This window comes from Chaetodon trifascialis, chromosome 3, assembly GCF_039877785.1.
Source record: "Chaetodon trifascialis isolate fChaTrf1 chromosome 3, fChaTrf1.hap1, whole genome shotgun sequence".
NCBI lineage: Eukaryota > Metazoa > Chordata > Actinopteri > Chaetodontiformes > Chaetodontidae > Chaetodon > Chaetodon trifascialis.
This window is the reverse complement of record NC_092058.1, coordinates 27468234-27538143: the sequence shown is the minus strand read 5'-3', so window position 1 is coordinate 27538143 and position 69910 is coordinate 27468234. Positions and strand designations below refer to the sequence as shown.

The window sequence follows — 69910 nt, the reverse complement described above, 5'->3', positions numbered from 1 at the left end:
ATGCAGCCTACATCATTACAAATGTAGAAGCCAAGTGGCCTGGCTCTGTACATGACTCCCGGATCTACTGGGAGTCTGAGCAACAGATTTGCACATGCAAGGAAGCTAAAACTCTGTACAAATGTTCTTTGTCTCCCTTTTTAATGCGCTCAAATGTGTGCTCTATAATTACAGGAGAGTTTGATGGCTACCCACTGGGGGGTCGAGGCTATCCATGCCAACCCACTCTGTTGACCCCTTACCCTGAGCCGGGGCCCCAACAACGTTTTAATGTGGCCCACTGCAGGACTAGAGCCTGGGTTGAGATGGCCATAGGCATGCTCAAATCCTGGTTCCAGTGCCTGCATAAGCTCAGGGTCACCCCAGAGAGGGCATGTGACATCATTGTGGCATGTGTTGTTCTCCATAATATTGCAACTATTAGAGGAGAGCAACACCCTGCTGTACAAATGAATGACCCTGAGGATGACCATCCCATCCACCCTGCAGACGTCCAGGATGGAAGGGCTGTAAGGGACCTAAACAGCAGAAACTACTTTTGATTAAAACAGTCAAATAATGACAAATTCACATGTGGTTTGGTCTTCTTTATTCCCTAAAAGTACAAAAGCAGCAGTTAGGATTTGTAATATAGTTCCATCCATTAACATATTTCACCTCTGAAGTGCACCCACCTCAACTGGCGTTCCAGTAATAGAATTTCAAGGTCTGTTTTTCTAATCTGGCGATCCAGATAGACAATTTCCTTGTCACTTTTCTTTACGCTTGATGAGGTGGACTCTATACAAGTCCTTCACTGGTAATTGGGAAACATATGGACGACATTTAAATCCTACAGTTCTACATACAGATTTAACATGGTATTGACCTAAAATCTCACTGTGTCAAGCTGCACTGTGGAAGTTGATGGACCCTCCTCCTGGTGATGCCCAGTCGTTCTGTTGAAGGACAAAAATGTGCTGGTTGTTTGTACATTATCTGTGCTCATCACTTCAGTGTACATGTCAAACTCCAAATTCCACTCCAGAATGTAAAGGAATGTGAAAGGGCAGAGCACTGCCAGTAGTTATACATAATATTAAGACACACTTCAGTAGGCCTCTCTGGATCACTCCCTGTGGCAGCAGACAGCGTTTCATCATCATCATCATCATCATCATCATCATCATCATCATCATCCTGTGATGCAGGAAAAGATACTGTAGTGTAGGGGAACTACCTTAATTTGATGTTGCATTCGTTGATAAAATGACGGGGCACCACCCTCCTCAGCTAAAAAGATAAAATACTAATGAATGAACTAACAGTAAACCAGTCTGATAATCTGAAGTGTGAACTCTGGATACAGGGATCGTATATATTCAGCTCAAAAGGACACCGTTTAACCAGGACTTAGATCAAAATCTCATTTATTAAGCAGAATTATGAATAATGAGTGATGTATCAGGAATAATAAGACAGAAGATGGGAGGTGATATGACAGAACACACAAGAAACTTATGGCAACACAATGGTAAATAAATTGGCGATAGTGAGAGGTAGTTGAAAGGGAATAATGGGCATGCGAACGTAAAGTTAGGGGATTAAACGAATAGTTGAGAGAATCTGTATAAATTGACAGCATCGTATCCTCACGGACCAACTCTTCTTCAAACCCGCTTAATGCATGCCTACTTGTCAGCAACGCTCCTGTAGAGGCCTGCTCCAAACTAGCCGAAGATGCTTCCAGTGTCCATCCGTGGCTCGTCTGCTTGGCAGTCTGGTGGAAGACCCAGGCACATCAAGGTTGAGAGTTGATATTGGACAGTGATGATTCAGGAACTGGATTTCGACGGCGTCGGTGACAGGCGAGGAACGGCTTTGGATGGTTATCTGACCCGGACCAGCGGGTTAGCAGCAGGCTGCAGGGCTTTAGCTTGGTTGGTAACCGCGAAGCAAGACTTTAGATTTAACAATAACAAGTTTGATAACCTCTTCGATGGCCGGTCGAAAAGTGTCTCCAAAATTATTATTACTTGACGAGAATTTACTAAAGACAAAACAAATCATGCGGCTTAGCGTGGCGAGTAAAATGAAAGTTTCGAGGAGAGTAAACTAGAAAAATACGTCTTCTGAAGAATGAACTCAGTACAAGATACTTAGAAAACGACGGAACAAAAACACGAAGACAAAAAGACAACTAGACAAGAAGAAACAAAAAGACAACTAAACTAACGGAGTAACGCGCACTGGATTCATGCTGCGGCTGCAGACATTTAAATCTCGCTCTGGGGCGGGTCTAATGGGCAGGCCGTCACACACGTGGGACGGTTTGTGACGTGCAATGTAATCTCGCCTCATGGAGCTGGAATTAATTAATGATTCATAGGAGGGGCTCATCTGCTTCTCACTATGGTCAATCACATATATTTTGAATGGACAATTTTCAATGACATTTCAACATTATTCACAACATGCATCAGGCAATCCCTATGATTGGATGACAACATTAGAGATAATCATGGTAACAATTTATAATACTCGTCCTAATATGAATGATGACTCAAGGTATAACTAACACAAAATAAAGAAATAAAGAAAGGCAGACTATATTTGCCCAAAATGATTATCACTATTACGGTTACTTATTAAACGCATCACGTCAAACGTATTCAACCTGACCGTTACGAACCTCTAGATGGCAGTATGGTTCCATGGTAAAAATTCAGACAAACTTTATATAACAGTTAAAATCACAACTTTGTCATTCTTCAAGTCAGAGGAACTGGAAAAACATCAATATTATACATATTGTGAGTCCTGTAAGGTGAAAACATCAAAAGTTAAGTTCAACACAGAAGTTTGGTTATCCTGGAGTATTAGGAAAAAGCACACATACATACAGCATAGTTTGCTTCAGGAATGTCTAATTTACAACCCATCAGCATTATCTGATTTTGGAGGTTCCTCTGAGGCATGGCATTTGTCCCTCCAGACAGTTTTATTGTCTTGATCTCTCTTGGGGCTATTAGGAGAGAATTAGCATTGCCATGAGAAACATAGTGAGGAGAAGGTGAGGAGAAGGCCACCTTTGATGTTGAGGTGTCTGTGTCCCTGGCTTCCCTGAAAAGAAAACATGGAGGAGATGTCTCTTGTCCAGACATCTTGTCTCTGAAATGAACACCTTCCCTGTAAACAGTTCAAATGGTCAATAGCTCTTGAAAGTTGGGATGCTTTACAACTCCATTTCTCCTGAAGGAATGCAGAGAGGGTAAGAGAAGGTCAGTTAGAGGCCAGTTCTGCTACATATCCCCGACTCGATTCGATGATCGCTGTCCAGGGAACTTTGGATCGCTGAAAAAATTAAGCAGAACAGGTCGCATGCAGCAGCATTTGAACAGAGTTGGTATCCGTTAAGGTGTTCTATGAATCTACAGATTATTATAGTGACTTTCGATGGAACTATATGAGACACAAAGGAATAACCATCTTGCACAAGTTCTAGAATTGCAGGGACTACATTTGGTGACTTTACATTATGAGCTTAGGGTAAACTTGAAGAGAAAGAAAAACAAACAAAAACGCGATTTTAAAAGTTTACAGGTAACCTAGGGATATGGGGGAATCCTTCTTGCAGCTAAACTGTCCACTGAGGATCAAATGTCACACAACACACCCAACATTAATATGTCAACTAATTGTGTGTGAGCGTAGTCAACCTGCACTACAGAAAAGAGAGAAGAGAAGAACAAAAATATATAAATTTTTCCTTTTTTTGCAGATTGTAGTTCATCTACAGATCAATTGACCGTATTCAACAAACTGCGTTATTTGACGAGAGTCTGATGCTGAAAAGAGTGTCGAATGCAACACCTGCTGTTAACAAACCACCAATAAATTGTTTGTATCTCTTATTGTGTCCACTTAATTCTGACTGAGTGATAGTGAACTTTTGTAACTGCTGCAACGTGCGGATTGTATCTGCTGTTATACCTTTTAATTAGGATCACTGGAGTCGTTATAGCATAAACTGTCCCCCACTTGATTACTGGTTAAATGGCTGGATTACAAGAACGGAGCAAGTATCACAGATAATTCAAATTGTTGGAGGTGTTCAGACAGGGATGTCTAATTCAGATTTCTTCTATACTACTGGTACCTTAAAAATTGTTAATCCTTCTTCCCAGTAGTCAACGTTATATAGTGTAATTTAACTCTTAACTGAGACTCTGGCGTCCCTGTTCATTCCCATGGGGGTTTTGTGTGGTTTTTTCTGGTTGCGGTGTACCCACTTAAAGATAGGCTCTCTCTGGCCTTTCTTCACCTGGATTTGGTACACCACTGGAAAGAGTTTGTCAGTGATCAAATAAGGACCTGCCCAGTGGGGAGGGAGCTTGCGGGTGAGCCTCCCGAGACCTTGATTGGTTACTCCGATGGCTGGAGCAAAGATGTAGTACCACACTTTGTCCCCCACGTACGACGCCTTCTGGTCGTAGTAGGCTTTACGTTCTTTCATGCTCTCACCTAAATTTTTCTGGGCGAAGGAGAATGTCGCCTTGAGATGCTCATGCAAGTCAGTCATGTACTGATGCGCAGTGTATGCCGTGGCAATGTTGGCTTCACCTGGTTGATAGAGCAGGTGCATTGGTAGAGTCATCTGCTGACCCGTCGTTATCTCAAAAGGAGAGAAGCCTATGGTGGTATGTGGCATTGCTCTAATAGCCATCAGAGTCAAAGTCAGTTGCAAATCCCAGACTTTGTGTTCAGCGGGTGGAGAGTCATGGGTGTGCATTAGCATCACCCCCCTGTGGCTCTGATACACCGCGAGGGCAACAGAAGCGAGTGCATCAGAGACATGAATGAGAAAGCCCAGGACGGCGAAGAAGAACAGAAGGGCACGAGAAAGAAGGCCATGAAGCACAGGATATGGCGTCTGGATGGAACCGAGGTCGTCAGAGAAAGCAGGTGTGCCAAGAGCACTGGGACTTAGTCGAGCGACAGCAGCAGAGAGCGGGGGTCGAGGCGAAGTGACGATGCGGACATCAGGGGCGGGTGGGTGGGGAAAAAGGTCCGGTTTAAAGTTTTCAGTGTCAGGAGGAGTTTCGTCCTCAACCCCTGGCAGTGACCAAAGGATGTTGTGGGCTGTATCTACCTGAGTGTCCAATCTGACCAGTACATCGCTGCTGATGTAGATATCATGTGGCAGATTTGGGGCAACCACAAAGGCATGAGTCAGCTTCCTATGACGCCATTCCACCTTCAATGAGCAGATACCATCGGCTGCCAAAATTGGTTGAGGCAGAGGATCTGTAGGAAGGCAGGAGGTGGTTTTCACAAGTTGGCTGCTGGAGTGGTCTTGTACTACTGTCTCAGAGAATTGCCAGCTGATAGCTGACTTGTCAGCACAGAGGGCCAAGACCGTGTCATCAGCATAAACACCACTTCCATCAGCGTTGCTGACCACTTTTGGACAGTCTTTACTGTCAGCGGCAGTGTCATCGAACTTACACAGAAAAGTGTCTTGTTCTGTCAACAGTTCTTGTTGTGGCCAAGGTGATGTTGGGGTGACATCTGGAGTCACGTCTGATGTCTCATCATCCCCAGTGGCCTCTGGTGGTTCTGGGGGAATACTCTGCCTCCCAGCTTCAGTGTCAAGGGCATAGCATTGAGCTGTGTCTTGCTGGAAAAGAGAAAAGGGCAAAGGCTCGCGGACCTGTGCCCAGAGTTTCAAATGTTTAAGATCAATTAGAGGTTTGAAACGATCAAGGAGGTCATTACCGACAAGGAGCGGAATGGTGTCCAGCGGAGACACATACACAGGGTGAACGCAGGTCATTGGGCCGATTGTTAGTTGTATCAAAGCCAGATTTGTCAAAGTGATACTGGTAGGACCGTATGGTTGGACCTCAAGGGAGCCGGTTTGCAGCCTTAAGTCCTTGTTCGATTGACGGGCTATAGACTGCAGCATGTTGAAAAGCGCTGCTGACATTAAGGTAATGTCAGCCGCTGTGTCGAGGAGAGCTTCGTGCCTCAGTTCACCTTCAAGTATAGTTGACAGACATAATTTTTGTGCCTCACCTTTTCGGGTCAAATCACACAAGAACTGGAGACAGGGTGATCCACCTTGGAGGACTGAAGGGTTTTCGTTGGTAAGTTCTTCGGTTGGTTCGAGTTGAACCATCAAGACTGCGGTAGGGGGCGTCGTCTCTTCCTTGTCCGACTCTGTAACTTGAACTTGAGGGGGCGTGAGTTCAAGTTTATCAGGGTTTAGGTACAACTCTGCCGTTGCCGCTTCAAGTTGAGGGGTTTGATCCACCTGGGAAGGCAGATCTGTTTTTACGGAAGAGATGGCAAAGATGTCAGCCTTTCTATTTTCTTTCTCACGTATGTTTTGAATCAATTGTTTAATGATGTCAAGATCTTCCTTGCTGAGGTCATCTAGGTGAGACTTGCTTTTAGCATTGTCCTTTTCCCCTTGGGACACGTTGTGTCCTGGAGATCGGTTTCCCTGTTGTTCAGGATTTCGAAACTCACGTCGGCCATTTTGCCGGTAGCCATGGGCTTGGTAATTTCCATGCCAGGTGGATGGAAATTTGTTTTGCCTGAAATTGGACTGGTGGCGATTTGCCCCAAACACTGAACGGTTGGGTCTGAAACCAGATTGTGGTGGTTGAGAATAACCATATTCAGACTCCGTTCGTCGAGGTGGAGGTTCCTTGTGATCTTGCACATATCGGCGATTTTGTGAAGAGAATGTGTTGGATTTTTGTGTTTCACAAACAGAAGTTCCTTCAAGTTCCAAGGCTTCAGTTCCCAGACTCAAGATCGTGCTGGGTTCTGGGTGTTTAAGGGTGCTTTGTCTCTGCTTTGCAAACCCCATTACAGCTAGTTTGCGTAGGTGGCGACTAGTGCAGGTGCGCGGACAAGCTGCGACACCAAGATGATGGCTAGTGGTGGGATGGAGGTTTTGGACAAAGAGTGTTTTGAAGTTAAGATCTTCCTCCATCCCTGGCTCGTTTCTGGAGCCAAAGTAAGCCTGACGTAGGCGGTTGTAATATTGTTGAGGTGTCTCTTGTCTTCCTTGTTTGACTGCAAGAGCAGCTGTTTGGGAAAGAGGATCAGAGAACTCTTCCAGCAATGTTTCACAGAGCAAGTCATAATCATTCCTGACATAGTCAGGCTGTCTCTCAATGAATCTGCTGACTTCTCGGTTAGATGTCACCTTGATTAGATAGATTTTATCATCGACAGTAGCACCTGGAAACTTACGAAGGTAAAACTTGATGTCTTTGAGATACTGGCTGGTTTGATCTGAACCACCAGGGTTTGGTTCAAACCGAGCTATGTTGCGAGCGATCTTATCTTAGTCTCTATCTGTAGGCCCATGCGCCGTATAGTTAGAAGTGGCTGGATTAAGACGCTGAATGGGGCTTCCCCTTACATGGTTAGGCGAGAGCCTCCTTGAATCATACACTGGTTCCAGTGGAACTCGGGGGAAGGAAACATCCCTTCGGGTGCTTCCAAGGACCTTAATGTCTTCCCTCTCTTCTTGAAGGAAATCGTCAAGAGATGTTCGGCGTCTTCCCTTTTGTTCAAGGGGAAGCTCTCTTCTGGCATTTGCTAGTTTTACTTCCATCAGTTGTCGCTGATGATAGGCTTCACCAGCCTGCTCCTCAGCCTGCATCAGACGTGCACGCATATCTTGGAGGTGCCTTTGATCAGATTCGGCAGATTCAGCTTGGAGTTGCATTTGGTGCTCCAAGTGTTCCACCTTGTTCTCAGCTCCTTGGAGAAGTATTTTATTCAAATCTCTTTCTTTACTCGTTTCACCTAAACATTCTTTGACTTGGGCTAATTCTGACTCCAGCCGCTTAGTCTCTCTTTCTTGTGACTCTTCATTGGAGATCGACCTCTGAATTTGTCCTTCTGCTTCAAGCAGGGACTGTCTCTGGGTCTCACTCCTTTCTTGCAGGACCTGAATCTCACATTTGTAGGCTCTTAGCCTCTCGTCTGCTTGTCTTAATAACTTGTACACATGCCTGAGCTGGGCAGTCGCCACCACTGCTACGCTTCCAAGTGTTTAGGCTCGTCTTTACTCTTAACTTCATCACTTATTACTGGAAGGGTTAACTGTGACATGATCGCTTCTAAGCCCTTGGGATCAGCAGTGTATATTTGGTCTAGGTAGCCAGGCAGCAAATCTCCGGTCAGATCCATTAATGCCAATTCCACATTATCAGGGCGGTCCCTCTCACTGGAGTGTCCAGACTGGTCTAAGTCTGCCATGTTGAAATCTGGCTTTACCTGGGTTAGAGGGCAGCTTGGTTAAAAGAGTTTGAATTTGTGTGTGTCTTCACGAAAACAAAATTAAAATTAAACACAATAACATGCAAGTAAATTAACAAATGGTTAATTCAAGAAACAAGTGTAAAACGATTTTAAAGTCTTAAAGTTCTTATTTATTTTATTTTTTTGTTTTTATTTAAGCCTTAGCCCAAATTTCAAATGTTTGTTAGCATGCATACAAAACTATTGAAGTCGGTGAATAAGCAAGCGTGTAGATTTCAAAGTTTATTTATTGTTAATTTATTTATTTAGGGTGTTCCTTATAGGCATACAGCTGTACCTCTGACTTAGTTTGAGAAATTGCCAATCCAGTTTACAATTTCAATTTAGAAAGTTATTTTGATTCATTGACCCATCATTAAACAAATGAAATGATGCTTTATTTGTTTTTGAATTTGGAAGTAATTTAGCGTATTAGCAATTACTTAAGTGTAAATGTGGAAGTAATCTGCAATGAAACTAGGATAATCGGTTCTGGTCGATAAGTACAAACTTGGTTAATCACACTGCTAGAATGACAATTTCAAAATTTTTGAGTTTAATGTAATGGTCAAACTATAAATGCCAATTAACCTGACTGAGGTAAGTAAAGGATTAAATGAGTAACTGTTTTTTAGAGTAGGTTAAATAAGAAAATAATACTTTGGGTAATACAGTTTAAACTATCATAAGTTACACACACAAGTTGGAAAACACACGTCAAACTCAGTTAACCGAAGTGTCCACCAGAGGGAGGTATTATGTTTCTGTTTCTCCTAAAGGGTTAACCTTACACCGCCAGCAGGGGCGCTGTGGTTATTTTATGCACAGTAGAAGAAGTCAAATGTTCAATACATTGGAATTACTAAGGGTGGCGCTGGAGAGTTAAAAGGGGGTCACTGCTCTGAAAAAGCAGCAAGCGAAGGAGGTGAGCGCGTTTAGCTCCACCCCCCTGAAAGAGGCTAGCTGTTCTGGCTAACCAGCGTCAGTCAAGCTCCAGCAATCATAAGCTTCACATCGGCAGATACAACAAGCAGCAGCAGTCTCAAACACACAGTCAGTTTTCACTATCAGAAACCTCAGACAGGTCAATCGTCTATTTTCCAATTTCCACACACTCTCAAGTTAACTTTAGCTTCTTAGCAACGGGTTAACACCGTAGGAAGATCCGCTCCGACGAGTCGTCTGGATAACGGACCTACGGCCGCCCAACGGCGTCGTACAAGTTAAAATTCAACAAGACAAAATAAGCACGGTGGCTTTCCTTTAATTCTCTTTTCAGCACAGGTTCTCTCGAACACTCAGATCAGCACTTCGGCTCAGCCAGATTCACTGGACTGTAATCAGGTCGCTACCACGATCAACCAATGAGATTCCACTCTCGTATCAGTGGTTCATTGAATCCACCAAACCAACAATCCATCCATCCATTATCTATACCGCCTATCCCTTTCGGGGTTGCGGGGGGGCTGGAGCCTATCCCAGCTACAATGGGCGAGAGGCGGGGTACACCCTGAACCGGTCGCCAGCCGATTGCAGGGCCACATGCAAGGACAAACAAACATTCACACTCACACTCACACCTACGGACAATTTAGAGTCATCAATTAACCTAATGAGCATGTTTTTGGTCTGTGTGAGGAAGCCGGAGTACCCGGAGAGAACCCACGCATGCACGGGAAGAACATGCAAACTTCACACAGAAAGGCAACCCAACAATCGTTTTTTAAAACGTTCACAAATGACCGGCGTTGGTCACAACTTTTATCGGCGGTTCACCGCATAAACAACTAGCAATCGCTTCTTTTAATTCTCACACTGGACCTGCGTTGGTCACAATTTTTATTGCAAATCAAGAGTCTGCGCTCTTTATCAAGGCGGACATCCGCTTTATTCCCCCACTGTCAAGCAGTTGTCCCTTATCAGGTAGCTAGTCTGATACAGAGACGCGAGGGTGCTGCATTGATCAAGTTTGCTGGAAACTCGCATCCAAACTGACCTAATACAGGACACAATCATAACCCTGGAACATCGCAGCAGTTATAACGTGCCAACAGGCCTTTCAACATTAATGGCGTACGGCGACGCAGCATGCACAATGTAATTCAAAATTCTTCAATATTCAATCAGCGCTCAAAATATCATCAGGATCCAGTTAATTCACACTTAAAACAAGAACACATATATAGTTTGCACAGGTTGAAATGCTCACACACAAAGCCACAGTTTATCAAAACAGCGCACAAACGTAGTGGAGCCAAACAGCGCTCATAAGATTCTCAGTGGAAAGTCAGCACAGATGTGATGCGATGAAGCCTTAATTACTGAATAAGACAATTTGAATCCGCCTCATGCGGAGGGCACCATTATATGTAGTGTAGGGGAACTACCTTAATTTGATGTTGCATTCGTTGATAAAATGACGGGGCACCACCTTCCTCAGCTAAAAAGGACTGCAGAAATTAACTGCTATAACGCTGATAAAATACTAATGAATGAACTAACAGTAAACCAGTCTGATAATCTGAAGTGTGAACTCTGGATACAGGGATCGTATATATTCAGCTCAAAAGGACACCGTTTAACCAGGACTTAGATCAAAATCTCATTTATTAAGCAGAATTATGGATAATGAGTGATGTATCAGGAATAATAAGACAGAAGATGGGAGGTGATATGACAGAACACACAAGAAACTTATGGCAACACAATGGTAAATAAATTGGCGATAGTGAGAGGTAGTTGAAAGGGAATAATGGGCATGCGAACGTAAAGTTAGGGGATTAAACGAATAGTTGAGAGAATCTGTATAAATTGACAGCATCGTATCCTCACGGACCAACTCTTCTTCAAACTCTTCTTCAAACCCGCTTAATGCATGCCTACTTGTCAGCAACGCTCCTGTAGAGGCCTGCTCCAAACTAGCCGAAGATGCTTCCAGTGTCCATCCGTGGCTCGTCTGCTTGGCAGTCTGGTGGAAGACCCAGGCACATCAAGGTTGAGAGCTGATATTGGACAGTGATGATTCAGGAACTGGATTTCGACGGCGTCGGTGACAGGCGAGGAACGGCTTTGGATGGTTATCTGACCCGGACCAGCGGGTTAGCAGCAGGCTGCAGGGCTTTAGCTTGGTTGGTAACCGCGAAGCAAGACTTTAGATTTAACAATAACAAGTTTGATAACCTTTTCGATGGCCGGTCGAAAAGTGTCTCCAAAATTATTATTACTTGACGAAAATTTACTAAAGACAAAACAAATCATGCGGCTTAGCGTGGCGAGTAAAATGAAAGTTTCGAGGAGAGTAAACTAGAAAAATACGTCTTCTGAAGAATGAACTCAGTACAAGATACTTAGAAAACGACGGAACAAAAACACAAAGACAAAAAGACAACTAGACAAGAAGAAACAAAAAGACAACTAAACTAACGGAGTAACGCGCACTGGATTCATGCTGCGGCTGCAGACATTTAAATCTCGCTCTGGGGCGGGTCTAATGGGCAGGCCGTCACACACGTGGGACGGTTTGTGACGCGCAATGTAATCTCGCCTCATGGAGCTGGAATTAATTAATGATTCATAGGAGGGGCTCATCTGCTTCTCACTATGGTCAATCACATATATTTTGAATGGACAATTTTCAATGACATTTCAACATTATTCACAACATGCATCAGGCAATCCCTATGATTGGATGACAACATTAGAGATAATCATGGTAACAATTTATAATACTCGTCCTAATATGAATGATGACTCAAGGTATAACTAACACAAAATAAAGAAATAAAGAAAGGCAGACTATATTTGCCCCAAATGATTATCACTATTACGGTTACTTATTAAACGCATCATGTCAAACGTATTCAACCTGACCGTTACGAACCTCTAGATGGCAGTATGGTTCCATGGTAAAAATTCAGACAAACTTTATATAACAGTTAAAATCACAACTTTGTCATTCTTCAAGTCAGAGGAACTGGAAAAACATCAATATTATACATATTGTGAGTCCTGTAAGGTGAAAACATCAAAAGTTAAGTTCAACACAGAAGTTTGGTTATCCTGGAGTATTAGGAAAAAGCACACATACATACAGCATAGTTTGCTTCAGGAATGTCTAATTTACAACCCATCAGCATTATCTGATTTTGGAGGTTCCTCTGAGGCATGGCATTTGTCCCTCCAGACAGTTTTATTGTCTTGATCTCTCTTGGGGCTATCAGGAGAGAATTAGCATTGCCATGAGAAACATAGTGAGGAGAAGGTGAGGAGAAGGCAACCTTTGATGTTGAGGTGTCTGTGTCCCTGGCTTCCCTGAAAAGAAAACATGGAGGAGATGTCTCTTGTCCAGACATCTTGTCTCTGAAATGAACACCTTCCCTGTAAACAGTTCAAATGGTCAATAGCTCTTGAAAGTTGGGATGCTTTACAACTCCATTTCTCCTGAAGGAATGCAGAGAGGGTAAGAGAAGGTCAGTTAGAGGCCAGTTCTGCTACAATACTGTTTCATTTTGAACTACCATTTGAGGCTAGATCTGAGTATGGAATACTTACAGCTGCAGGGTGTTCAATTGTTTCCATACTAGGAGGCTGAACGAGGCAGATGACACCATCCACACTTGTTGGGGGGGAGATTTCATATAGTTTCATATAGAAGAAGCGTTATATATGTTTTATTTTTTAAAAAGACACAAATGTATACTTGCATCTGATGTAGGCACTTGTGTCCTGGGGGGTGACAGGCTCAGATGAACTTCCCCCGGGGATGCCTTCAGCCACCGGTCGGTCACGGTTTTGGCTGAGGGCCAGCTCCTCAGTCTCTGTCAGCGGTGGTGGATGTGGCCCTCCACCCGTTTTTCAGGCCTCTGCCTTCTTTCTGTTGGCTGAGCAGAACTCAAATGTTAATCTTTTTTAAATTAGTATTTTATTGAGTGTTCGTGGACACATCACATTTTAAATGCCCTCAATACGTATAAAATAAAAATGTGTAAATATTGTATCAAGTGTTAATGTACAAAGTGGGATATTAAGTGAGATGACGTGTTAAAACAACATGTTGTTAGGGGTTTAAATTACTGCTTGAAGTAGCCACTGATTTACTTTGTTTAATAGCCTAAGTCAATTAAGAGAAAGAAAAAAAATTAAAATCAAAGTGAGGTACTATAGCAAAATATGCCTTACCTTTTTGAATGATGTTTTTATACTTCATTTTTCACTGCTTCCTTCTTTCTTTCACCTAAATGAAAAGCAGATTTTATTCCTACTTACATTCATAACTGTATGCTAAGATCTTAAGTACGGTTAAATGTTAAGTCACTGGAATAGTACATTCTGTCCCGGGAAGCAGTTTCCTCCCATGCCTCCTTCGCTGCTGCAGCGGTGATATATTTATGCCGAAATATATGCTCATATTCCGCATAGGCCTGCAATAAGACCTCCAACTCCATCGGGGTAAAATAACTTGATCTTTTTTTTTTTTTGTTTTTTTTTTTTTTCCAGTTGTCATGGTGACTCGTGGTATCGGGGCTCCATTGATGATGGCTTTTTATAGTGGTTGTGCACGTGCGCAACTCAAGGTGAACATAGTCAGAGTTGATTGAACTAACTCAGATCAGCTGTTCTGGAACCAGAAACTCAGAGTTTCCCATCTCAGAGTAAGTCAACTGAGAGTTCAGAGATAAACTCAGAGTTTGTTGAACCTCCTACCTGGAATACCCCCCAGGACGATTTCCTTTAGGCTCCATATTCTCCGTCCTCAGCGCCTCCTGATCGGCCTCCAGGTCCTTCAGCTTCTTCTCCAAATTCATATTTATGGTACAGACCTCAGAGTGACACTGATCTTCTCCCCTCCCTTCTCATCAAAGTTGGAAACAACTTTCCACAGGATCACATAAATATTCTGCATCTGCTCATTCAAAGCCTTCATTATATCATGCTTATGTCAAATCAAATACTCAAACTCTACGACACCTTGTGATGTAGTGCTGCACCACTACACTTTTTACTGGAAATATTCTTGATGGCTTGTGCCAAATTTGATACACTTTACATTGTTTCCCCAAAACTGATTTTAGGTATCTTAGGGAACTTGGGGATGCACACTAGAATTAAAGATAAAGTTCAGAGGGGTTACTTCACCTATTTTGCATTTATAAATATAGTACATACTTGATACATGGTTCAAGGAGTTTCAAATTGAGTTATCAAAATGCAAAAATATTGCATATTGCGCTGAAACTTGTAAAACCAAAAATCAAAATACATGTGAAGGTGCAAATACGCAACAGCAAAATCTCCATAGGTGTGGGAAGCAGGACTGAAATGTTATCGGTGGCTGTGGCTCAGGAGGTAGAGTGGTCATCCACCTAGTGGTAAGTATTTTTATTTCTCCAGCTGGAGCTCCAGGTGACCTGTGTTCACAACACGGTGTTCCAACCTTCCTGCCTGCTACTGGCTTGGCTGCAGTCTTGAGGATTTGGCTTGAATGTTTTCAGCTCATAATGAATTCAACTTGGCAAATGGAAAGGAGGATAAAGTTATAATATCAAAGGAGCGCTGAGCCCCAACGTTCCTTCTCAGATCAGATTTTGGTGACCAATGTGTCATATGTTACCACACTGGACAAATAGCAATATTACTGTATTACACAACTGCTCGCACCTGGACCTGGGAATAGAGTAAAAGCTGAGTTTCAGTACCAGTACAAAACAATACATTTTGGAATATTCTTATAAAAAACAAGCCAAACTACTCAAATACACTAGTGTATAATACAAAGGAGGCATGAAAGAGCTTTGCCAAAATCAAACACAGTCTAATACTAAGAGGAAATTCCACTCAAATCTGTCCTTTTTAATCTCTCTCTTTGCATACAAGTTACACACAGGACACACTCTGCCCTCAGCCAAGTGTAAATAAGTTTTGGTATGCTCAAACTCTATAGCAAATCCTTTCACTCTCATGATTTTAATATTTCAAACCAATCAGTATCCTTCTGATCTCCAACTGGTCATCCTGACGCAGATGGTTGAGTCCAGCAGATAGCTAGGCTTCACATTACAAGCTAATGAAAAGGAAACAAGTGTGAGTTCCCATGGAGCAACATAAGGGTGTAAAGAAGGAGATGTATTACCAGGCAGCGCCTTTGTTTTCAGCAGTTACTAAGCTTGGACAGCGGTGCTCTCTAAATATGAATAAGACCTAGCTGGCCCTACTAGGTTACTTTATCTGCAAGTGTGATCAATAATCAAAGGCCAATAAAAGTTTTCAACTACATGCACTTGATATGTTGTGGAAATTTTTGTTTTGAACTTTATATTCTCTTACTGCCATTCAGATGAATTTCATTCTTTTGGTGGCTAACTACAGTAAGACCAACATACTGTAAGAAAAGAAAATTGTCATGCATCAAGTTCATTTCCAGACAACAAGAAACATTATTGACATTTTAGTGGCTTCAACTATATCTCATCTTCACAGCACAGCTGCACCACTGGCATGACTTCCAGGGTTATTTACATGATCATCTGCTGAAACAAAACAACACACTGTCACTGGTTTGAAACTTTATTTGCCTATATTTGCTAATTGTAGGCTAGGCCTACATATGCATAACATCTACTGGTGTCCCATTCATCCCATTCCTATGTTCAAACGTAAACAAATGGCAACAAGATCAAGTGCAGTGTGAGTGGGGGAGAACGAATCAAGATCGATTCCTTTGAGCAAAGATCAAAGGAATTTGTGATGACATCATTGAAGACAACGCAGGTTGCCTTAAGACCACAAGTGACCACTGAAGACACACACCACTCAGAGAGCACTGCAGAGAAAACACCTGTGAGAGAATACTGTTCAGAGAAAACACTGTTCAGAGAAAACACCTGTGAGAGAATACTGTTCAGAGAAAACACTGTTCAGAGAAAACACCTGTGAGAGAATACTGTTCAGAGAAAACACTGTTCAGAGAAAACACTGTTCAGAGAAAACACTGTTCAGAGAAAACACCTGTGAGAGAATACTGTTCAGAGAAAACACCTGTGAGAGAATACTGTTCAGAGAAAACACCTGTGAGAGAATACTGTTCAGAGAAAACACCTGTGAGAGAATACTGTTCAGAGAAAACACCTGTGAGAGAATACTGTTCAGAGAAAACACCTGTGAGAGAATACTGTTCAGAGAAAACACTGTTCAGAGAAAACACCTGTGAGAGAATACTGTTCAGAGAAAACACCTGTGAGAGAATACTGTTCAGAGAAAACACCTGTGAGAGAATACTGTTCAGAGAAAACACTGTTCAGAGAAAACACCTGTGAGAGAATACTGTTCAGAGAAAACACTGTTCAGAGAAAACACCTGTGAGAGAATACTGTTCAGAGAATACTGTTCAGAGAAAACACCTGTGAGAGAATACTGTTCAGAGAAAACACCTGTGAGAGAATACTGTTCAGAGAAAACACCTGTGAGAGAATTCTGTTCAGAGAAAACACCTGTGAGAGAATACTGTTCAGAGAAAACACCTGTGAGAGAATACTGTTCAGAGAAAACACTGTTCAGAGAAAACACCTGTGAGAGAATACTGTTCAGAGAAAACACCTGTGAGAGAATACTGTTCAGAGAATACTGTTCAGAGAAAACACCTGTGAGAGAATACTGTTCAGAGAAAACACCTGTGAGAGAATACTGTTCAGAGAAAACACTGTTCAGAGAAAACACCTGTGAGAGAATACTGTTCAGAGAAAACACTGTTCAGAGAAAACACCTGTGAGAGAATACTGTTCAGAGAAAACACCTGTGAGAGAATACTGTTCAGAGAATACTGTTCAGAGAAAACACCTGTGAGAGAATACTGTTCAGAGAAAACACTTGTGAGAGAATACTGTTCAGAGAATACTGTTCAGAGAAAACACTGTTCAGAGAAAACAGCGTTCAGAGGAAACACAACTGCTGGCAACTGCTTCACACGTGGAAGACGAAGAATTCTGGGCAATGGAGCCTGAACAACCACTTGATTTCTATCTCAACTACCTGGAAGAACAGGTGAGGGTCCACCTGAAGGACAGCGAGGCGACCCTCATTGCAAGTCCTGAAGAAAACAGAGTCCTGATAGATGTTCGGGAGGACTTGCTGGATACCTTCCTCCATGACCTCCCAGGAAACGGAGCGGGCAACTGGAGACAGGAGAGAGAGCTCATGCAGTGGGAGATCAGCAGCCTGAAAGTCCAGCTTGCCGAGGCCACGGCTCCACGTGGCCACGCTGCACAGCAGGAAATCCAGAGGCTGAGAGGCATCAGAATGAAAAATCAACGCCAGGGACCCTTCATTCAAACTGCAGAACATGATGGAAGCCAACGCCATCCTTGAAAACGAGATCAAGGCCTTGAAGGCGGAGCTCCTTGCCGAAAAGCAGTCCCATGCAGCGGCTGAAGACAAACTTGAGACGAGCACTCTGAGTCTGAAGGCGCAGCTTTCAGAGAAAGACACTGCACAGCTTGAGGCTGATGATCTCCATCAGCTGACCAAGGCCATCTCAATCAAACTGGAGCACATGAGGGAAGTGAAGGACAAACTTGAAAACGCTCTTAAGGCAGCGAAGGCGGAGCTCCTTGCCGAAAAGCACACGAGAGAAGTGAACACCAGCCTTGAAAAGCAGATCAAGGCCTTGAAGGCGGAGCTCCTTGCCGAAAAGCACACGAGTGAAGCAAACGCCAGCCTTGAAAAGCAGATCAAGGCCTTGAAGGCGGAGCTCCTTGCCGAAAAGCACACGAGTGAAGCAAACGCCAGCCTTGAAAAGCAGATCAAGGCCTTGAAGGCGGAGCTCCTTGCCGAAAAGCAGTCCCATGCAGCAGCTGAAGACAAACTCGAGACGAGCGCTCGGAGTCTGAGGGCGCAGCTTTCAGAGAAAGACTCTGCACAGCTTGAGGCTCTCTTAAGAGTAGAACAGCTGCAGAAAGACCTGATATTTGAGAGTGCTGAAGCTCACAAGCTCCAGAGGAAAGTCAGCAACATGGAGAAAGCTCTACAAAAAGAGACCGAAAAGGCAACGGAGAGCATGGTAAGATGCCAGGCTTCCCATCAAGCACAGCTGGACAAACACAGGACGGAGGTCAAAAAGATCAGAGCAGCTCTGGAAAACACAAAGAGTCTGCTGAAGGCTGAACGCCACCGCTTAGAGCAGCAGAATACTTCCTGTCTGGCTCAAGTGGACGCGCAGAAACATGAGAATGATAGGCTCATGGCTGCTCTGCAGACTGTGCAACAGGAGTGGAAGAAGGAGAAGGAATTCCTCCTTCAGACCATCACTGGCCTCAAGCAGACCATGCAAGACAAGGAGCAGCAGTGGGAGTTGATGGAGAGCTCCATGAGGTCGCGAGTGGAATCTTCAAACAGCTGGCTCCAGAAGCTCAGAAGGAGTGAGACTCAAACGTCTTCACACAGCTGCACTAATAATTACTAAACTGAATCAGGCTAAAAAAGAGAAAAATAACCAAAAAATACAACAAAACTAACAAAAATTGCATTCAAGAAAATAAAAGAATAAAAATCAAATCAAAATAATCAGAACTAATTGTTTGTTTGTCTGTTTGTTTGTAGGTCGGTTGACGAATTTTTAATTGTGAAATGTTGGTGTAATGTTCAAAGCTTTGTTTGATTGAGATATGAAGGTGGTTTAAGAGTTTAAGGCCAAGCGACTTCATTTGGTGTCACAGCAGAGAGAGAAGAGCACAAAGCTGGCTGAGGGATTCCACTTCCTTCACACACACTGTCAGTCTCTACAAACACCACACGCTGCCAGCTGTTGTCCGTTCTTGTGTCATCATGATGCATTCGAGGCCGGATGGTTGTGTGAATGCATGTGAATGCAAAATACACATGTAGAGCACCGTTTTACAAAGTTAAAGAGAAAACTTCAAATTCTGAGTGTGACAAAATCCAACTTTAGAACTCACATACAGGAAATTAAATCTGTACAAAACACGAGCAAGATTCAGTTTTTTTCATGAGGGCTTTTAACAGGTAAGCTTAAAGGCAGAAGATCTGCAATGGAAATGAACTATTTTAGACATAAAACATAGTTTATATGTTGATTTAGTCTTAGTTACATTTACAAAAGTTTTGAGGAAAAATACTATACGCAATTATAATTTATAAGGTGACAAGCCTGATTTGGACTAACTGTGCATGATGACCAACTGAAGACATAAAATGTGACAATAAAACTAAGAGATTTATATTTCAGTTTTACCCCACTTTTATCTGGATTGATTCAGCAACTTCCATCCATCCATTATCTATACCACCTATCCCTTTCGGGGTTGCGGGGGGCTGGAGCCTATCCCAGCTACAATGGGCGAGAGGCGGGGTACACCCTGAACCGGTCGCCAGCCGATTGCAGGGCCACATGCAAGGACAAACAAACATTCACACTCACACTCACACCTATGGACAATTTAGAGTCATCAATTAACCTAATGAGCATGTTTTTGGTCTGTGGGAGGAAGCCGGAGTACCCGGAGAGAACCCACGCATGCACGGGAAGAACATGCAAACTTCACACAGAAAGGCCCCGTCTGACCTGGGGATCGAACCGGCAACCTTCTTGCTGTGAGGCACGCGCACTACCTGCTGCGTCACCGTGCTGATTCAGCAACTTAACCTTGAAAATTCCCTGTAAATAGAAAGGTAGCTTTATGGGGACACATTTTTCAAGCAAACAAAATAATAATACTACTAATGCATGACAACTAAAAAGTCTAAAAAAATCGATGGTTTAAGTCAGCGGTTCTCAACCTTTTTTGGATGAACGCCCCTGTGTTCATCCTCTGCGCTAGCTAACCAAATTTGATTGGATGTTGTCCAACTCGTGGCCATCCATGCTCGTGGCTCGCAACGCACCTATAGTAGAATTTCTGTACTTCTTTAAGAACCATAGAGTAGCTTCAAATTTATTTGAAATTTATTTTCTATTTTTCCAAGTGTTAATCAAAGCAAATATTGATTAATTAAGATACACTGGTCATAACAAGTATTAAAGCTTTTATCAGAATAAGGAAGCTTTATTGCCATTGCACACAGTGGTAAAATGAAATTTATTGATATAAAATGTAGATTTTGGTCAGTGTGATGTTGGATTAAATTTATGTAACTAATTTTGGACAGATGAGACATTTTAAAAGGGCTCTGGAATGGGTCAATAGCAAATTAGCGACTGAATGAACGGATTAAAATCAGATCTGAATCGGACAAGACTGGATCCTCATCCTCTCTGGATCTGTCCCGCCATGGAAGTGGACAATCCGAAAGTGTTTTGTGGATCCGCTCCGGACCTTATGAAGCTCCAGAACGGATCCGATGCAGGGTCTGATTGCTATCTGGGATGTCAGTTCAGGAGTGAGTTAATTTACAGATTAAATTATATTTCAAAATGTTTTTCAGCTTTTAAATATTTTGAACAAATGTTTTTTCCTAATGTTTGACTCTCGGGTGTTGCTGAGATTATTGCCAGTTGTCGAGTGGAGCCTGGAATGTCCATATATGTGTATATGAAATATTGCCTCCAAACTTTTCTCAAGCATTTCTTGTGGATCATCATGAGTTTTTGTGAACACCTGATATACAGACAATAAACCTTTCAATTTGGGTGACTTCATGACTTTTCCATGAAAGGATTTTTTTTTTTTTTTTAATCTCATACACGAAAAGCTCAAAAGCTGTAGGGCAGATATTGAGTCCTGTTAATTTTATATATTTCATGACCAAAATGTTAGCTTTATACAAAATGTAAATGTAATAATTGATTGGTGTTATATTTCACTGAGAAATATTGATTGATTTACTTCAAATTAACTTTTTGCCTGAGTATGTAGATCAAGCAAAACTGGTCTTTGTATGAACTACTAAATTATTTGTATGTAAAAAAGTACATTTTAAAGTAAAGTAAGCTTGATTTTGACTGTAAAATAACTTCTTTTTTTTTCCAAGTAGAATTTATGTGATTTTTGAAGTAAACAAGACTAAATTTGTGTGATATTAAGTTGACTTTACATGGAAACAAGTTGATTTTACTTGGAAAAATTAACCCTTAAACAGGCAACGTGCACCAGGAGATACACAATCTTAAACATCCCGTAGGGGGTGTGCTGGGAGGTTTTCACTAATCAAGTTAGCATTTATCAAAAGTCTTGTCTGGTATTAGCATCGAGATCACATAATTTGGTTCAGGCTATTTTGCATCGTTTCGTCAGCCTGATCAGAAAACATCATGGCTGCCAGTGGTGGACAACCTGTTTCCTTGGGGGTAAATAATCATATATTGTTCATACTTATTTTCAATAAAACAATAGAAATTCTTAAAATTAATTAGGACGTTTGTCTAAACATTCTGATGAAGAAAAAATGTTCCAACTGTGTTTGTGGTTTTACCTAGCAGCTTTTGAAATGTACGTATCCCCTGAGATACGTTGCCAGATTAGGGGTAGAAATTTGGTCAATGTGCATTACAAAATTTTGCTTCAAACTGGAAGGCATGTTAATAATTACTGCAGTACCAGATATTATCATGCACAGCTGTGCCTACAACATTATAACTGTATTTTACTAAAAAAATATCTATTTATTTTCAAGCAGGGCATCTGGGCTAGGTCCTTTTATGCAAAAAGAAAGGAAAGCACAGGGATGAGAGTGATAGAGGAGATCCCTGCAAGTTCCTCTGACTCTGAGTCAAACAGTGATGAAGATGAGGAAGTAATTTTCAGCCAGCATGAGATACAGGCAGTGAATGAAGGCAGATCTGATGAGGAGGATGAAAGTCCTGATGAGAAGAATGAAGAGATGGATCGCAGTGCAAAGTCCAAATGAGCAAAAGGATTCAGGTGACAGTAGTTTTATCTAGGTACACTTATATGTGCAATCCATACAAATGTATGTATGTAGTAGTCAGTGGCTTGTATCGCCTCTCTGAGGGCAGAAGTTCAAAAAGGATGTGGCCGGGGTGGGAGGGGTCTCTGGTGAAAAATATAGAAAATACTGTGGAAATATAGACAGCATAAAAAAAAAAAGTTTCTCCAGTGTTCATTGAGAAAATGAAATTGCTGTGTTGTTGTTTTTTATGTAATCTTCAGTGCACAAAAAGTTCATATGTTCATCATGAAATGTTGAGTTTTTGTGTCACTTTTCTATGAGATTGCTTTATTGCTTTGTTATGAGATTAAGATTATATATATATAAAGAGATGAGTGATAACATTAAATTATTTTTTGCAACTTTTTTTTCCACTCCAGACTGTTTTAGGGTTAAGCTGATTTTACTTGGAAAATGTGTGTTTTAAAAGTAGATTAAAACGGGATATTTTATCAGAGTAGCAGTACAATATGATAATATATGGCAGTCACTACTAAAGGTAGTTAAATACCTCCAAACTGTAAGTGTAAGTACAGTTCATGAGTGCTCTACATTCCGTCTCTAGACGGAGCTCAGCCCTGATGAACTATGTCACTCGTCGTATTGGTTAGATGACGTAACCATCAATGATTAAGGCTTTCGTCGCTAGGCAACCCCCGAAATCCCGCGAGACGACGAATCTCATTAAGAAAGAAAAGTAACAGACAAGCAGTTTTCCTAGTTATTTAGGCGAAAATGTGCGAGTAAAAGACAAAGACTCAGAATGAAGATATGTAAAGGATGATACGGCAGACGGAGAGACGGAGGAGAGGGAAAACAAGTTCGCAATATCTCGCGGGATTTCCTACGTTGCATAGCGACGGGACTCTAACATACCTGTGCAAGTGTGTTTTACTCCGGCGTTCGTGCGGCTTTTTTGCTTTAAAACCAGAGATAATACTGGTGGAGTAGTTGTTATGTGTGGAGGGCGTTTTTAGTTTCAATCACGTTCAAGCCAGTTCGCAGCATAACAACTTAATTCCACTGGAAAATGGTTACTGTTGTTGCACAGTCCCATTTCATCTTCGGTCTCCGGACGGGTGTGAGGAACAACCTGTGTTTCTTCGATGAGCAAACTGTCGTCTTCCCCAGCGGAAACAGCTGTGTGTGCTACAACACTGTCCAACGAAGTCAGAGGTTCATCCCAGGTGGGCTGAGTGATGTGTTGACAATGTTAAGATACTTCCTGTTCATATCATGTGGTATTATATCTGTGAAATTCCTTTCATTTTCTCCATGTCAGTTATTTCCATTTGTGTTGTGTCTGCAGGCTCAGAGAAAAGCCAAGGCATGCGTGCTCTGGCCATCAGTGCCAACCGGAGGTACCTGGCAGTGTCAGAGTGTGCTGAGAAGGCCACCATCACAGTGTTCGACCTGCAGCATGAGCAGGGCAGGAGGAGAAAAGTTCTGACTACAGGAGACGTGCCTGCTCAAGAGTTTGTTTGCATGGCTTTCTCCCCTGATTCCAAGTACCTAATAGGCCAAACTGGTGGTCCAGACTGGGTGCTGATCTTCTGGCTTTGGGAAAAGCAGAAAGTCCTGGCAACAATGAAAACCAGTAACTCCAATAATCGTGTTACCCAGGTGAGTAATCCATGCTGTATCAATGTAACCACAACTCTTGTACATGCAGTCATGCTCTGAGCATGTTGTATTATTCTAACGATGTCCCATCAGGTCAGCTTCAACCCTTACAACAACATGCAGCTCTGTGTGAGTGGAACTGGTGTGTTCAAGCTGTTCCGCTACTCAGAGGGAGCCCTGAAACAGAGCAGTTCCCCCAAGGTGGAGTCCATCAACTTCCTGTGTCACACCTGGATGTCGGTGGAGCGTGTCATCGCTGGCACAGACACTGGAAGACTGCTGGTGTTCGAGTCTGGAGACCTGCGAAGAGAGATCAGTATGGCTTCTAAGGCTGTGCAGGAGCAGTCTGGCAGGTCAGAGGACAGACCACATGAATACTGTCAACACCCACAGATTATTTTATGAAATCATCGGGCACATACAGTAAATGTGTAGCATAGGCCAGGCCAGAGTTTAAGGTTAGTTTAAGTATTGGATACAGATTTTAAAAAGCATTCAGTATTTGTGTAAATTTACACAGACTTCACTTCACAGGCAAGCGGACATGAAGAAGATCAAAGACGCTGACGTAGATGAGGGTCCTAATGTGCCTCGCATCACCGCCATTCTGTCCTACTCCAGGGGCTTTGCATGCTCTTTGGGGTCCGACACAGTCTGTCTTTTTGAAAAGAATGAGGAGGACAGTTATAGAAGAAGCAGGGAGATACGGGTAAGTGTTAATGCAGGTAGCGATTGTACCACAGACTCTGTCTGTATTTATGAGTGATCATATTTATAATCTTTTGTGTCAGATTCCTCCAGACCCAAACAGCAATGAGCTGACCGTGGCTGAATGCCAGGAGATTGACACCATGTGTATCAGTCCAGCAGAGGAGACTCTGGCCATCAGCACAGACAGAGGACAGCTGTACAGCTTCAGCCTGTCCTCTGTGGAGATGAACAAGGTAGAACAGTCACCTCTACCAGCAACACCACTGTCAGTGTCACTCCTCATTCATTTCAGTGAGAGCACTGCATTGGCAGAGTGGTGTGTCACTGCAGAGGCCTGGAGCAAAAAACTCAGGGTCAAAATTCAGCACGATGTCATCCAGTGTCATCTGACAAAGCCCTGTGTTGACCAATCAAATATGTGTGAACCTACATTCCTGGTAGGCTCATTCATGTGAACATTGATTTTCTGTTGTTTGCCTTTTGACTGTCAACACAGGAGATAAAGTAATGGCAAATTCAGTGTTGATGATTGGCTGCTTTGTCAGTCTTAGGGTTGCTCATGTCAGTAAATTTCAAGAAAAGTTCCACAAAATGTCCAGTGGAAGTTAAGCTTCGCACAATTTCAATATGAAAACTGTACCTTTTAATAGTGGACTTACACTTACAGTGGAAAATCCACATAAAAAGATATAGCTGTTAGTATGCCCATTCACTTGAATTGTAACCATGTGCTGCATTCAGAAGCACACTTCCATCACATGTACAGACAATTATTCGACATCCCATCAAATAGCAATTTAGTAAACTTCCAACCCTCTGCATGCACGCTGCATTCTGATGTCCCACAGCGAGGACAAAAGCAGTAAACATATGAACAAGACGAAGAGATGATAAAAGTTAACAAGTCTAACAAAACATATATAACATAACAAAACAATATATATGGACTAACACAAACCTAATTTACCCAATATTTCCATTTTACTCCCATTGTTTCTGATAAATTCCTCTTGATTCCCATGGAATTATCCTGGAATATTTTGGTCCACTGCTGTGGTAGAGACTGAAATATCTCAACAACTATTGAGTGACTAAGAATGTAAACACGGTAACATTGTCATTGCAAGCATGTTGTTGATGTTAGCATTTAGCACAAAGCACCACTGTAACTAAGTACAGCCTCACAGAACCACGACAGTGCCTCAAAGTATTTCTTCCATCCTTCCATTCTTCCTCATGTCTTCTTGCACTGTCCCTCTTTCTCTCATGTTTCAACAAAGCGACTTTTCCTTTAGATGCTCATCCTGAGATGTACAGTTTCAACTCTATCCATCAGGAGGAACCCATGCAGTTTGAGTTCCTGTCGCAGTCCTTCCACTCTAAGTCCATCACTGGTTTGTCCATCTGCATTCGAAAGCCCCTCGTAGCCACCAGCTCTCTGGACCACTCTGTCCGCATCTGGAACTATGAAACGAAGTAAGAGACAAAATTACACCCAAGCACTTTGCCTTTTTATCTCTGTCCAGTGGCTGCACGGTGGCGCAGCAGGTAGTGCGGGTGCCTCACAGCAAGAAGGTTGCCGGTTCAATCCCCGGGTCAGGCGGGACCTTTCTGTGTGAAGTCTGCGTGGGTTCTCTCCGGGTACTCCGGCTTCCTCCCACAGACCAAAAACATGCTCATTAGGTTAATTGATGACTCTAAATTGTCCGTAGGTGTGAGTGTGAATGTTTGTCTGTCTTTGCATGTTGCCCTGCAATCGGCTGGCGACCGGTTCAGGGTGTACCGCGCCTCTCGCCCATTGTAGCTGGGATAGGACAGCCCCCCACAACCCCGAAAGGGATAGGCGGTATAGATAATGGATGGATGGATGGATGGATGGATCTCTGTCCAGTGATGTATTTACTGAAGCGTTCCACACAGTCATTTTTTGAGTCTCACACGTATAAACAAGGTATTTTATACTGCATGTTGAAGCTTGCTGAGGCACAGCGGCATCACTGAGGGAGGAGAGCAGGGAATCATTGTACAGTCCTGACCAGAAAGAGGGGTGAGCCTCTGCCTTAAATGGCCAGTGATCAATCTCTGCTGCTATTCAAACATGATTTAGGAAAGCGACCTATCAAGCCCCGTGTTCTGTATTTATGCACACTGATCCCAATGGCAGTAAACAGAGCCCAAGTATACCACGTCTTCTCATTCCCTCTCTGTGAATTGCCTTTAGAGTGTTGGAGCTGTACAAGGAGTTCCAGGAGGAGGCGCACAGCGTGGCTCTGCACCCTACTGGCCTCTTCATCCTGGTGGGCTTTTCAGACAAACTCAGACTGATGAACCTGCTTATTGATGACATCCGCACCTTCAAGGAGTTTACTGTGCGTGGCTGCAGAGAGGTGGGTTCATGAGTCTAAAAACTGTGTGTGGGTTGATTGTGTGTTTGCTCAGTACGTCTAAATTGCTGATATCACAGTCACAAGATGTACTTTTCAGCTCTTACTATTTTTATCACGTGCTCTCTTCACACCTCAGTGTGCTTTTAGCCGCGGTGGCCACATGTTTGCAGCTGTCAGTGGGAATGTCATCCACATCTACTCCGTCACCTCTTTTGAGAACATCCTCAACCTGAAGGGCCACAATGGAAAGGTGAGTCAGGCAGGAGACAATGTGAGACAGCATGTGGAAACAGTGAGTGAGTCTCCATCACACTGCTTGTGTCCCTGGGGCGGGACAGTGTCCAAAGTCAGAGAGATTGGTCATATTTGTCAAACAGCTGGCCAGCAGTAACCATGCCTCTCCAAAAAGCTCCATACTATATTAAATACCTTTTTTTGCAGGTGCGTGGCATTGAATGGAGCCTGGATGACGGCCGGCTGGTGTCATGTGGGATGGATGGTGCAGTGTATGAGTGGAACACACAGACCGGCAAGCGTGAGTCTGAGAGCGTCCTCAAGTCCTGCAGCTACACAGGTGTTGCCTTCTCTTCAGACTGCAAGACCATCCTGGCTGTGGGAACAGACCTGACTCTGAAGGAGATCCAAGATTGTCAGGTCTGTAACAGCAACACACTAATGTAGCTTATTTACTCATCTAGCAGACATGGAGCAACATCAGCATTCATTTAGAGCGACTTGTCTTTGTGTCCAACCTATAGTCCAACCTATAAATGTGATTCCAATTGTCCCTCTCCTTTTTGCTTTGTTTTGGTCCCCACCAACCCCTGAGAAAAATATCTAGCTATTTAGCAGCTAAATGTTTCACTGTGTTCACCTGCTATTGGCTAACTTTGTCTGCTGTGTCTGAAGACACAGATGCTGATGAGGGTTGTGTGCTGAAAGAGGCTAAAACGTTCTGTAAAGCTGTGGGGAACTGCAGGGTCAGGTGATAATTCTCTGTGGGTTTATCACTGTGAGCGACACTGTTCACAGTCCACATAGTCACTTGATCAGTCGTGAATACAATAATGTTGATTAAAGCAGCTTTTAGAAGGAAAAAAGAAGAACAAAACAGTCTGAGAAATTAACAATTCCTGTTCACTTAGCTTTACACAGCTAATGAAAATACAGTATGTAATGTTTGACAGTGTTTTTATATCTTGGTCATCGCTTCCCCAGGTCCTGAGGGAGGTTCCTGCTGATGATGTAGCTCACACCGCCGTGGCAGTGTCTCACTCCGGTAGAGTTGTCTTCACCGGGACTTCCAGTGGAACCATTCGAGCCATTAAATACCCGTTACCCATCCAGAAAGAATGGCTCATGTACCAGGCTCACTGTGGCCCCGTCACCAAGGTTATTCTTAATGTTGATGCACACAGTGCACACACTAAACTGACAGAGAGGTGGAAATCCTTCACCTTTAAATGCCAATTAGATACTGGGTTTTTTTAGAGCAAGAAATGATCTGTCATGTCAAACTTTGCGTAACTAGCATGTGTCCTCAGATGGTGATCACGTTTGATGATCAGTTCCTGCTGACGGTGTCTGAAGATGGCTGCTTGCTGATGTGGAAGATCATAGATAAGGAGGGCCGAGGACTGAAGAGTAACAGGCAGATCATCCATACTGAAGAGATCCTTGTCACCAAGTTAGACCTGGAGGAGAAGGTCTGTGTGTGTATGTCTGCATCAGGACATTTTACTTGCATATCTGTCAAAATTCTCCACATGGCAAGACAATGATCACATAACAGTCGGTGAGTAACATGTACGGACATTCAGTTTAATTATCCAACCCTGTGCTGTGCCCCTGTCTGTCTGTATTGCAGACCCAGAATATGCTGGAGCTGAAGATGCGTCTGGAGGAGCTGCAGATGGAGAATGAGTACCAGCTCCGCCTGAAGGACATGAACCACAACGAGAAGATGAAGGAGATTACTGACAAGTATACCCAGGAAATAGAATCTACGAACAAAATGCAACAGGTCTGCCGACTTCAAACATACTCAAGATTTCTTTCTACCTCACAGTTTCACATCAGAATGACTTCCAGCACAGGAGTCGTTTTTGCTCTTGGAATGGGTTGTATAACCTAAGATCTTTATTGTCTATTCATAATATGTACTGGACCTATAGGCCATAAAGAAAGAGATGGAAAAACGGCAACGTGAGCATCAGGAGAGTTTTGCAGAGGTCACTGTGAAACACTCAAAAGAGCTGAAGGATTTAGGTAAGAACAGGACAGCATCAGTGTCAGCCTAAACCATGGACATCTTTGTTCAGTTATCAATCAATGTGTTTGTCTATCTATCAATCAATCAATCACACACAGAGTTGTCCTACAGCCAGAAGCTGATTGTGGAGCACGAGAGGTACCAGGATCTGCAGCATGAATATCAAAGAATGCAGGAGGACTACGAGAGGCAGCTGGAGGCTGCAGAGGAGAGCAGAGCGCAAGCCCTGAAGGAGCTGACACAGCTGTACGAGGCCAAGCTGCAGGAGAGGACTCAGCTCCTGGCTCAGGTTAGGCAGGAGGAGCGGAGGGTGGGGTATGAAGTAGCAGGGACACCGCATGAAACCAGTGAAGTTCTTGAGCTCACTTTGATTTGTGCAGTGTCAGGAGGATGCTCAGCAGCAGATCTGTGAGTTCAAAGAGATGATAAAGCAAGTAGAGGAGGATGAGGAGAGGAAGATCCATGACATCCAAATCAAGTATGAGAGGAAACTGCACACTGAGAAAGAAACCAACATGAATCTGAAAGGAGACACTGGTATCATGACACAAAAGGTAAGCAAAGCGTTCTTTCACGTCTTCGTCCCCGCCTGCAGCTCATGTAATCTTCTGCTCTTTTTCTCTCTTTTGGTGGATGATTGTGTGATCACAGTTGTACAGTCTGCAGAGACACATTGATGACAGGTGCACGGACATAAGCAAGCTGAAGCAGGAGCGGCAGAGGCTGCTCGGCTTGATCCGCTCCCTGGAGAGTGACATTGAAGACCTGAAAAGGCAGATTTCTGGACACGAAAAGACCAACCAGGACAAGGTGGCTGAGAACAGGCCTTCAGCAGTTCACTCAAACACATTAGATTAAAATCCAGCAATGTTTACATTTTTTTGTGTTTTAGAGGTCACAACCTGATGTTTTTTCTCTAATTTTTGCTCTCTTGGTCATGATTTATCTTGGAGCTGGGTTCAATCTCAGTAGTTACATTTTAGTACACTTCTAAAACATGTAGATTTTAAAATATATGAGAAGAATGTGTTTAGTACAAATACAAAGTGGACAACTGAGTATACGTATATACAGCAAGAACAAATAGAAATACTCTACTGTATGCACTGTATTTTAACATGTAAAAATAATATCATCAGATCCTGATGCTCTCAAAGTGAGATCTATTAGGATTACATTTAGACTTGCATTACTGCGTTTAGGTCAGTGGAGAGATAAACAGCAAAATCTGTATGTTCAGTATGGTGAGATTGTCCTTCAGCATACAGGGCATGGGATGTTAGGTCCACCTTAACCTTTTTGACTAGTTCCCAGAGATTATGTCCCTCTGCAGTCATACAATATAACATGTTGTTAGTCATAAAAAAGTATGTCAAAGCAGAAAAAAATGACTTTCTTCCTCTAAATTCCCTTCACAAACAAACACACATACAGGATAAGACCATCTCCAGCTTGAAGAAGAAGAACCAGGAACTGGAGAAGTTGAAGTTCGTTCTTGACTTCCAGTTAAATGAGTTGAAGAAACAGACTGAGCCTCAACAAGATGACATCAATGAGAAGACAGAGCGGATCCATCAGGTCTGTCAGAATATGATCAGGTCTCATTAAAACAGTGACTAAAACAACAGACACTGCAGCAACTTGAGTTATGTGTCCATTTTACAAGAAACTTTGTTTTAAAAAGCACTCAATCCTGTTTAGATCCTTTTACTGAAACATAACGATGAAACCCGCTGAAATAAAGAGCTCCTGTGCTATCAACATGTAAAAGCTGACAAGCCGACACTTGGGTGAACTGAACTGATCAACGGTCTCTAACGCGTGTGATGTTTCTGCTGTTTGACAGCTGCAGGATGAGCTGGTGCAAATCGACAAGAGCAACACTCAGCTGAAGCTCACCGTGTCTGACCTGAGGCTCAAACTCAGGGCCAGAGACAAGGAGATGCATAAAGAGACGCAGAGAGTGAGCACATACCGAACACTTAACACTCATGATTATGGTGCACATGCTGTGCATGCTACCATTTGATTAGCTGTAGTAACAGTTATTTGATATCGTCCTGTGTTGACTGGAGCCTGTCATAGAGCAGATGTGTGGCAGATGTGTTGAATTTACAAGTGCTGCCATGTGGCACTCAATTTGACCCATGACTGTGACTGTCCCTCCGGTTCATACTGGCATCACAGGATGGTGGAGGACAAACTCTACAGCCCTCATTCTTTAGAAAAATGACTTCCCAAGTTCAGCTGAAGCTGATATGAGACATCAGCAGTCTGAGTCAGTGAAGTCAAATGTTTATCTTCTCTTTGTGCTTCCATGGACAGTGTGTCCACAAGTGAGTGGCAGAGGGACAGTGGGACAAAGTGGGAACACTGGAAGACTGTAACATTGCAAAATTGTTTGTTGAACTCAGACTGCTGAAGCCCCATATTAGCTCGATCTAACCTTTAGAAGGGCTCAGAAGGGCTCTCCTCTCAGCAGGAACAATCATAGCAAGCATTCAGCCTTTTAATGTGCACATGGGCTGAAAGTAGACTTGAAAAAATGTCAAGCTTTCACATCTTTTCTGTGGCCAGGTGAAAGACTTGGAGACACATCTTCAGCGGCTCAAGTCAGACCTCCATAACTGTGTTGGCTTCATCCAGGAGCCAAGGAAACTGAAGGAGAGCATGCAGATGATCTATTCGCGCTACGTGCAGGGTGAAGGGGTGAGTGGTTCCTACAGTGCAGGAGATGCTGATAGTTCATGGCACCAACAATCTCACACTGCAACAAGCTTTAATTGCAGCGGGGGGTCATTCTTACCCCCCCAACTCACAAACACACACATTAATTGAGTGCAGGGAATATGTGAACCCTGTGCACACGCTGTTTCCCAGGTGGAGAAGGGCAGTGTGGATGAAGACATTCAGAGGGCATTCTGTCACCAGCGTGATCACCTGCAGAGGACTGTCAGCAGTCTGCAGACGAGGCTGAGCAAATGTGCTGAGGAGCATGACAAAGCCTACGTCAAGATCATGAAGGTGCGTTATAGAGAACACTGCATGGATAATGCATCTGTCAGTATGTTATGTTTCTTAAATTCATGAGTCTAATGCTCATGGCATTCAGTATTTCTTGTGACTTAAATGTGAGCAAAGAAATTATTATCATTACTAAAGAAATGACGTGTCTACTCTGCAGGAGAACGTGCGTCTGATTACTGAAATCAATGAGCTACGTAAGGAGCAGCGATCGCTGAGGACTCAGGTCAAACAGTACAAAGCTCAGCTGGCCACGTCCAAGAAATCCAAGTCACGTCCCAACTCAGAGGATGGACCCAGAAAGGAGCCCACACATGAAGACGTCAGTTAGGAATTTCAAAAACACCAAACTGAAGCCAAGTCAGCCATCAGCACCCACAGCAGCATCCTCTTCATTTGAGTGTGACTGGATTTCCTGCATTGATGGATCTGCTCACCAGCCGATAGCTGCTGCTACATTTGTTATTCACAAAGAATACTTGTTTGTCTTCAATTAAACACTTTCTAGGATGATTTTAAGCATTTTGTTGGAACAAGAAACTTTGTGTTTACCATGAAGACATTAAGATGGTGTTAAATATATTTGCATTAAAACCATCGTTCTTGTCCTCAGAATGTTTAGTTTAGTTATTCACCATGGCCACCAGCCGTTCTGAGGCTTCTGGTTGGTTTTCTAGTCATGTCATAAAGTGAGAAAGACCTAAAATAGTGGAACTAAACCAGTCACTGATTGAGTTATAATGGCCCAGCATGAACATTTAAAACTCTTAAGAATATACATCAAGCACTTGTAGAGCTTTTTTTTTTTTCATTATTCCAGGCAAACCATTTACTTCCAGTGGTTTCCTGCTACTTGGTGTAAGAATCACTTGGCAAATAATCCATGGCAACGTATTTCAAATGTGTACTCATTTCCTTTTTTAAAAAAATGAGACTACTTTATTACCCACAAAGATTTCTGTCTACAGAAGGAACCAATGGGCTTGAGGCTGAAAGCCACAGACAGAGCAGTGAAGTTTGAAAGCATGGAGAGACAGACAAAAACACATTGTTGGTCTTCTCATTGGATCTGTGGACAATAATAAAAACAGAATAACACCAGCCTTCTGCTTTAAGCAGTGCTACAGCCCCTTCAGCTGTCTTTAACAGGCTCTATGTTTTTTCATTGTATGAAACCAAACAGAAGTCTACAGTTTTATAGTGCTGTTTTATTGTCCTGCACAACTAAAGGTTACGGAGGATTTAGAAAGCCTGATCCCAGAACAAATGTACAAAACATGCTCTCTGGGACACACTAGTACAGCAGTGTTAACATGTGAACGACATATCTGCTCATTCTGAAGCCTGTGACCTCCACAGTGGACCGATCAGATTTTTAACTAATAACAAAGGACGGCAGCGTTTAGTTTCACTAATACACAACTTCTATTCATTTATTTTCATTTTAAATAGTGAAGTGAAAAGGCAACACAAGGTTAGTACAGTAAAAAACAAAAGCAGAACAGAGAAGTACAACCACACAGTAAACAATGATGAACATGTAAGCTGATTCACTTAAAAGTTTGGCGTCATCTTGGCGACATCACATTTCACGTCCATGATGTGCATCTCGACTCTCATGTGCAGCTCGTCCATCGACGTTGACAGGGTGTTGTACAGAGCCTGGACACAGTGAAGTGAAACATGTTAGTCTCAGTCAACAGCACACCAGGCCAGTGAGGCGGACGCTCCCTGTGCTGCTCGAACCTGAGCTTTCTCTTTCTCTTTGCTGCAGACGTCTCTCAGGCTCTGGATCTTGGCCTTCAGCTGCTTTGTCTCTCTGGAGATCTCTTGGATTTTGTCAGCCATGTCCTCACGCTTCTGTTGGATTTGGTTACACTGCCTGGAAAACAGTTCAAGTTCAGTTTTTAAACTTTTAGCTGATGGGACTGTCTAATTCTTTCTACTGAACAGATTCAAAAAATCCTTAATAGTGTAGAAGTGACCAGGAGTGAATCAGGTTGTGTATGCAGTGCATATTATGGCACGTATTACCCCAACACTTCTTGAACATGCTGCTCCTTCATCTCCTTCTTCTTCTGCCTGCGGATGCTCTGTTTGGACTGTTTGTCCAGCTTCATACCCAGAGCCCTCTTCAGCTGGCCTTCCTCCATGTGCAGGTTCTTCAGCTCCTTCTGCTTCTTCTCATACTGAGCCGTCAGCTCCTGGTTCTACACATCATCATCATCTTCATAAGCTTTAACTCTAGTAAATAAATTCAGTCATGTCTACGCTGAAGCCCAAATACTCTCAATGACAGCTCCCAATGACCCAGCTGACACAGAGTTGAGTCTACAGACATGTTACAGAATGGAGACTAATTTACTTCTGTTGAGATTGGATCTTCAAACACAGTGAGCAATAATAAGCCAAAAAACATAACGTTGGGCCCTGGTCTTGTGTCCATACCTCCTCATGCCGCTGATTGGTGTTGTTCATGCTGCTCTCCAGGTCCTGCAGCTGGTTGTACATCAGTTGGAGCTCAGCTTCAGTGTGGCTCACACTCTGCAACATGTTCTGCAGCTCCACCACACGCTCATCTGCTTCTTCCTGAAACCCATGCCGTCAAAAACTGATCACACAGCTGAATAACAAGCCCTGCTGACATATACGAGTTTAACCTCATTTCAAAACAGCAGCATTTGGAGGCAGGCCTGTTTGTTTTCCCACTCACTATGGAGTTCTTGATGTTCTTGACCTTCTCCCTCATCTTCTCCATCTGACTCTTCAGCTCCTCTGGAGACTCCACAATCTGAGACTTGAGTTTACTGATGTCTTCCTTCTGGTTGCTGATGTCCACCTTCAACTGGGCCTGACACATACATCCAAACAGCACACACATCTTTTCAATGAAAAGCTGTGACTTTTGGACCAAAGTGCCACATCATACTTTCAACAAAGACTTACAAAGATTTACACCACAGTCACGTACCAGTTTCTGAGTCTTCTCTGCAATGTAGGTTTTCAACTCTGCCACGCGGTCTTTTTTAGCACTCTGGAAGGAGATGCATCATTTCATTTGAGCATACACACACACAGTAACATGTTTTATGATTTTGACTTTCATCAACACCTACCACTTCCTGGGACACATGCGTGGTGTTGGTGTGCAGCTCAGAGAGCGCAGCTGCCAGCTCGTCGGCCTCAGCCTGCTGCTCTGGGGGGATGGTCCTGAACAAGGACGAGACACATTGACAAGTGTACTTTTATCTTTGAATCATTGTGAGGACATGCAGCTCATGTTCCGATTAAGTGTTCAGTCTATAAAATGTCAAAAAATAGTAAATAAATGTCCATTTAACAATCCCAGAGTGGTGTCTTCATTTACTTGTTTTGTCCAACAGTCCAAAACACAGAAATATTACATTCAAAATGAGATCAAATAACAAAAAAGCTGAACAAAATTAGATTGAAAAAGCTGGAAGCAGCAATATAACAAAGTGAACACAACAAAAACACACATATTTCATCAAAGACCTACGTCAGCATTTCAATCTTCTTCTCTGCCTCTGAAGTGCCTTTGGTGTAAGCCTGCAGCCGGTCCACGTCCGCCCTCTGACAACACAGAGAGGAGCTCTTACAATATCTGCAACTTCCAAACGTGTTAACAGAGAGCAGAACAGTTGTAACAGTCACCAAGAAGCTGGCCAGTAGTGTCCATTATATTTAGATATAATACAATAACATCAAGCAGCAGTTTTCTATTGTGCGACTGGCCACTGAGCAACTCCTCCCTTCACACCCGTGGATCAATCTAACATACGAATTTGGCCTGCTTCTCCAACGTCTTCACCATCCTCAGCTTCCTGAACTGCAGAAAGTTCATGATGGCACTTAGAACAGTCAGAGTCCTCTGTTTTTCTGGAAAGGAAGAGTGAGAGCAGCAACCAGGGTTATCTGTTCATCAGACATCAGATTTGCACATGTGATATGTTTAAGAAAAAAGGCAGGATAGAAAAAACACAAGTGCTTACTTGGAGCTAGAAGATCATTCAGTGAAAAATCATACACCAAGCAGAAAGGAAGAAACTGACGCCTGAAAAACATCACAGTGCTGTTTTTAAAATGTATGTACTGTAGATGGAATAGACAGACATCTTGGTGGTACATATTGTGTTACATCCAGGAGAGGAAGCAAGAAAACTCACATGCGGATGTAGACGCTCATGATAGAAGTTGCCCCCTCATGATACACTGGATACTGAATGTTCTCCAAAAGTGGAACCTGTAGGAAAACAAAAAAGAAAATCCAGCTCGTACATGAAGGAAAAATATCAAGTCAGGTTATAGAGGCCATCTGTGACATACCACCACACCATTGCCCTCATTAGGTGTTGAAAGTGACATTGTAATGCTAATTAAAAAGGAAAACACAAGACTGCTCCGTGTGAATTAAACCTATAGTGAATCAAGAGCTCCTACATGAACTGGTATACAGGCTTGATTGCTGACAGGTTAACGTTGACAGTCAAAACACAGTTCTTACCATGGAGTGACACTCGGGTCTGAAGCGATAGAGGAGATGCAACACTCGCGTGTAGAGCGTCTGAACTGTCTCCGGCTGTAAGACAGAACGATCGAGCGCTTCAGTAATCTTTACAGAAAAGACCACAGCATCCTACAGGTAGTGACCATTTTGAAATACAGTGTAAATGTAATCATGAACAATATTGTGATACTCTGATAAACTTGTGAGCAAGGTGAGCAACGCAACGCTAAATCCGCGTATTTTTGACTGGAATTTGGCACAGCTGGTTTTAGGACTATGTCTGGCATAAATTGCTCCGCTCGGTCCCTCGCACCATTGGTTATAACGTTAATTCAGCTATGAAGTCCATTATGTACTGATACTATTGCTAATTTCTGACAGAACATCCAACCGTACTCACCCTGTCGCTGTCATAACGACACAACATGATATGTACAAATATTTCATTTCTGTCAGTAGACATTAGTAACTCTGAACGGACGTTAGCAGTTAGCTTACCTTTGGAGCAGGAGTCAGATCACCCTTGGTTAAGTGTTTTGCCTCTTGACCAGTGAGAACTTCTGTTCGGTAAAAGTTTACTATCGCGTCCGCAGTAAAGACGGGGAAGGTGTTATCAGACATCGTTACAATTCCAAAGGCAATTAAAAACAGACAAAACACAGATATACTATTTCAACTTTTACGACGATACAAAATTGGCGCCCTAAAGCGACTTCCTTGTTGTTTTCCCGATGGCGCATCTGATTGGTCATGTTGATCTTCTTCTGCTGCGAGAGAGACATGATACATTGCTTACCCACGCCCTCTAAAGTACTAACTGCGTAAAGCTCTTGATTTTTTGTACTGTTTGGACGTAATTTACATTTCTTTTATGGGAGTGTAGTAAAGGATGTTTTACCTCTATAAAACAACTGGCTCCAGTAAGAAAGAGTATTTTTAACTTTAACAACATTTTCGAAAATTAAGTTCTAAAAAAATGTTGGACAATGTACTCACATTTTTTTCGACTTTTTCTAGTTGCCCTACAGGTCATATTTAATTATTTATGTGCTCCAGACTGTTATTTCATCACATCGTTCAGCATGTGAGTCCAAGCGAGATGGATTTTGAAGGAAGGTTTGACGTAAGAATATGTTGGAAACAAGGCGATTTTCTTGTTCCACACTCCGAAGCAGCAGGGGGCGCTACCGTGACACTGCAAGCGTTACATGTGCACGTGACATAACACGGAACTCCATGGTAAACGATGCTGGATGTCTGTGAGGAGAGCCTGACTGCATGTAAAGTCAAAGTTTAGTGCGTGGAATGACTTTGGATGGAGTTTCTTAGCTGACAGTTTGCACGTCGCCAAGGTTTGGGATTTGAGCGATAATGGCGGTTAACTGGGCCGAGAGGATCTCTGCTTTCTCCCGCAGTCCTTCTCGCTTCCTCTCCGGGACAACATCTGAGGCTTTTCTGGCAGAACTGCTTCGTGAGCTCCGAGATGACAGAGCCAGTTATAATGTCAAGGTAACTCCCAAAATATAAACTGAAGACATAGATGGTGAAAGTCTGTGTCAATACTTGCCGACCTACAAATACACCCGGTACGAAATACTGTGTCTGGTATTAATCATTCAAATTGAATTCAAATAACGGTAACTTTACTTGTTGAATCTTTTATTCCTGAGCCATCCTGCCATCACTTAATTGCCAGCTTTTTAAATGGAGTTTGGCATGAGTTCTTGGTATTATCTTTGGTGTCTTCCATTTCCCAGATGTGTGTTTAACCCTAACTAGTGTTCCTGCTTTCTTGCATTGTCAACACTGATGGGTCCATTTTTCTTTCCTTTCAGGTCCTCCTGCTGTCCCCATTATGTGAGCACCCGACTCTGCTGTGTCCCTCGGACTCAGTGGGTGAGGAGACGGCCCTGGAGCTCATGTCAGTGTTCGTCCAGTGTCCTCCCAAGTCTGTCCAGTTTCGTTGTCACCTCCTCCTGGCCCTCACCTCTGTGCTGGTCTGCACTGACTGCATGAGCAGCCGTTCCCGTGCAGCTCAAGACTTCGTGGAGCTGCTCCTTCAGATAGTCGAGGACACCGGTGACCTCCAGGGTGAAGGTGCTCTTCGCTCTTTACGGGCCACGGCTTGTGACTGCCTGCGGGAGCTGGAGGCTTGCTCTCCAGGCCTTCTCGCCCAGCGTCTTGAGCTCTTAGCTGTGCTCAGGCAGCGAGAAGCCTCCCGGCTCCACCAGGCCTACACAGGACTTCATATTCTGGTATTAAGAAATGCTGTGTATCGGCTCAGCCAGGAAACTGGAGCTTCTGGTGAGCATCTTAAGGCTCTTCTGGGAGGAAACACATCAGTTGCCTGGGAAGCAGAGCAGGACTCAGGCCCGATGAATAGCAAAGACTCAGCCATGATGTCTTCTCTCATCCTGGGACCCATGGGTACAGTGCCGGCCCTGCACACTGGGCCTGATTGTAAGGAGTTGCGTTCAGTCCTGTCCTCCCTCCTGGAGGAGTCCTACCTACTCACTCCTCTGTGTCAGGCTGCACTGCTCCATAGACTGACAGAGGTGGTTGCCATGGTGCCTGGGGTCCCTCCAGCCATATTCAGAGCCCAGCTGCTGCGACTGCTGGGCACAAGCGAGGTTTGTTTGTTTGTTTGGAAAGAGTGTGTCGTGTTTTACTCACCAGTTTCTTTCTTCAGGACCATTGTTTCACTCCAGTAAAAAAAAACAAAACAAAACATTGGGTGAAAATTTGGCCCTGTAAGCAAAAAAATGATTCATATTGTCTGCTAAAATGGTGGAAATAAGGAAATATTCGCCCGCAGCATTATGTCATCCATAAGATTTTAGTCCTGCTTACCTGGGACATCCTTAGCTCCCAGTGTAAACACTCAAACCACAATCTGATGCCATGCTGTGCATGGGGAAATACACACAGCAGCAAGGCACAGAGCAGTTCGAAGTTCGAAGCTCCTCATTTGATGGCTCACTGTGTCTGCTCCTTACTCTTCAGGTCCTCCCTGCAATATTTCTAAGTGATCTCCTGATGCACAGTGCAGATGCACAGTGCAGAACATGACTTTTGTCTTGTTTTTGTTGTTTTCAGTGATGAGTAGCAGGTGGGGCTAACTTTGGTGGCTTCTTCAAAAGAAAAGCCACCGTGTGGTTCACCAGTTGGACACATTTGATGTGAAGCAGATCAGCAGCAACACAGCGCTGATACAGCTGTAGCCTGTAGCAGGGAGGGTTGTTCCCATGTGATAAGGTTCTGCATGGTAACAAGGAATGCATGTGTGCTGCATTTCCTGTAAGTCTCTTGAGTGTGTGAATAGAATTTGATTGCTATGGGGAATAGGCAGACTAAAAATAAAGACTACTACGTTGAGAGGTAATTACAGACGGTAAATACATGTCAAATATTATAACTTCAGTATTTAGGGATAAATATACATGTACTTATTTGCTTTCTCAATGAGAGTTAGATTAATACCACTCATGTCTGTATGCAGCTTCACACTTACCATCAGTCTTCTCAGCTCACTCATGGAAAGAATGAGAATAAGCATGTCTCCCAAAATCCCAAACTATTGCTTCAAAGCCTCTATGTGTAAGATTCAGCTCATTGACCAAAGCAGTTTTCATTGGATGATCTAATTTTTCCTTTGATTTAATTATCCAGTAGGAAGTCTACACACTGCAGCGTTTCATGACTCAGTGTATCTCTGCCCCCCCCTTCAGGTTTGCCTCCTTCACACCACTCTGCTGATGAAGTGTGCATTCACTGACAGCCTCTTCAGCGCCGAAGATGAAGCTTTCATCCTGAAGCGGCTGGTCGTGCTCTCCCAGCACCCACTGCTGAGCACACCCGAGAAGCTTTTCTACATGGACTGTATCCTGCACTTTCCAGAGAATCGGCCAATCAGCTGTGGCGACGGTGACGAGACCCTCCCCGTGCTGCTGACTCCGCGGCTGGCCTCGGTTCTAGTGCCCACTGTGTTCAACGACAGCGCCACCATTCTGGCCCGCCTGAACCTGCTGTCTCTGGTCTACCTGGAAGAGGGAGAGGAGGGGGAGGCAGAGGAGGGCGGGGGGCTGGCCTACCTCTACGAACACCTCATCTCACTGCTACTCATTGTGGAAAATGGAGGCAGCCGGGAGATTGTGGTAACCTTCTTCAGGGCTGCCTTCCTCTTCCTTTTCTACTTCTGCCACGTGGAGCGCTACTCCGACAGCCTGATGGAGAAGCTGTGTAAGCTCTACCTCCACCACACTTACATGGCTCCACACCTCATCAACCTGGCCGACCAGACCCAGGACAAGCTCACGGAGTCGAGTTGGGCTGTGGCGCTCCTGAAGGCCCTCCAGGGAGTTATCACCAAGGCCCCGCTCGGCCAGCTCACCTTACAAGACCTCAGCTGGCACCTCAAGACCCTGGCTCGAGTGGCGGAGGAAGGAGAAATCCCCCAGCACGGCACCCTCAGCTTCCTGTCCAGCGTCATCACTCCGTCTTCCTCCTCTCTGTGCGTGAGCGGCAACTGGCGTCTGGGGAACAGTCTGCTGGGAGTTTGCCGCCGCCTCCTCGTGCACCCCAGCCTGGACTCGTTGCTCATTCCTCTGGCTGATATCCTGCAGCATCTCACCTGCCACTACGGAGACACAGACATCCAGGACCACGCCCGCCTCTACTACACCCTCCTCACCACGCTGTCCAGGGAGAAGCTGGCCGGAGTGTTGGCGCAGGGTTTGAGCGAGGGAGGGCGTCAGGTCAAGAAGCGATCGCTGTCCAGCATCATGGCTGAGGGTGAGGGACTCACGAGTGTGCTAACCATTCACCGGACAGAGAAAGCAATATTCAGGCTGATTGAAGCCCATTCACATGAGGAAACCGATTTAAAGCGGAATGAGACGGAGAGCAGCCCAGCAGAGGCGGCCGCAGCACTGGAGGCCTACAGAGCTCAGTTCCATGACCCCAGCTTTGCCTCAGAAATCACCTTAAACTACCAGCTGGCTCATTTTGAAGCTGATGACTCCCGCTTTGATCAGCTCTTCAGCATCCGCCTCCACTTCAACCTCACAGACGACCACTACAAAGAACTCAGCGACATCAGTGTCCCGTGTCTGTTCAGAGAGAGGCCGCCGCCCAAGGTAAAGCTGAAACTGAAGCCCAGACGGCCTTACCCGACCACCCTCCACGCCAGCGCCATCTTCACCACCCAGGATGGGCTCTCCTGGCTCACCGTCCTTCCAGACATCCACGTGACTTTCCAGCAGGTCTTCATGTCTCCGCCTGTTCCCCCAGCCTGGGGACGAGGTGGCAAACTGAGCTTGTTCGAGGGTTTATGGGATGAAATCAGCTCTGAGAGCAGAGAGGACCCAGAAGACTGCGCTACCAGCCTGTTCTGCTGCCAGCTGAAGGAGGCAGCTCTGATCGCCTTGGTGGAGAAACACTTCCTCCCCTACCTTACATCAGAGCTGTCTGATGAGGAAGAGTTCAAAGTGCTTTTCTTCCTCCTGCCACAGTCTCACATGCTGCTGAAGATCAGGCAGGAGGAAGACACGGTGCACTTCAACATCGCCACAGATAACTGGCAGCTTCTGCCTCACATGAGTTCTTATCTGCTAACAGTCACGTCCTCTCAGGAGGACACTCACAGCTGACTCTGATACATCGTACTGCCTTTTTTTAATTTCAAACAAAAGCTGATTTTTAACTAAATCTCTGAATTACGCCAGCACTTTAATAACTCCACTTGTACTTAAAATGAAATAGCTTTGGCCAGTTGATTTAAAATAAAGTTATTACACTTTAATTCTCTTGACCTGAAATTAAACAAATGTGTGAAATTAAATATTTTGGTATTTATTTTACCAAATACAACCAAAACAATTCACAACACAACAGAAAAGCGGTTTGATAAAGGCTAATGAGTAAACATTTTTACGTTTTATTTGATAAAAAGTCCATGCACAGGCCTGCCAGAGCCTGATTTGACATTTTTCAGGTTTAGAAAAGCGTTGCAGCTGTATGAGCCAACATCAGCAGTTGATGTGTGTACAAACAGAAAGTGACTGATGCATTATGCACTTCAGTCAGTGCATAAAAGTCACCAAGACACTGTGTGACGGATGCTCTGATAACAGATTCCAATCCATGTATGGATTTTAGTCAATTCAAACTGATGTCCATTAAGACTAATGTTAGCATCCGCCCAGTGTCCTTTTAAAAGTCCAGTCCTTTATTGAGTCCATTTCAGCAGTCCTCTAATCAGAGAGGCCCTTGAAATTGGGTCCTGTGAAAGGTGGTAAGGCGGTCTGCTGGCTGAGAAGTTTGTCCATGATGGCGATCTCTGAGTCCCTCTTCTCCACCTCGTCCATGGGGGTCCAGGACATGTCGTGTTGAAGCTTGAATGCACCGACAAAAGAGTGAGGGCAGCTTGGACCCCATTCCTTCAGAGGACAGGACAAAAAGTATGCTATGGTGAGATGGCAAAACAATCGATGATGATGATGAAATAAAAAAAACTCACACAGACATCTATATATTATTTTTTAATTGAATAGTTCTGAACCAAATGTGTAGTTATTACCTTATAGTTTTCTTAGAAAAGATTTAAAGGTGTTTCTCTGGAATACATCTAAAAATCACCTTACTGCAGGAAATCTGTGAATCAGCTATTGTCTGGTATGTTACAGTACAAATACAAATGACAACTTATTCATTCCCCGACAGTTTATGAAGCTCAAACTTCCCTGACATTCCCTGACCACTAGAAACCCTGACAGTGCCTGCAAAACCGGTCAAATCCAACCCACACTGCCTCTGTTTTGGTCGCCGGCTCACTATCAGCTCTCTTCTGGGTTACATGAACTTTGAACACCAAACACTTCCAGCTCTCAATATTACACAGGAATGCTTGCAGGTGTTGGGTTAGGCATTCACGTGTTAATATCTGTGCGGGACTCTCCCTGAGGGGATGTTAAGTAACAGGTACTGTGCTGAAATTTTGTAACACTTTGAGTGACGTAACACTAAAGGCAACAGTCTATCAGTGTCTGTCAGTCTAATGCTGACCTTAGGAGAGATGATGGAGAAGTACTTCTGTCCAGATGGCCGCTGGTAGAGGTAATACATGTTGCCTGGTTTTTTCACAATGTTACAGGCAGCATGGTGAAGGTCAGCGTCTCTTTTAGCCTCCTCTAAAACCTAGACAGAGAAGAAAAGTATGTGTACTGGACAGAAAGCATGTCTTCTTTTTTGTTATGTAACAAAAAAATCCACTGAATGGTTTCAACTTGCACACTTTAGGCATCCTGGAAAGATCAGCTAAAAATAATGACAGTAGATTCTAAAAGACAAGAGTAGCTGCAGCGTTTTAAATCACGAGCATATTTGTAATAACAGCCCACTCAGTGTGTACTGCTGTGTCTGTGGGTCTCTCACCTTTCTCGCCTGCTCCTGGAGGTACCTGATCTGGTCAGCAATGACTGTCAGTCTGTTGCAAGCATTGGCTTTAATGAAATCGTCTCCCTAAAAACAAAGTAAAAATACTTTCAGGGCTGTGTATGACCTGACAGTTCAAAAGGAAAATAAGAAAGTAGTCCACACCTTCTGTACTTGTGATGCCAGGGCCACCAGGTCCATGGGGTCCCCCGCTCTGGTGGTCTGGTAGGCACTGACCAGTTCCAGCCCGCTAGGGGCGCTGCTGCTCTCAACCAGAGTCACTGCACAGATCACATACGTAGTTATATCACAAACACACTTGTAGATGAGTGTCACTGCTAATGCTACTACAACCACTGAATCGCTGCCAGTGCTGAAACTATCACCATCACTGTTACTGCACCATCACAGCTGCACCCAAGTTATGATTTTTACCTTGTTATATACTGTTTAACACTTATACAGTATTTCAGAGACCAGGTAGAATACAACTAGACAATCAATTATATCCGTATGTAGAGCAGGAATTACTCAGGTAAATTGTATTCTACTGTTCATTTAATACGAACTACAGATTTAGTGTTGGATAACAAAGTATAGCTGTAGGGTTAACGGTTGGAATTTCCCCTTGTGGGACTAATAAAGGTATATTGAATTGAATAGTCGTTCAGCCACCACTGCTTGAAAATTCAAGTTGCCACTAATGTGACACACTTAGTTTATCGTGCGCTGGGCTAAATGAAGCTAAGTTAATATATCCATTCTGACACTGAGTGTGTTTTGAAGGATAAATAGTTTCGAGAGTGCTCAGGACGGTGCAAAGATATGGCATAAGGTATAGTTTTTGTTACCTGTGGTGGTTTTGTTGGGCTGATTGGGAAGGCTGACCGTCCTGTCCATGTTCTTTCTTTCTTTTAACTACAAACTCCTCTCTCGAGTAATTTGGTCAAATATAATATGTCCTGTTTTGGACTGAGCAGACTAGAAGCGACAATCAGGCACTGCACCGTAACCTCTCGGTCCACCTTACAGTTTTGTAACCAGCTAATGTTTGACCAAACATACCGGAGCTCCACTGGGTCCTGACCTTATTGCTCATTTTGCTTATTATGGTAGTCCAACTTGGTGCCTAGATGAAATACTTTAATATAAAATAAAACCTTTATCTGAGCTTGTTTAGTTTTACAAATGTAATAATAAGCATATCGTTTTCATCACAAATGACATTAAAAATCAATATTTCTATTGTTTATTTTATATTGATCTATATATAACATAATAGATTTCTTCTCAGGCACATTTAAAACAGCCCATCCTCTCGCAGAGCTTCTAAACACGCGGAGACATGTCTGTAGAGACACCAAAAAGCAGAAGACGTGATATCGCTACATAAAACTGCAGCTGTGCTATTTTTTTTTCTCATAAACAGCCTTACATCCTGCACAAAGCTACAGAGATGTAGGATATAAGCTGTCTATGGACGCACCAAAGACTTACAGTAGTCGTGTTCTTGGAGTTTGTGCAGTTTCTTTATATGTTTCCCCCATGATCCATTGCTCGCGCACTCAGATACGTTTTATTTCCATCAAACGTCACGTTTGTTTAAGTACTTGCTTGTTTGTTAGTTTACTGGTGTATAGCAAAATGAAACAGCTCTCTGTTGTGTCTGGCATTTCATGTTTTGAATCTTATTCAAAGCAGTGTGTTGACACCTACAGTAAACGGCCAGAGGATGGCGTTCTTACCCTTGTAGATAACGTTAACAGTTACGCTAAGATCCTGAGTAACTATCATAACACACACACACATTGTCACTGTGTCACGCATGTTACTCCTACATAACAAGAAAACCACTTTTAACCACCTATCAAACATTTCGCCCTGTCTGTCAAAGTGAGACCGTATCACAGCTGGAAGGACATATTTACTGTCTGTCCTCCTACACTTACATTTGTCTAACTTTTCTTGCTGCATTACTATTATGTTATTGTAACGTTAATGTTATTATGACAATGAGTTTTCTTATTCGCTTTTAAATAAATAAGATCCAATACATCAATGTCCAACAAGGAGAAATTGACGGTGACTCTTCTGTGATCCAGTGAAGTTTGCTCAGTATTAGACTGACATTCTGACGTCACTGAATGGTCAACAGCTGTGAAAAGGACTTGACAAATGTTTTTCCTTTTTGCGTGAGAAAAATGAAGTGTCAAGATTATAGTTGTGCACCAAAATTCTTGAAAACTTTATTATAACAAGATATGCTTTCTTGTTTCTTTTTCCAATAAATCGGGCTTATTTGATATGTATATAACATGGGAATTCATTATTGTGATGTGCTCTTACATTTTCTCTGGGTATCAATCCCTGCTGGTCTTGGAGGAGGTGATGATAATTGTTGATAACAATGAGGAGGATGTGATCTGTGGTTAATGTGACTTTATGGGATTGACCCGTAGGCTGATATCATTATACAGTATTTTACACTAAAGTCAACCCTAACTTTCCCTCCATCACATTAAAAGGCCGTGCAGTTCTATACGACATCACTGTAATGATGTCTCCATGTGTTGGTGATGAGGGGGCAGAGGGGGTGTTACCGGGGGGGCTCACTGTTCAAACCACACCTCCAGACAGCAAACTGTCGGAGAAAGTTCCAGCAGCTCCTCTCACCGGCTGCCCCGCTGCAGAGGCGAACGCTCAGCATGATGGAGCCCCGCTATGCGCTCATGTTTTTCTGCCTTGTTCGGCTGTGCTCCTCGGACAGTGATCAGGGCGGCCACTTCGTCCTGGAGCCCTATGATTTCCTCTTCGACACGGCGGTGGAAGCCTACTACAAAGGGGACTGGCTGTCGGTTATCCTGAACATGGAGAAGGCGCTCCGGAACAAAGCGACGGTCCGCACTGTGAAGGCTCAGTGCCGGCTGAGCTGCGCCAACCAGACCGCTCTCGGCGTTCCCATCCCGGGGTCCGGATCTGTGGAGGACCTGGCCTTCTTCCAGAAAATCCTGAAACGGGCCGACTGCGTGAACTCCTGCGAAACGGAGAAGCTGGGAACACCAACTATGCATCAAGTGTCTGAAGAGGTGCAGCTGGAGTTCACCAAGAGGACCCCGTATAATTACTTACAAGTGGCGTATTTTAAGGTATACAGTAAGTAAAGTAGGCTCGAAGCTACAAGTGTGAAGCTGCTGACTGCGATCAGAGGCTAATTACTTCATACTGATCCTGCATAACCCGAGCAGAGCGAAAAGCCGAAATCCATTTCATGTGCAATCTCATTCAATCTTAACCCTAGGGCTGATGTGGAGGTAGAAACTGTAAATGCCCCAACCCCCCAACAGCAGGGCTGCCATGCCACGTCTTAAGGTGGAGTCCGCCTCTGTGCAGTCTGACGTTAGCGCGTCGACTTTTGGGATCATGCTGTTTAAAGGCCTCAACTGCTGCTTTCAAATGCTCCTCATAAAGACAAACTGTGCGAAGACAAACTGGTCAACGATGCTTGGTTGGCTCACTGGAGTTCTAACTGTGTGATGTGCATTCTTACAACGCTGAACAGTTTTCATATCCACTCTTTTATCGGATTGCTGTGTTAGATACCATTACTGTCAGACAGAACTTTAAAGCAGCAACATCATTAAAACAACATATTACCTTAAGTGACAGAGTTGTTGATCAGCTATGACTCAACCATGAAGCTGCTCAGATTTCCGACTTTAAATACTTTACTTTAAAAACTTTAATAGTCCTCCTGTTCACGAGGACAGTTTGCTGGTCGCTGATCTGTAAATGCCACCTCAGTTTGTTTTAATTGTAGGCCACTGCAATGAGAGGGTTGCTGTGAATTCCAGGAGGAAACAGGTGGTCACAGCTGGTGCAGGTGACAGTTAGAGGTCAATAAAAACCTACAGATTACTCTATGTAGCTTTAACATCAGTTAAAAGAAGCATCTTTCAGCTCCTCGTTTTGGTTTTTTTCCAGGTGATTCATTGATTCACACACCCTCAGCCAGAGAGGCTGAGCTCAACCCTGTGTGTTTTTTCAGATCAATAAGCTGGACAAGGCAGTGGCAGCTGCCAACACATTCTTCCTGGCCAACCCGGATCACATGGAGATGAGACAGAACCTGGAGTACTACAGGATGATGGCAGGAGTGCAGGAAGAGGACTTCAAAGATTTGGAGGCCAGGACACATATGGTGAGAGCAGAGTCCTTCTCTGATGACTTTTTGTCCTCTTAGTCTCAAGGTCAGTCTTCAGAGGGGCTGATCATCTCTAATGATTACTTATTTTGCTCACATGTCTGTCATTTTTGCCTGTGGTTGCTGCCACTGGCCAACTTGAAAGTTTTGAAATAGCTTTACAAATCCTTTGGTATGCTGGATGATGGCTGGAATGAGAAGTGTGAACTGTGCTGGGAAGCAAATGCAAATGTCTCTAAAGGCAACAAGAAAAGTTGTTTCAAGAACCTTGTTATTAGTGCTGCTGGAGTCAATAACATGTCAGATAGAGGGATTTGAACTGGAAACGTTTTAAAAGCATGCCCTTGGCTGGCCTGACAAACTTGATTGTGACTGTTACTGAGAAAAAGACACTTTTCTGTGTGAAAGCACCAGTAACATCCAGCATCCCCTCTTCACCTCACTGGCTGCCCGCTCTCTCCTCAGGCCGAGTTCCTGCTGGGGAAGAGGTACTACAGCGATGACTCTTTCGGCCTGGCGGCTGACCACTTCGAGGTGGCCGTAGACGAGTACTTCACTGCCGATAAGGAGTGCAGAGCGCTGTGCGAGGGATCCTACAACTACGACGGATACAACTACATGGAGTACAGTGCTGACCTATTCCAGACCATGACAGGTGAGGCGGTGCGTCCTCGGGGTTTCTGTGCAGAAAACATTGGCGTGAAAGTTGACGATTTGTTGACCACTTCCCTTTGTGTGAATGTGTTTATGTGTGTCAGACCACTACATGCAGGTACTGAACTGTAAGCAGCACTGCGCAGTCGAGCTGGCCTCAACTCCCAGCGGAGATAAGCCCTTGGAGGACTTCCTCCCCTCGCATTTCAACTACCTGCAGTTCTCCTACTACAACAGTGAGTCTCACAGCTTGTTCTTTTCAGCCTGTGCTGAGGAGTGTCCATGCACTTTAACCAATGTCCTTGACTGTAATGGAAGTGGAATTACACCCTAGATCTACTGAGATTTACAGCATCACTGATCATGCAGATGGTCAGGTATATTAGCTGAATATTAGAAGGCAGATTTTGGCCTTTTCTGAAAAACAAGATGTAATGAAAGTTCCTCCCTGTAGAGTTTCCACCACGCTGAGAACAAATGGAACCTTTTTCCTTATTACACTGACTAATAATGACAAAGTATGGCCACACTCAATGACAAGAAGTCACTTTATTTACAGAGGACAAAATCTTTCTGGCTGTTCAGCCACCAGGAGCCATGAAGAAACACTTACAATGGTCAGGAAAATCCAAATTTTTATAAACCACATCCACATTTTGATGAGTTCCGTCATAATCCTCATTTTAGTGTTGGTTCTGTTTGTATTATCACATTCTGTGATGTTTAGATACAGCCTTAGATACAGATATTAAAAAGAGTAATCAAAACTGAAGCAACAGAGGCAGACAGAGATATATTGATGCGCAGACCCATGTATGGATCAAGCGTCTTTGATAGCATTTTATTGTATCCAAATCTCTTAAAGTAACTGAAGTTTGAAATAACTAAACTCAAAGATCTGACATCACCTTTTGCTGACTGAAAAGGCAGAAACAGCTCCAGCTGATCTAATCTGTCACCGTTGATGTTTTAAAATGGTGAAACTGACAGGCAGCTACCTGCTTTACTAAGAAGTAAGTCCAACGCAGGATAAAAGGTTCAATAAGGGGTTTGTTAGTGTCGAAGTTTTGCTACTCTGGATATATCGCCAATCAAACCCTAGGTAGGCTTTAAGAAACACTTCCTCCTACACTTCCCATAATGCAACTCTAGCACATCTCTTGCAAGAACAACCTGAGAGGTGTTTTATTTTTTTTGACTTGACAAAGTCGTGTAGTTCTCCTGATGAATGAGCAAACTGAGCTTCATGTGTAAAACCAGAGTGGCTCTTTAACAACCAAGTAAAGTGCATACCAGCTGTTCACTGTCCTGCTTCTGCTCCCTCTCTCCAGGTGAGAAGTACGAGCAGGCCATAGAGTGTGCTAAGACCTTCCTGCTGTTCCACCCTGATGATGAGGTGATGAACCAGAACCTGGCTTATTATTCTGCCGTGCTGGGTGAAGACAAGGCACAGACCATATCAGCCAGACAGGTACCGTCGGTCTAACCCACATTATATTTAGAGGAGGCTTTCATCCAAAGCACCTTTTGAGTGCAGTTATTTTTACCTCAGTGTTATCTTAATCCAGAACTATCGGCAGTAAATCAGCCTGCACAACATGTGGTTGGAGAAAAATAGCCTCCATTAGCACTCAGATGTACTCACAGGCACAAAAGAGACATTAAAAAAGCATTGATGCTAATCTAAAGCACATAAACGTTTGTTGCTGCCTCAGGCTCTAAATGTCTGTATTATCCAGTATTTATAGTGGCTTAATAGGGTTGTTGATCAATACTAATGACTAAGTGATTATATCTATGGCTGCTGAGATTTCTGGCTTTCACAACTGAACTCTCCTTCCACCCTGTGCTCAGTTTTGGAATAAAAACACTCTGAGGGTGTGTGTGTGTGTGTGTGTGTGTGTGTGTGTGTGTGTGTGTGTGTGTGTGTGTGTGTGTGTGTGTGTGTGTGTGTGTGTGTGTGTGTGTGTGTGTGTGTGTGTGTGTACTGGAACTGGAAATGCAAAGTCACTTGCTTTCTTATTAATTCACCAGTCCAACGTGAAAATACATTTTGCATATATAACCTCATTTTTTACACTGTGTCTAATTCCCTCTCTAGGGAGTAGTTTAGGTATTTTTCAGTCAGCATTTTGACATGTCACAGTAGGAAAAGCAGAGGTGTAACTGATAAAATGAATGATGGCTGAATTCCATTTAGCTGCTTCAGTTTCAGGGTCCTGCTGTATTGTGTACGTTGGCTCATCAAGTCATTGTTAATGTTACTTGTAACACATGCTTTGTACTTTGCATACTTACAGAGGGAAATGATGCATGCATTTACTACAAGTTAGTGTTCCTTAGACAGGGTACAGCACCAAAAATTAAACCAATCAGAGGGTAGGACAGTCTGTGTGAAGCCTGGGAGACAAAGGCCAGGGAAAAAAGTCCACACAGTCAAGCACCTATTCATCTTTGTCCTGTTCTGGACAGAAAGGCAAGGGGGAACACTTGTAAACAAGGGAACCGCTTTGTGTTGTTCACCAGTCGAGGCTTTTCACAACCAGAGATGACTCGATGCCCCTTTGAAGTCACTGTTTGCTGTACTTCAGCATTTAACTGAAGCTGTTATCTCATGGCTTGGTATCTTATGGATGTAGCTATTTTATAGACTGTGGTTTTCAGCGGATGCCATCAAGGTTTAACTGACTTTTGACCTGCAGGTGGTGAAACTGTACATTCAGCAGTCCATACTGGAAAAAGAGCTGCTCTACTTCGGATATGAGGCCTTTGGAATCACCTTCGTGGATCCAGTGAGTGAAGAAATCATTGGCTGTGCAGCACATTTTGTGTATTTGATGCAGTGGGTTCATGCGGGGTGATATCTGACCTGTGCCTTCGCTGTCATTCGGTCCTCAGGACACATGGACGCCTGAAGATGTCATGCCTAAGAAACTGAGAGACAAGCAGAAGTAGGATTGAAGACATCACCTCACACACATTTGTGCATTGCAAGAATAAATCTACTTTAAAAGTGATGTTACAGCTTTTGTCAATCCACTCATCTGTGTGTCTCAGAGCCAACAGAGAGACTGCAGCGAGGATCACGGAGGAAATAGGAAACCTAATGAAGGAGATTGAGACTCTGGTTGAGGAGAAGAAGAAAGATTCTTCAGATATGGCCAAGATCATATCACCGCAGGATGGTAAATATTTCAGCTGGATCACAGTTGAAAAAGATGTTAATAAGATGGTGGTGCAGTTGTTCTAAAGAGCCTCATGATTTCTTCCCCATGTAAACAAAACTCCAACATAAAACTACAGTATTTACCTGAGAAAGTCAAAGTCTGACTCTCCTCGATCCTGTGACCTTTCTCCTCTAGATGTCACTCTGTTGCATGATGACGTCAAGGTGACCATGACGTCCCAGCAGCTGAATGGCACACAGCGGGTGCTGCTGGATGGAGTGATCAGTGCTGACGAGTGCAGGGAGCTGCAGCAGCTCTCCAATGTGAGTTATCTAAAGAATGAAGTCACTCACAGCTGACTGAGATAACTTTGTTGCCGTGAAAACAGAAGTTGTCAGGAACTTTTGGTGGTGCCACAGAATGGGCCTGATAATATACATTAGGCATACCAACGTTATAGGGTGATTATATGTCAGTGTTGGGTTGACTGCTTGTTGGATGCAATGGACATTTATGCAAGTGCAAGTTTCAAATGACAAACAGTGTCAGCAGTGCTATAGGTGTGTTTAGAGGTTGGCCTTAATGTGCAATTTGGAAATGAGAAGGTATTAAATGCGCCTTTATTTTGTAATTTATTTTCATGTATTTTCTTTTCGTGTCACCTGATGCCTGTCTGTGTCTCATGTCTGTGTGTTCTCATTGTGTGTGTCAGCCCATCATGTCTCAGAGTTGATGTTGTACATATTTCCCAGGCAGCTGCTCTGAAAGGTGATGGCTACAGGGGGCCTTCCCCCCACTCCACCAGTGAGACGTTCCAGGGAGTCACTGTCCTGAAGGCTGTGAAGGTCTGTAGTCCCCCTCCCTAAAGTATAAATCACAACTTAAAGGCTTGCCAGGATGTGTAGACTCAAACAAATGTAATCCCCCTCAATCAGCTCATATGGAGGTGTGTGGCAGTGTATGAATCTGCAGACACCCTCTGCTGGTATTTTCTTATTTTCTTCTTATTGTGCTGTGGTCAGGATGTTTCCAGGCTGCAGGCTTTAGGCAGTGGGTGTGTAGCCCTCAGCCAATAACAGCACACAGCTGAGGTCAGCACCATTCCTGCAGAGTATACCAGTAAAGTATTTGGCCAAACTGTGATGCTCTCATTACAAAACAGCCACTCAGACAGATTTTCTACATACTAACTTTAATTAATCAGAACTTTTCTTGAAAACAGTGCTATTTAAAGACTTTGGCCTACATTGGTTTCATCCTAGCTGCTATTAATATTGATATTTCCTCCTGCTGTAGCTGGGACAGGAGGGGAAGGTTCCACTGAAGAGTGCTAGTCTGTTCTTGAACCTCAGCGAGAAGGTGAGGAAGATACTGGAGTCATACTTCCACCTGGACACTCCGCTCTACTTCTCCTACTCCCACCTGGTCTGTCGCTCTGCCATCGACGGTAAGTCAGGTAAGGTCGATTTGTTGCTCTTGTGTCTGTGAAAGAGACTCATCTTTTTTATGGGTTCCCTCACAAAATGATCGATCACATCTTTTAGGTCCATCAACAGAATAAGTTCAGTCTTAGAGAGTATGAAAAAGGCTGAAGCCTCCAATTCAGGAAGTAGTTTCTCTTAAGTCAAATTGAAAGATTTTCTTCCTTATTTTGAGTTCTTTAAAATAATTTATATGTAAACAGCAAAAAACAACATGAACACCAAAATTTCCCTCTGCCAATGAATCCCATGTCCCCAAGCAAATTAAAATAAATTAAAAAAAGAAGAAGTATACACTGTGCATAACCAGTTCACAACAGAGTGCAAACATTTTCTCTAAGTAATAATCTCAATTTTACTCAGCACAGCATGATATGAGCCTCCTGGATGATTTACTTTACCAGTTATTCATTGTTCAGCTTTGTTTTAGAGAAATCACGGTATTGTCTGGCAAATAGATCCAAATATTACAACCTCCATGAACCTCAGTGACCTTTGCTGTGGAGGCTCGTAGAGGTCACAGCATTGTAACATGTATGCTTTTCCATTGGCACGTTTGGCTGTGCTGAACTGTGCCCACATTGATCTCTGTTTCCACCACCAGTTTAAATACAATAAGTTGTGAAAGAGTCACACCTGCGATGGAGCATCGCCGGAGTCGGGTCAAAGCACACCTGACTGCCTCCAAGCAGGTTTTAGCAATGTCAGATGGGCTTCGTCATCATTCAGGGATGACACAGTAACGTGTTCTAATAGCCTCAGCTGCTATTGGTAGACATAGCAGATGCTTCATCACTATCAACTGCATGTCAAGAATGTAAAGAGAAAAAAGAATGGCAAGCACTGAACAGCCTGAAAATCAGTGACGATAAGTAGCTGACCTCCAACAACTGGTGCACAGTACAGCATGGAACAGCGCTAAAGAGGGCTCTGCTTTCACACGTTATCGAGTCAAAATGAGCGCCTCATCAGTCGACGGCAAACTTCAAGCAGGTTGCCCTGTTGTAATGGAGATGCTAATCCCTGCAGCACTGGGCTGATACACCAAGTCATACTGTGATAAGCCAAGCCAGCACATGTGTATGGAAAGAGCTAAGACAGTAAAGCAGGTGTGACACATTGGCCCAGAGAGGACATGTCGACTGTTTTTGCCTCACTGCAAACCACGTCACATGACGCGCACGGTTCATGTGACAATTACGCTTTCTTTTTTATTGTTTTCTCTTTTACATGACCTCATAAAAGATGTGTTTATCAGCGTGTATTTTGACTGAAACAAAGACAGACCAGCTTTGGAGCCCAACAGCTGCTCATGCTGCCTGATACAGCCTCCTCCTCTTTGTGAAGATTAGTTGGTTGTGAAAAAACTGGTCAAAATGATGGACTTGGTGATGATTACAGAAGTTTGACCCTTTCCAGTTAAAGTTGTTAAAGTTGCTGTAATTGGCTTTTTGGCCACTAGAAGGCAGCACAACAACATTGACATATTATCACCAGTTTCCTTTTTACTCACCTTGCACATACTGAGCATAAGCATTAGCAATGTTTTTATTAGTGTAATACATGGCAGTATCAGATACTGTTGTTTTAGGTCGGTTTTGGTCTCCACCAGCTCATGAGATCAATATCTAGCTCTTCAGCTGCTAAATGTAGCTATGCTCACCAGTTAGTGTAGCTAACTGTGTTTGCTGTTCGTGCTTGGCGGGTAGTGTGCACTGGGTTTATCAGAGCTCAGAGCCTGAACACAGCTGCTTAAATAGGTGTGCCAAGCTGAAAGGAACTGAAGCGCTGGATGATAATTCTCTGTGGGTTTGTCACAACACCCAGTAATTAGTTTAAGTAATTTGTAATCCATAGTTAATACAGAGTAGTGCAGCTTTAAGCAGTCAACCATGTCAGTTACCATGGATCTGGATGCAGTGCTCCTGCCAGGTGATCTGAGTTGTGCATTCACAGCCTGAAGTGTTGGAACTTGTCTGTGCACTGCTGTTTATTCAGAGAAGCAGGAGGACCGGGAGGACTTGAGTCATCCTGTTCATGTGGACAACTGCCTGCTGGTCTCTGAGATGAACGAGTGTATAAAGGAGCCTCCTGCATACACACACAGAGACTACAGGTGAGCACGCGCACACACACACACACACACACACACACACACACACACACACACACACACACACACACACACTAAAGAGTCTATCCGTCAACCAGACGACCCTGATGACGAGCGCCCACATAACATCCTAATGTGTCCCCCCGCAGCGCCATCCTTTATCTGAACAATGACTTTGAAGGAGGAGACTTCATCTTCACTAAGCTGGATGCTAAAACAGTCACGGTAACTCTGCTTTTCTTTCTGTAGTCTCTTTTCAACATGTGTGGTACATCTAGAGAAAAACAAAAGCCAAGCCTTGCTGTTAAATGTTACATGTTGTATGTTATCGCACTTCTCCAGGCTGAGGTGCGCCCACAGTGTGGCCGTGTGGTCGGGTTCGGAGCGGGGAAGGAAAACCCCCACGGCGTCAGAGCTGTCACCAAAGGTCAGAGGTGTGCTGTGGCGCTGTGGTTCACCCTGGATCCTGCTCACGAGGAAAAGGTGTGGACAAACCTTTCAGATTCATTCAAACATGGAATCTCACTGGAGAGTGAAAGGAAGTGAAAGTAATGTGACCGTATTGACTTCACATCATTCTTTTCATCATTGATAAACAAATAGAATTTAATAAGGCGTACCCTAATTGAATCCTTCATATCATAATGAAACAATTTTCACACATTAGAAGTGACAGTAGTAATGCCAAATTTATTGCAGATAACTTTCTGTCGCACTAAAGAAATCGTTTGATTCCTTTTTTTTTTTTAAAACAACAATTCTTGTCAGAGAAGGCTTAAATTAATTATAAATCTGGGCTGAAAATAAAGACTTCCCCTTGATCTGCCAAAAAATCTGATTATCCTCTGCTCACCAAAAAAATATAACTGCAGCTGTCTACATTAAAAATCTAATATGTGACACAGTGGGGCACTGCAAAGACCTTAAAGAGTAAATGTAAAGTAAAGGCAGGTGGAGATAATGAATTGTGTTTTGGCTACCAACAGAAATTTGAAGGAAACCTGCCATTGTTAGTTCTGCATATGTGCTTTTCTGAAAATCCGGTATGATTTGAGTTTTTATCTTCCTCTGGTCTTGACATTCTTCTTCTTAATTGGCACATTTAGCGTTCTGCTTTTTCTGTCCTATAGGAGCGAATCCAAGCTCAGGATATGCTGAAGATGTTCTCTACCCCTGTGAATGAAGAGTTCATCAAAAAAGAGGTGACTGACACCTCTGAGACCCAACCAACAACATCAGAGCCTCCTGCACAGACTGAGCAGGTGAAAGCAGACAGTAAACAAGACGATAAAGCAGCAGAACAGAAGCCGGCAGACACGCAGGCCGACCGACCGGCTGACTCGCCTAAGGACAAAGCAAAGGTGAAACCAGCCAGCAAAACAACAACAGCCACTAAAGCCAAAGCTGCTCCTAAAGCAAAGGCCAAAGCTGGAGACCAAGCAAAGGCCAAGACGACAAACAAAGTCAAACCTGTGGCTAAAAAAGATGGAAAACAGGTCGACAAAAAGGATGCAAAACCAGCTGCAAAAAAGACAGTAAAAGCTGCCACCAAGAAGGACTCCAAAAAAGCTAAAGCTGACTCCACGTCAGTGTCAGACTCTCAGAACGGCAAGGACGAGCTGTGATCAGACAGCTCCTGGGACTGTGTGCTGGCTCTTTTTCTACTATTTTCTACAAGGTCTTCTGTGGGTGGCTGAATGAAAAAGAAGTCAAAGGTTGAATTGGTAAAACATTATTTGTCTTTTAATGACTTGGTTATGGTGGACGATGGGATTATGTTAAAAAAGTCAGCCATGCCTGAAGAATACCAAGGGACTGCTGTTCCACTGCAGGCCTCACTGAAATCATTACTTGAGTACTTGTGAACTGACAGTCTGCCTGAATCACTGTAAGCATATTTGTTTGGCATCCAAAGTGTCTTTAGAGTTGGTACATATTCTCATCCGAGTTTTCAACCTGAACTTTCTGCAGTTATTTTATTTTATTTGTGATGTCATGTTGTGGAACCAAACAGAGGTGGGTTAAAGAGAGAGGGGGGTGGTATAAGACCTTTTCTGCAGAGAAAAGCTCAAATCAACTGTGTCAATCAATGAAATAAAAGTAATGTTTCTAAATTATGCTGAGAGTCCATTTCAGAAATAATGCAGTACTCAGAGTCAGCACTGGGTGTCAGGATGGAAGCACTGATCAGTGCTCATGTCACACTCACTGCTCATGTAACAAACCATAACAAATTCACTTTTGAGAGAAATCCTCAGGTAGTGAACTTCAAGATCCTGTGAAATGTGTCTGCTCTCCTGCTGTGATTTGATTTCAGCCTGAATAATTCAAAGCTCAAGTGCTCATTGTTCTACTGACTTCCTTGAAGCTCAGCACATAACACTGTCACATTATAAATCCCAGAGCCGACTTGGGAAAGCTAACGTGTCTAAATTTGTATGCGTAAGCTTTTGCTCTTCACAAAAGATATATTACCAGTTCTCTCAATCATTACGTGTTCTCCGCAGAGCTGCAGCTGACAGAAGGCACACCATTAATGATGCATGTCCACTGATGGAAAGTAACAAAGTGCAAAGTCCACATACACTTTACTTCAGTATTTCATGCCACTTTATACTTCACTACATTCCAGAGGGAAATATTCAATATTTTGCTACATTTTTTTGACAGCTTTAGTTACTAAGACTACACACAAATGATGAAATCAGTTTCTAGAATAATGATGCTTTGTTCTCAATTAAATCATCCAATATTCATGAAGAAGTTAAAATGAGCTCTACCATCACCAGATACATTCAAAAGCTGCTTACACAATGCATCAATAATAAAAATGATCAAATCATGTGATATATAAAATAGAGGCCATTCTGCACAATGCACATTTTTAGTCTTGATATTTCAAGAACATTTTGCTGATAATACTTTGAATTTAGACTCATACTTGACTCAATGACTTAGCTGAATTTAGATTTCACATAATTCTTAGTTTATGACAACACTGAAAAGTTTTTAAGATGCTGCTTGATTTCCCTGTAGAGCGCAAACATCTGTTAATTCGCACAGTAAGTTTATTTGTAAAGCAAAATGCCCAAAAGGCTTTAATTAAAAGACAAAAGCAACAGACACAGAGTACAGACATGAAAGGAGTCAAAATTAAATTGAATACAACTAAGCCAAGCATGTCTCCGCAGGTCAGTTCAGACCTGCTCTTTAAAGGTGTCCAGAGTGTCCACAGATCCTCAGTCCAAAGTGGAATGACTTTCCTTTAGTGTGAAGCCTGAGGCAAGGTCCGACCAACAAACCCTGATCAGAGGACCTCGCAGACCTGCTGGTACACAGGACTGCAGAAGCTCCCTGAGCAGGCAAAGTCAGAGTGGCTGCAAGGATCTTGAATGGGATTGAATTTAATGGGGACCCGGTGTGAGGACATCACAGTGCCACATGATGTCTTTTAGGAACTGGTCAAAAGCTTTGCAGTAGCATTCCAGACGACTTACGTGGTCATCCAGTGAGCTGAAGATTCAAGTGATCATTCTTTGTAGGTGTCATTGCTATTATTACCCCAATTCTACAAAGGTAGGGATGCTGTGTTGCACATAGATAAAACAGAATGTGACAACTTGCCAACCTAACTCAATTAAAAACTGTACGGGGACAGTATAGTTAATGTTTTACCTTGTGAACTTCATTGATTTTTGTAAACATATGCTCAAATTGATGTCAGCAACACGTTTCAAACAGGTTGGGACAGGAGCAACTAAAGACTGGGAAAGTTGTGGAATGCTCCAAAAACACCTGTTTGGAACATTCATGATTCATGAACATATCATGATTGGGTATGAAAGGGGCATCCTGGAAAGGCTCAGTCGTTCATAAGCAAGGATGGAGAGAGGTTCAACAGTTGAAGAACGCTTCTCAACAAACAAATACGAGGAAATTAGGAATTTCACCACCTACAATTCATAATATCATCACAAGATTCAGAGAGTCCAGAGGATTCTCTGCATGTAAGGAGAAAGGTTGGAAACCAACACTGAATGGCGTGACTTCAACCCGTCAGGCAGCGCTGCATTAAAACCAACATAACTGTATAAAGGATGTGGCTACATGACCTCAGGAAGACGTTGTCGGTGGCACAGTTCATCACAGCATCTGCAAATGTTACGACTCTACTATGCTGCCAACTCCTCTGGACCCTGAACTCACCTCAGATCAACGGATACAAACTGGGAAAGTGTTCTGTGGTCTGATGAGTCCACATTTTAAAAATTGTTTCTAAAGAGAAAGAGATCATCCAGAGTGTTACCAGCACAAGGTTCAACTGCCAGCATCTGTAATGATATGGTGCTGTGTTAGTGTCCACGCCAGGGCTAACTTCCACACCTGTGAGGGCACCATTAAAGCTTGCTTGCATCAAGAAGACATCTTTTTCAGGGACACCCCTGCTTATTCCAGCAAGACAATGCCAAGCCACATTCTACAAGTGTTACAACAGCGTGGTTTCATAGTGAAGAGTGCAGCTGCTAGACCAGCCTGCCTGCAGTCCAGACCTGTCTCCCACTGAAAATGTGTGGCACAATATGTAGCACAAACTACGACAGCAGAGATCCTGGACTGCTGAGCAACCGCAGTCATATATCAAGCAAAAATGGAAAAGAATTTCACTTTCAAAACAATTCATACCTTCAGTTCCCAAATGCTTGCTGAGTGTAGTTACAAGCAAAGGTGATGTAACACAGTGGTAAACATGCCCTTATCTCAACTTTTTGGAATGTGCTGCAGGCATCCAATTCAGAATGAGTGTATATGTACAAAATGTAGATAAGTGTAGATAGATAATAGATATGTGTGATCATCTCCATCTCAGCTTGATGACAGATTTTAATTTCATGTCTGCATCAACATGAGTACACACACTTAATGTTGTATCTGCTGTAATGTGACTTCTGGAGCTGGTGTGTAGGCAGCAATGACTCTGGGATATGTGATGTGAGATGTGTGTCTGTGTAGGTTCAGCATGTGGATGAAGTCATGCCAGGACAGAGAGGCCATCTGGACACACACACACACACACACACACACACACACACACACACACACACACACACACACACACACACACACACACACACACACACACACACACACACACACACACACACAGAGGGAGCAATTATGGTAGCCCAAATAATAAGCACAAAACAGTAATAGTCAGGTCATTCAAAGAGTATTGAGGAGGTGTTCAACAATTCCACAGCTACCCTACATATGAAGCCCGTGTACGGACTGTGCGTGTGTGTCCACATGTGTGTGTATGTGTGTGTCAAATGTTTGGTGAAAAATTCCTGCACCTCTGTTCAAACAGTGCAGTCAGTGCTGACGCAGAGCCCTCACTCTGAAACACATGTGCAATGCATATCTGCACACCCACCATCCACCAACACAAACGCTCACACAGACATATACTGTGCATGTAAATACACACATATAAACACACAGACTGAGCAAGAAGTTGCATGTTGATTTAGCTTCAGAAAATGCCCAATCCCAGTTTGACTGAGCTCATAGTGTGATTAATGTGAAGGGCAGATGGACTCAGCTGTCATGCATAAACCAACTCCCAACCTCCTACAGCATAGAATACATGAACAGGACTCCTCTGCTCTGCTGCAGCCTGTGTGTGTGTGTGTGTGTGTGTGTGTGTGTGTGTGTGTGTGGTGCACTGTCAGTGCTTTCTTTGTATCTTCTTACTCTTGTTTGATTGAAAGAGGGAGAGACACACAGGCCACTTTGTTTTTCTGTGTATTTGTGGCCTAAGGATTTGACCATTGTTCCTCAGAGAGAGAGAGAGTGGGAGGTGGGGGGGAGTACAGTAGACAACGGAGGTCTAGTCCGTGATTGGTACAGCCGTCTCTGACTGTTCTGCCTACAGCCACACTGCATTTCAATATATTTTCATATGTATCAAGGTTTCTTTTATCTTTCTTCTTTAAAACCGTGTGAGTGCATTGCTATAGGTCTGTGTGGATCAGTGCGTATATATGTGTGTATCACATGGTTGGTGCTTGTTGCCATGGTGACGTGGCCGGCATGGAGATGGAGGTGGCAGGTTGGGGTCAGGCACAGTGGGACACGGAGCTGAGATTAACTGTGACTGTGACTCTGGAGAAAGGAGAATAAAACAGCAGGCTATCAAGGACTGACATGACCTCCGTCTCGCTGCTCCTCCGGCTACCGGCAGCACATCCAAAGGAAACTTTTCATTTCCCAACGTTTTGGCTGCAACTTTCAAGATCGGCCTTTTACTTATCTCTGTAAACCCTTGCTCAGCGCTCTGGGAGATGTGTGTGTGTGTGTGTGTGTGTGTGTGTGTGTGTGTGTGTGTGTGTGTGTGTGTGTGTGTGTGGTATTGTTCTGTTTCTGAGAAGTCAGGCACAGCACAATGCTGAGGGGGTTATTTTGCAGAAACTGTTTTAGGCCCAGAATAACACAGTCTCAGTGGGAATATTTAAGTGAGTGACTTGAGGAGACACCTTAATACTCATCAAACCTCCTCTCTCTCACTGTGGAGGACTGTAGGTGTTACAGTATGAGACAAGGTCAAACTGTAGCTGTCAGTTCCATTGCTGCTGCCGGTCCATCTCAGCGCTGTCCAGCCTCTGGTCTAAAACCAACCTTGTGTCAGTGGGACAGAGGGGTCCATTGTTTTGGTGGCTGTTCTGATGGATGCCTGGCCGATGACTTCAGCTCCACCATGAACTGTCTCCTTATTCTCCTATAGGACTGGGCTCACAGCCGTGCTGGTCTGGGCATGGGACCACAGCTGAGAGGGACGCAGAGGTGCAGTGAGATGCTGGGCATGTATAGCTGTGCAGGAAGATAGATCTATAGATACAAATTTACAGGAATAAAAATGATTTCAGATTGGACTCTCTGTCTTTTAATGAAGATTTTTAAATCCTGTTATAATAAATTGTTTATAAATTGCTTTTAAAAATTAGAGTGCTATATATTATAGGTCTTTAGTCAAGACTGGTTTACACAGTTTGAATATCATACCGATAATTTTATGTTTTAACCCTTAACCATAACATCACAGATGTAAGGATGCTCTACTGAAAAGTCCTTTAACGTAGATTTGTAAATATTATTTTGTATGCGTTTCAAAAGATCACAATTCAAGCTCTAACATTTTTGAACTGTTCCATACATTACTGATATATTTAGTTAAATATAGTAGTAGGTATAGTTGTTCATAGGGCTCTTAATAGATGTGGTAATTGTGTGTTTTGGAGTGTGATGATCGTGCCACACAGTTCAGTTTACATTTTGATCATGGATTGCCTTTGTTGCTCAGCAGTGCAGGTATGGATCTGGTTAAAGTCATGTTTCCGATAAGGAATTAGCCTCAGTGTTTGTTTAGCACCGTGTGGAGGAGCTAACAGGCTTGAAAAAACTACAGCGTTCATGGCCGGACGACGTTTTTACTGGCTCTCATAAAACAGGATGTAGAAATAACGATTCTTCATGAATTCCCTGCACCCTGCATTCTCACATGAACGTACCATTTCACTGTGAGTGAAAGCAGAGGTCCAGTAATCTGTGTCTGCATGTGGAGGGTTCATTTAGCACTGCCATGTATGAAATGTTAACCTGTGTTAGCTGCTTTTTGGGGAACACATTCACAGTGCTGGGGGGTGTTTCAGGGAGGTTAAACTCCATGTTGATACATAGCAGTACTACCAGGCACCTCCACCCCATTCCTTCCTACCTGTACCATCCTCTCCAGATCTCCAACTCTCAGCCCGTAGGCAGCTGGCTAGCACCCATAAGCCCCTGGGGGAGCAGCAGTGATTCTTGGAGGCCCTTTTGTCCCATCAAATGAAGACATCTCAGATAGTTGTTACGGTGAAAGCAGACCGGGCGATGCTTGGCTCACTGCCACCCACTTACAGAGAGACAGATGGGAGAATAAAGTTGGTGGGAGGGAGAGAAAAGGAGAGGATTTTGGTCAGGAAAAGTCAGGAAAAGAAAGATGGTAGCTTGAGCACAGACAACAGAGTGCAGCAGAAGAGAAAGAAATATTTTTCTATACAATGAAAGGTGCATAAGCTGGAGGACGACAGCAGAAACGGGAAGTGAAAGAGACAGAAAGGGGGGGTTCTCCTTCACGAGACAGCAGGTACATGACAAATTTTTGGAATAGCAGCCAATAAAAAGGTGGCAAAGAGTGTGAGAAAGGTTTTGTAGACACTAGTATCTAAACAGTGGGCTATATGCTCACAGCCACTCTTAACACCTTGTCACATTTATCCACGAGCTAGTGAGCTATTGGCTTGTGGTGCTTGATACAGGTTTCACAGCATTTATCTTTGCTAAATGTACTGTATTTGGACCAAGATGCATTGTGATTCTGAAGTCAAAATTACTTAAAACCCCAATCAAATTTCATGCACTGATTATATTTTCACTCCAAATCACTTCCAACCATACGTCTGTTGGTTCCTTTTAAATTTATCCTCTTCTTTTTCGCAATATTTGCAAGCTAACAAACTAGAAAAGACACTTTTGGCTACCTATTTGTGTTAGATCCAGGCCATGGCCATCCCATTGGAGTGTTAACCCTTAAGTGTGTACATTCAGCACAGTTCCTGTCCATGTGGGAAAACGTGCTGGTTTCAGCCAGGTGGCACATATTTGAATATGAGCAGTGAGGAATTCACCCTACTTCTCTCCTCTTATGTGGAAAGAAGGAAAGCAGAGATCAAGAGAGAATGGACAATTTAAAGATTCAGGATGGTGACAGAGCCCTCATCATTGGTAAAAAGTAACCTTTAGATGTGTAACTTCCTTTTGTTATACTGGAGCACTGCCATTATATCCTACTTTATGCCTCTGCTCCACTACTTTTTAGAGAAAAATATTGTACTTTTTACTCCACTCCATTTATCTGCCAGCTATAGTTACAGTAGGTACTCAGGATCAAAATTTTACATACAAAACATTTGATGTTATCAAATAGATACACTACAGTAAAATTTAGAAGGCAAGACATTTACCTGTCCCTCCATAAACATAAACCTTTTATCACATGACCACAATTCAATATTTAGGTCCTGTGATGAAAGATGAGGCAGCTCCATGAAAACTGAGCAGGCATCTCTAGAGGAAGGCTGTGGGATGTGGTTGGAAAAGCTACTAAGTAGTAGAAATAATTTGTGATATAGGCTAGCACACACTTTTTGAATAATTCATCCGTATCATACCTTTCTGACACCATGCTTCAGACTGATGCACTTACAAACCTGGCAGCTGCCAAATGCAACAGCAAGCATCCATGCTGGGCTACTGCACGCACAGCAGAGGCAGTTTGGACCTCAGGGTTGTTGCTCAGGGGCATATTGCTGCTTTGTAGACACAAATCTCTCCAGATTTGGACCGATGACCTTTCAAGCCCTAGTCTACTTCTTTAACACCTATTTATATTTCTGTTACAAACAATAATAATAATAATGTTCATGTAGCATGAATCAAATCCATTTTGCTTGGTTGTTGCTGCCTGCACTGAACATGAAAAAAAGAAAAGTGCTGCACTTGCATTTACTCATTACAGGTAAAAGTAATACTCATACTGTGCTTGTGACAGGGCTGTGAAGTGGGAGCTGACGAGAAGGTGAAAGGCAGCAGAGGGTCGAGGGTGAAAATGGGGAGTGTGTGGTTCGACAGGAGGAGGGGCTGGAGCGGATCAGGGTTGAGGGGCTGTTCAGTGTTTGGTTAAGGCCAGATGGCAGGAGAATGGCGTCTGCAGCCCCTGGTCTGTGTGCTGTGTAGTGAGGGCTCGGAGGAATGCTTGTCTTTTCTTTGCTTTCTCTCAGTGAGTGGAGACTCAGAGGACTGCTGTATAACAGTGGATTAAGTCCCACATTCCCTTTTTAATCTCTCTATAGTCACCCTCAGCTGTTCACCCTCAGGCCTCTGCTGCTCTACCTCCCACTGCCTGTCTGTTGATGTTGGGCACACACACATGCACACACACTATGACCACAGACACACACCAAAACCCCATCACTCAAGTGAATTTCTCACAGATAGTGACTGAAGGTCATCACAATGAAACATTTGCCGTGCTGTTACTCCCATCCTCAGTGTTTTGACAGTGTGCTGGTACTCTAGGACTTATGACAAACACATGGACATCAACATTAACTAATTAGCACACAAATTACAGCAGAGGCTGATGGATCTTTGTTTTGGCAGGGAAAATGGAATTTTGAACTGATGATGGTACTAGATGAAAAGGCAATTCATCACAAAAATGACTACAAATTCCGAGGATGGAATGAATGTCTGTGCTAAATGTCAGAGCAATCCACGTCATAGTTGAAAATTCAGGAGTTCCCCAGACCCGGCTGGGTTTATCTCCGGACACCATTATCATTCTTAGAGGCACACCCTCATTAAGGTGTGTGTATATATATATATATATATATATATATATATATATATATATATATATATATATATATATATATATATATATATATATATATATTACAGTTTGGGTCCTATTTATTATTATTAGTACGAGATTTTTGGCAATAATTAATTAATTTATTAATTAATTACTCAATAATATTGTACTCTCATTCTACTCTGGGAACGTGGTGACAGCACTAAAAAGAAACACAAGCCTTGGTTAGCAAAACATATTAGGAGGAGAAAATGAAGGTGAACAGTACAATTATCATCCAAACTGTCTGTTGTAAATGTCCATCAAAGATTACAGACTGACTTCCGTCTTTGACCTTCTGTGCAAAACATAGTTCAGTCACAGACACTTCAAGAAAGTGGAAAAGTTTCAGCTCTGTGAAGGAGCTCTCAAGGATTCTGAGCAGTGAATTTTTCTGAGAGAAATAATCTCCCTTAACGAACATACATGGACATTGACACACACACACACACACACACACACACACACACACACACACACACACACACACACACACACACACACACACACACACACACACATAAATGACTGTATATCAGTAGTCAGCTGATAGCCAAGCAACTGTGAATGGGTGATGCAAATTTGATTTCAGTTCTCTGTCACAACAAATTCTTTGCTCAACTTTTGCATATACAGGTGTCCTGTGCACACTTTGGGTTTAACTCCATATCAAGTGGTTTAGGTAATCTGGCTAAATAATTTAGGCTGATTATTTTGATTGCTCTTGTGTCTTGCCACGTTAGAATTAATTGCAGTGATGTCACCATGTTTCCAGACGGATGCAATTACTGTGTTGGATACAGTGTTAACTAACAGAAATTATAGTAAAAGGCTGCAAAATACTGTACAAGGGATTGACTCTGTGAGGAAGATGGACAGTTAAACACAGATGGCAATTTTAAATTGTTGTGCAAACCAGTTGGGTTATGCCATCATTTATTTAGTCATCCATTTACATTTCTGGGTATCTATCATTTTTTCAAAAGAAAAAAGAAAGAATCTTAGCTTCCAAATCCATCAAACGTGATATCCCCAGGTGGGCCTACTCCAGGGTGAGAGGAAGCCTTACTACTTCAGAGGAACTCAGAGGCCCCACTCCAGACCAGGAAGGTTTTTTTTCTCCTGTTTTTCTTCAAGCTAAAAGCTTTCATTTTCCATAGAACTGGGTTAACCTTAGGCAACAACAAAGCTCTTTCTGGCTCCAGATAAATCCACACCCATAAGAGGAGCCCTCCCCCTACCACCAGCACAGCAGCACCATTAAAAGAGTACCTGCTCTCTTCTCTGTTCCCCTCTTTTTTTCTTCTCCGCTCGCCTCCACATCCCTGATTTCCTTCATCAGATCTTCACAGTGCTTTCAGGAATTCAGGAAACCGGATAAAGCCTGAACATGCAGGTGCAAGAGATGTGGTTCCAGCGGCTGTGTGGTACAAGGGCAGGCGAGTAATAAGGTGCCAGGAAGCGAAGGGAAGGAAGGAAATGAAGAAGACAAAGACAAAGCATTGGCTGGGTAATTTACATTTGCATTGTGGATAAAGAAGGGGAGACGGGAAGTAAAATTGGAGAGAGGGCAGAGTAACGAACATATATCATAAAGACTCAAATACACGTCAGTCAGTAACCCTAACTTTGTTACAGCTCACACCATATGAAAAAATCGTTTTCCCCAAACCATGTCTGCTTCTTTAATTGAGTCATTTACACATTCAGTCCATCAGTAATTATTAATTTGAACACAACCCATGCATCCTAAGTTACATTTTACAATTGATGTTCTGTTTGGTTCAGTGCCTTCATTGCCTCATTTGGGTGACAAACTAACTTGACTCGTCAGATTTGTTGTCATGGTGATGTTACTGGCAGTTGTGTTTGACGTAGTGGACAAAGAGCCCTATCTGACCTTTATCCATCATTTAACCATCTGGAATAACATCCAAAATGCTTTATTTCTAAAATGGTTGGTGTGATGATTATCTGTTGGCACATCCTGCCAGCGTCCTCCATTTCTACATCAGCACAGAGAATAACAGCAGCCCTGCTGCACCTGTCTTTTTTTTTTTTTTTGATTAGGGCAAGTCTTTAGTGTGTCAAATGTTTGACAACTGTCAAAACTTTTTCCTTCTTTCAAACGAATTTCCGACACAAAGTGGCACACCAAGTCCAACATGTACAAACATGTACAAGAAGACATGATTGGCCAGGATTGTGGTTTCATTATGCTGAGGTCAACCAGCAGCTACAGGAGGACCACATTATACACTATGAAAGCAGTATGGAGGAAAGCAGAGGGAAAAGGTCATGAAGGACAAAAGAAGAAATGGGGAACAAAGGGAGGAGGAAGAGGAGGGAAAGCCTGCTAGGGCTAATTAGAGTGATAATAGGGGGCCAGAGCATGTGGAGGCAACTGGAAGGGGTCGACGTGACGAGGACAGTTCTAGATGGAGAACGAGGAGGGGATGGTGGGGTGAGAGGGAGAAGAGTGGTGGGAACAACACCTTGGCCTTCCCCACTCATAAGGGGGATGCAGGGTAATGGAGGGTGGCTCTCTCTGCAGACTTAGAATCACTAGAGCAAGCTGTCAAAAGGTCCCATGGACCTGAGATCTGTCTCCACAAGAATAAATACATTTTCTCAGGAAAGCGGACAGCCATCTGTGGACATCTACCACACGGCTACTCATGCAGTCACACAGGCACAGTGTATAATCAGCTCGGGTCCTTCCACGTCCATTCTAGTTACAGTAGGTCTATGGTGGTGGAACCCCTTGGGAGGTCCTGTGTCGTTGGGAACTCTCGCCTCTTGTTAGCCACTACATGGCTACGGTCTTTGATCAGCTCAGCTGACTCTTAAGCTCAGCTTAGTGCGGCAGGGGTCTGGAAAATCTGGGGAGAGGGAGAGAGGGAGTAACGGATGGCACCTACTGAACCATGTATCCCCTGGTGAGGAGCTGGAGGGAGGAAGGAGGAGCAAGAAAAAAGATGGAAAGACAAGAAGGTGATGGGAAACAAGCAGGTTGGAGGGTAAATGGGCGGAGAGGATGGAAAAGAAGGGTCTCCTTCCATTCCCCCCTGAGCACTCACACGCTTCATGACCACCATCACCAGAAGGCGCTGACCCAACAACTGAACTGAAGCCAGGCATGAAAACAAGGTCGACCATAGTGAGTTTAGGAAACAGTGGGATGAAAAGAATTCGTAGAACGCACTGCCTCTGTATGTCATTAGATGGAGTGTGTCATTAGACTTTGGAACATTCATGGAAAGTGCTCACATCAACCTTTCACAGTAGGTTTAAGGTTTAAGAGTCCAAAATTACATAATCAAAGCAATTAGGATGTGCGTCAACAACAGTAACCTCACCAAACATTCAGCTCTCAAACAGTTTTCTCCTCCACTTTCTCAATGTTGTTTTTTTCTGCGTTTCACAGCACTTGATGCTGCTGTCTACTTAGGGGAAAAGACGCCCTGTTCAGCTCCGTAATGAGCAGGGCCGACAGTCTCTCCAGGGCCACTTGAGCCGGACCAGAGGCGCTCTCCTCCAGGGCACAAACATATATTATTCATTTCTGTGCTGAGCTAGCATTCATTCAGATGCCACCTTCTCAT

The 69910-nt window shown here is 43.4% G+C and overlaps 5 protein-coding genes across 7 annotated transcripts; 3 read left to right on the top strand and 2 right to left on the bottom strand.

Annotated features, from left to right (window-relative positions):
• Nucleotides 1–23184: 23184 nt before the first annotated feature.
• On the top strand, nt 23185–32978 carry cfap57 (cilia and flagella associated protein 57). Of its 2 annotated transcripts, none has more exons than XM_070993512.1 (21): nt 23185–23390; nt 23513–23826; nt 23920–24179; nt 24361–24535; nt 24618–24770; nt 25874–26013; nt 26759–26924; nt 27061–27174; nt 27366–27578; nt 28143–28316; nt 28469–28630; nt 28792–28947; nt 29099–29192; nt 29295–29485; nt 29577–29750; nt 29848–30006; nt 30631–30774; nt 31043–31159; nt 31774–31905; nt 32077–32220; nt 32381–32978. In XM_070993512.1, exons 1-21 carry the CDS (start codon nt 23234–23236, stop codon nt 32549–32551), a joined length of 3510 nt encoding a protein of 1169 aa, XP_070849613.1. In that variant the 5' UTR covers nt 23185–23233; the 3' UTR covers nt 32552–32978. The 2 variants fall into 2 exon arrangements, with proteins under 2 accessions (XP_070849613.1, XP_070849605.1); XM_070993504.1 differs by having other exon boundaries at nt 24319–24535.
• Nucleotides 32979–33118: 140 nt separating this feature from the next.
• Nucleotides 33119–37490, bottom strand: nuf2 (UF2 component of NDC80 kinetochore complex). Its single transcript, XM_070993533.1, has 13 exons — nt 37247–37490; nt 36746–36820; nt 36408–36484; nt 36234–36295; nt 36023–36120; nt 35741–35814; nt 35337–35430; nt 35192–35254; nt 34934–35071; nt 34669–34809; nt 34255–34430; nt 33967–34102; nt 33119–33882 (listed from the first exon to the last, which is right to left on the bottom strand). The coding sequence occupies exons 1-13, from the start codon at nt 37367–37369 to the stop codon at nt 33775–33777; spliced, it is 1365 nt and encodes a 454-aa protein (XP_070849634.1). The 5' UTR covers nt 37370–37490; the 3' UTR covers nt 33119–33774.
• A 464-nt stretch (nt 37491–37954) lies between these two features.
• Nucleotides 37955–42579, top strand: ap5b1 (adaptor related protein complex 5 subunit beta 1). Its single transcript, XM_070993521.1, has 3 exons — nt 37955–38257; nt 38584–39378; nt 40477–42579. Exons 1-3 carry the CDS (start codon nt 38120–38122, stop codon nt 42394–42396), a joined length of 2853 nt encoding a protein of 950 aa, XP_070849622.1. The 5' UTR covers nt 37955–38119; the 3' UTR covers nt 42397–42579.
• Nucleotides 42580–42624: 45 nt separating this feature from the next.
• Nucleotides 42625–45584, bottom strand: c3h1orf50 (chromosome 3 C1orf50 homolog). Its single transcript, XM_070993565.1, has 5 exons — nt 45031–45584; nt 44345–44460; nt 44180–44266; nt 43811–43942; nt 42625–43185 (listed from the first exon to the last, which is right to left on the bottom strand). Exons 1-5 carry the CDS (start codon nt 45077–45079, stop codon nt 43000–43002), a joined length of 570 nt encoding a protein of 189 aa, XP_070849666.1. The 5' UTR covers nt 45080–45584; the 3' UTR covers nt 42625–42999.
• A 1287-nt stretch (nt 45585–46871) lies between these two features.
• Nucleotides 46872–57558, top strand: p3h1 (prolyl 3-hydroxylase 1). 2 transcript variants are annotated; one of them, XM_070958932.1, is made up of 15 exons: nt 46872–47325; nt 48225–48377; nt 48846–49035; nt 49139–49270; nt 50366–50505; nt 51737–51826; nt 51933–51985; nt 52092–52219; nt 52397–52524; nt 52954–53046; nt 53498–53648; nt 55681–55798; nt 55945–56020; nt 56138–56278; nt 56926–57558. In XM_070958932.1, exons 1-15 carry the CDS (start codon nt 46885–46887, stop codon nt 57418–57420), a joined length of 2529 nt encoding a protein of 842 aa, XP_070815033.1. In that variant the 5' UTR covers nt 46872–46884; the 3' UTR covers nt 57421–57558. The 2 variants fall into 2 exon arrangements, with proteins under 2 accessions (XP_070815033.1, XP_070815032.1); XM_070958931.1 differs by having other exon boundaries at nt 53498–53657.
• Nucleotides 57559–69910: the final 12352 nt, after the last annotated feature.

What these genes read in the sequence shown, in the direction of transcription:
- cfap57 (XM_070993504.1), top strand. Translation starts at nt 23,234, where the DNA reads ATGGTTACTGTTGTTGCACAGTCCCATTTCATCTTCGGTCTCCGGACG. An exon ending in ATCTGGAACTATGAAACGAA is followed by an intron (nt 26,014 to 26,758) that starts GTAAGAGACAAA and finishes AATTGCCTTTAG; the next exon opens with AGTGTTGGAGCTGTACAAGG. An exon ending in AAAAGACCAACCAGGACAAG is followed by an intron (nt 30,007 to 30,630) that starts GTGGCTGAGAAC and finishes ACACACATACAG; the next exon opens with GATAAGACCATCTCCAGCTT.
- nuf2 (XM_070993533.1), bottom strand. Translation starts at nt 37,369, where the DNA reads ATGTCTGATAACACCTTCCCCGTCTTTACTGCGGACGCGATAGTAAAC. An exon ending in ATCTGACTCCTGCTCCAAAG is followed by an intron (nt 36,821 to 37,246) that starts GTAAGCTAACTG and finishes TCTGTCTTACAG; the next exon opens with CCGGAGACAGTTCAGACGCT. An exon ending in GACCCGAGTGTCACTCCATG is followed by an intron (nt 36,485 to 36,745) that starts GTAAGAACTGTG and finishes GTTTTCCTACAG; the next exon opens with GTTCCACTTTTGGAGAACAT.
- ap5b1 (XM_070993521.1), top strand. Translation starts at nt 38,120, where the DNA reads ATGGCGGTTAACTGGGCCGAGAGGATCTCTGCTTTCTCCCGCAGTCCT. An exon ending in GAGCCAGTTATAATGTCAAG is followed by an intron (nt 38,258 to 38,583) that starts GTAACTCCCAAA and finishes CTTTCCTTTCAG; the next exon opens with GTCCTCCTGCTGTCCCCATT. An exon ending in GACTGCTGGGCACAAGCGAG is followed by an intron (nt 39,379 to 40,476) that starts GTTTGTTTGTTT and finishes CCCCCCCTTCAG; the next exon opens with GTTTGCCTCCTTCACACCAC.
- c3h1orf50 (XM_070993565.1), bottom strand. Translation starts at nt 45,079, where the DNA reads ATGGACAGGACGGTCAGCCTTCCCAATCAGCCCAACAAAACCACCACA. An exon ending in TGGCATCACAAGTACAGAAG is followed by an intron (nt 44,267 to 44,344) that starts GTGTGGACTACT and finishes CTTTGTTTTTAG; the next exon opens with GGAGACGATTTCATTAAAGC. An exon ending in TCCAGGAGCAGGCGAGAAAG is followed by an intron (nt 43,943 to 44,179) that starts GTGAGAGACCCA and finishes TTCTCTGTCTAG; the next exon opens with GTTTTAGAGGAGGCTAAAAG.
- p3h1 (XM_070958931.1), top strand. Translation starts at nt 46,885, where the DNA reads ATGATGGAGCCCCGCTATGCGCTCATGTTTTTCTGCCTTGTTCGGCTG. An exon ending in GCAGTTCTCCTACTACAACA is followed by an intron (nt 49,271 to 50,365) that starts GTGAGTCTCACA and finishes CCCTCTCTCCAG; the next exon opens with GTGAGAAGTACGAGCAGGCC. An exon ending in TACACACACAGAGACTACAG is followed by an intron (nt 55,799 to 55,944) that starts GTGAGCACGCGC and finishes GTCCCCCCGCAG; the next exon opens with CGCCATCCTTTATCTGAACA.